At 43.1% G+C, this 72,089-nt stretch overlaps 1 protein-coding gene across 5 annotated transcripts; it reads right to left on the bottom strand.

Annotated features, from left to right (window-relative positions):
* Positions 1-32,625: 32,625 nt before the first annotated feature.
* LOC125529832 (uncharacterized) lies at positions 32,626-63,577 on the bottom strand. 5 transcript variants are annotated; one of them, XM_087517576.1, is made up of 17 exons: positions 63,439-63,577; positions 63,077-63,207; positions 61,883-62,079; positions 61,547-61,802; positions 61,193-61,415; positions 60,971-61,091; positions 59,550-59,753; positions 59,308-59,349; positions 56,649-57,070; positions 55,946-56,476; positions 55,778-55,865; positions 44,695-44,757; positions 44,452-44,615; positions 41,663-41,738; positions 41,451-41,507; positions 34,037-34,156; positions 32,628-33,111 (listed from the first exon to the last, which is right to left on the bottom strand). In XM_087517576.1, exons 3-17 carry the CDS (start codon positions 62,042-62,044, stop codon positions 32,932-32,934), a joined length of 2,709 nt encoding a protein of 902 aa, XP_087373702.1. In that variant the 5' UTR covers positions 62,045-62,079; positions 63,077-63,207; positions 63,439-63,577; the 3' UTR covers positions 32,628-32,931. The 5 variants fall into 5 exon arrangements, with proteins under 5 accessions (XP_087373703.1, XP_087373702.1, XP_087373699.1 ...); XM_087517573.1 differs by having other exon boundaries at positions 61,883-63,207; XM_087517575.1 differs by lacking the exon at positions 63,077-63,207 and having other exon boundaries at positions 63,439-63,535.
* Positions 63,578-72,089: the final 8,512 nt, after the last annotated feature.

Genomic DNA, 72,089 nt, shown 5'->3' with positions numbered 1-72,089 from the left:
GAGATCACAAGCACAAGATGATGATGGCCATATCATATCACTTATATTGATTGCATGTGATGTTTATCTTTTATGCATCTTATCTTGCTTTGATTGACGGTAGAATTATAAGATGATCTCTCACTAAATTATCAAGATATAAGTGTTCTCCCTGAGTATGCACCGTTGCGAAAGTTCTTCGTGCTGAGACACCACGTGATGATCGGCTGTGATAGGCTCTACGTTCAAATACAACAGGTGCAAAACAGTTGCACATGCGGAATACTCAGGTTAAACTTGACGAGCCTAGCATATAACAGATATGGCCTCGGAACACGGAGACCGAAAGGTCGAGCGTGAATCATATAGTAGATATGATCAACATAGTGATGTTCACCATTGAAAGCTACTCCATTTCACGTGATGATCGGTTATGGTTTAGTTGATATGGATCATGTGATCACTTAGATGATTAGAGGGATGTCTATCTAAGTGGGAGTTCTTATGTAATATGATTAATTGAACTTTAATTTATCATGAACTTAGTCCTGGTAGTATTAGCATATCTATGTTGTAGATCAATAGCTCGCGTTTAGCTCCTCTGTTTTATTTTTGATATGTTCCTAGAGAAAACTAAGTTGAAAGATGTTAGTAGCAATGATGTGGATTGGATCCGTGATCTGAGGTTTATCCTCATTGCTGCACAGAAGAATTATGTCCTTGATGCACCGCTAGGTAACAAACCTATTGCAGGAGCAGATGCAGATGTTATGAACGTTTGGCTAGCTCAATATGATGACTACTTGATAGTTTAATGCACCATTCTTAAACGGCTTAGAATCGGGACTTCAAAGATGTTTTGAACGTCATGGACCATATGAGATGTCCAGGAGTTGAAGTTAATATTTCAAGCAAATACCCGAGTTGAAAGATATGAAGTCTCCAACAAGTTCTATAGCTAAAAGATGGAGGAGAATCGCTCAACTAGTGAGCATGTGCTTAGATTGTCTGGGTACTACAATCGCTTGAATCAAGTGGGAGTTAATCTTCCAGATAAAATAGTGATTGACAAAATTCTCTAGTCACCATCACCAAGTTAGTAGAACTTCGTGATGAACTATAATATGCAAGGGATAACGAAAGTAATTCCCAAGCTCTTCGTGATGCTGAAATCGACGAAGGTAGAAATCAAGAAAAACATCAAGTGTTGATGGTTAACAAGACCACTAGTTTCAAGAAAAGGGCAAAGGGAAGAAGGGGAACTTCAAGAAGAACGGCAAGCAAGTTGCTTCTCAAGTGAAGAAGCCCAAGTCTGGTCCTAAGCCTGAGACTAAGTGCTTCTACTGCAAAGGGACTGGTCACTGGAAGCGGAACTACCCCAAGTGATTGGCGGATAAGAAGGATGACAAAGTGAACATAAGTATATTTGATATACATGTTATTGATGTGTACTTTACTAGTGTTTATAGCAACCCCTCAGTATTTGATACTAGTTCAGTTGCTAAGATTAGTAACTTGAAACGGGAGTTGCAGAACAAACAGAGACTAGTTAAGGGTGAAGTGACGATGTGTGTTGGAAGTGGTTCCAAGATTGATATGATCATCATCGCACACTCCCTATACTTTCGGGATTAATGTTAAACCAAAATAAATGTTATTTGGTGTTTGCGTTGAGCATGAATATGATTTGATCATGTTTATTGCAAAACGGTTATTCATTTAAGTTAGAGAATAATTGTTGTTCTATTTACATGAATACAACCTTCTATGGTCATACACCCAATGAAAATGGTTCATTGGTTCTTGATCGTAGTGATACACATATTCATAATATTGAAACCAAAAGATGCAAAGTTAATAATGATAGTGCAACTTATTTGTGGCACTGCCGTTTAGGTCATATTGGTGTAAAGCACATGAAGAAACTCCATGTTGATGGGCTTTTGGAATCACTTGATTTTGAATCAATTGATGCTTGCGAACCATGCCTTATGGGCAAGATGACTAAGACTCCGCTCTCCCAAACAATGGAGCGAGCCACTGACTTATTGGAAATAATACATACCGATGTATGCGGTCCAATGAGTGTTGAGACTCACGGCGGGTATCATTGTTTTCTGACCTTCACAGATGATTTGAACAGATATGAGTATATCTACTTGATGAAACACAAGTATGAGACATTTGAAAAGTTCAAAGAATTTCAGAGTAAAGTGGAGAATCATCATAACAAAAATAAAAGATTCTACGATATGATCGCAGAAGTAAAATATTTGAGTTACGAGTTTGGCCTTCAGTTAAAACAATGTGAAATAGTTTCACTACTCACGCCACCTGGAACACCACAGTGTAATGGTGTGTCCGAACGTCGTAACCGTACTTTATTAGATATGGTGCGATCTATGATGTCTCTTACCGATTTACCACTATCATTTTGGGGTTATGCATTAGAGACAACTACATGCACGTTAAATAGGGCACCATCTAAATCTGTTGAGACGACACCGTATGAACTATGGTTTGGCAAGAAACCTAAGCTATCGTTTCTTAAAGTTTGAGGTTGCAATGCTTATGTGAAAAAGTTTCAACCTGATAAGCTCAAACCCAAATCGGAGAAGTGCGTCTTCATAGGATACCCAAAAGAAAATGTTGGGTACACCTTCTATCACAGATCCGAAGGCAAGTTATTCATTGCTGAGAATGGATCCTTTCTAGAGAAGGAGTTTCTCTCGAAAGGAGTGAGTGGGAGGAAAGTAGAACTTGATGAGGTAACTGTACCTGCTCCCTTATTGGAAAGTAGTTCATCACAGACATCTGTTCCTGTGACTACTACACCAATTAGTGAGGAGCCTAATGATGATGATCATGTAACTTCAAATCAAGTTACTACCGAACCTCGTAGGTAAACCAAAGTGAGATCCGCACCAGAGTGGTACGGTAATCCTGTTCTGGAGGTCATGTTACTTGACCATGATGAACCTACGAACTATGAGGAAGCGATGATGAGCCTAGATTCCGCGAAATCGCTTGAGGCCATGAAATCTGAGATGAGATCCATGTATGAGAACAAAGTATGGACTTTGATTGACTTGCCCAATGATCGGCGAGCCATTGCGATTAAATGGATCTTCAAGAGGAAGACGGACGCTGATAGTAGTGTTACTATCTGCAAAGCTAGAATTGTCGCAAAAAGGTTTTCGACAAGTTCAAGGTGTTGACTACGATGAGAGTTTCTCACTCGTATCTATGCTTAAGTCTGTCCGAATCATGTTAGCATTTGCCGCATTTTATGAAATCTGGCAAATGGATAAACAAAACTGCATTCCTTAATGGATTTATTTAAGAAGAGTTGTATATGATGCAACCAGAAGGTTTTGTCAATCCTAAAGGTGCTAACAAGATATGCAAGCTCCAGCGATCCATCTATGGACTGGTGCAAGCATCTCGGAGTTGGAATATACACTTTGATAAGTTGATCAAAGCATATAGTTTTATACAGACTTGCAGTGAAGCCTGTATTTACAAGAAAATGAGTGGGAGCACTATAGCATTTCTGATAAGTATATGTGTATGACATATTGTTAATTGGAGATAATGTAGATTTATTCTCCAAAGCATAAAGGAATGTTTGAAAGGAGTTTTTCAAAAGAAAGACCTCGGTGAAGCTGCTTACATATTGAGCATCAAGATCTATAGAGATAGATCAAGACGCTTGATAAGTTTTTCAATGAGTACATACCTTGACAAGATTTTGAAGTAGTTCAAAATGGAACAGTCAAAGAAGGAGTTCTTGCCTGTGTTACAAAGGTGTGAAGTTGAGTAAGACTCAAAACCCTACCACGGCAGAAGATAGAGAGAGAATGAAAGTCATTCCCTATGCGTCAGCCATATGTTCTATAAAGTATGCCATGCGGTGTACCAGACCTATTGTATACCCTGCCCTGAGTTTGGGAAGGGAGTACAATAGTGATCTAGGAGTAGATCACTGGACATTGGTCAAAATTATCCTTAGTGGAATAAGGATATGTTTCTCGATTATGGAGGTGACAAAAGGTTCGTCGTAAAAGGTTACGTCGATGCAAGTTTTGACACTGATCCAGATGACTCAAAGTCTCAATCTGGATACATATTGAAAGTGGGAGCAATTAGCTAGAGTAGCTTAGTGCAGAGCATTGTTGACATAGAAATTTGCAAAATACTTACGGATCTGAATGTGGCAGACCCGTTGACTAAACTTCTCTCACAAACAAAACATGATCACACCTTAGTACTCTTTGGGTGTTAATCACATAGCGATGTGAACTAGATTATTGAAACTAGTAAACCCTTTGGGTGTTGGTCACATGACGATGTGAACTATGGGTGTTAATCACATGGTGATGTGAACTATTGATGTTAAATCACATGGCGATGTGAACTAGATTATTGACTCTAGTGCAAGTGGGAGACTGAAGGAAATATGCCCTAGAGGCAATAATAAAGTTATTATTTATTTCCTTATTTCATGATAAATGTTTATTATTCATGCTAGAATTGTATTAACCGGAAGCATAATACATGTGTGAATACATAGACAAACAGAGTGTCACTAGTATGCCTCTACTTGACTAGCTCGTTGAATCAAAGATGGTTAAGTTTCCTAGCCATAGACATGAGTTGTCATTTGATTAACGGGGTCACATCATTAGAGAATGATGTGATTGACTTGACCCATAACGTTAGCATAGCACTTGATTGTTTAGTTTGTTGCTATTGCTTTCTTCATGACTTATACATGTTCCTATGACTATAAGATTATGCAACTCCCGTTTACCGGAGGAACACTTTGTGTGCTACCAAACGTCACAATGTAACTGGGTGATTATAAAGGTGCTCTACAGGTGTCTCCGAAGGTACTTGTTGGGTTGGCGTATTTCGAGATTAGGATTTGTCACTCCGATTGTCGGAGAGGTATCTCTGGGCCCTCTCGGTAATGCACATCACTTAAGCCTTGCAAGCATTGCAACTAATGAGTTAGTTGCGAGATGATGTATTACGGAACGAGTAAAGAGACTTGCCGGTAATGAGATTGAACTAGTTATTGAGATACCGACGATCGAATCTCGGACAAGTAACATACCGATGACAAAAGGAACAACGTATGTTGTTATGCGGTCTGACCGATAAAGATCTTCATAGAATATGTAGGAGCCAATATGGGCACCCAGGTCCCGCTATTGGTTATTGACCAGAGAGGTGTCTCGGTTATGTCTACATAGTTCTCGAACCCGTAGGGTCCGCACGCTTAACGTTTGTTGACGATATAGTACTATATGAGTTATGTATGTTGGTGACCGAATGTTGTTCGGAGTCCGGGATGAGATCACAGACATTACGAGGAACTCCGGAATGGTCCGGAGATAAAGTTTGATATTTGGGATAATAGTGTTTGGTCACCGGAAGGGTTCCGGAATTCACCGGAAGGGGTTCCGGATGTTTCTTGAAATGTTTGGGTATGAGAACACTTTATTTGGGCCAAAGGGGGAAGCCCACAGGGTTTTTGGAAAGCGCAAAAAGAAGTTTTGCGGAGTCCAAGGCTCAACATATAAATAGAGGGGTAGGGCTAGCACCCAAGACACATCAAGAAACACCAAGCCGTGTGCCGGCAACCCCGTCCCCTCTAGTTTATCCTCCGTCCTAGTTTTCGTAGTGCTTAGGCGAAGCCCTGTGGAGATTGTTCTTCACCAACACCGTCACCACGCCGTCGTGCTGCCGGAACTCATCTACTACTTCGCCCCTCTTGCTGGATCGAGAAGGCAAGGACGTCACCGACCCGAACGTGTGCAGAACTCGGAGGTGCCGTGCTTTCGGTACTTGGATCGGTCGGATCATGAAGACGTACGACTACATCAACCGCGTTATTATAACGCTTCCGCGAACGGTCTACGAGGGTACGTAGACAACACTCTCCCCTCTCGTTGCTATGCATCACCATGATCCTGCATGTGCTTAGGAATTTTTTTGAAATTACTACGTTACCTAACATCCGCAACCACAACAAAAGTATTAAGGTAAACCTAACCATAGCATTAAACATATGGATCCAAATCAGCCCCTTACGAAGAAACGCATAAAGTAGGGTTTAAGCTCCTGTCACTCTAGCAACCCATCATCTACTTATTACTTCCCAATGCCTTCCTCTAGGCCCAAATAATGGTGAAGTGTTATGTAGTCGACGTTCACATAACACCACTAGAGGCTAGACAACATACATCTCATCAAAATATCGAACGAATACCAAATTCACATGATTACTAATAGCAAGACTTCTCCCTTGTCCTCAGGAACAAACATAACTACTCACAAAGCATATTCATGTTCATAATCAGAGGGGTAATAATATGCATAAAGGATCTAAACATATGATCTTCCACCAATTAAACCAACTAGCATCAACTACAAGGAGTAATTAACACTACTAGCAACCTACTAGCACCAATCCCGGACTTGGAGACAAGAATTGGATACAAGAGATGAAATAGGGTTTTGAGATGAGATGGTGCTGATGAAGATGTTGATGGAGATTGCCCTCTCCCGATGAGAGGAGCGTTGGTGATGACGATGGCGATGATTTCCCCCTCCGGGAGGGAAGTTTCCCCGGCAGAACAGCTCTGCCGGAGCCCTAGATTGGTTCCGCCAAGGTTCCGCCTCGTGGCGGCGGAGTTTCGTCCGGAAAGGTTGCTTTTGATTTTTTTCTCGATTAAAGACTTCATATAGCAGAAGATGGTCATCGGAGATCCACCAGGGGGCCCACTAGGTAGGGGGGCGCCCTAGGAGGGGCCGCCCCCACCCTCATGGACAGGGTGTGGGCCCCCTGGTCTTCATCTTTGGCGAGGATTTTTCATTATTTATTATAAGGTATTCCATGGAGTTTCAGGACTTTTGGAGTTGTGCAGAATAGGTCTCTAATATTTTCTCCTTTTCCATCCTAGAATTCCAGCTGCCGGCATTCTCCCTCCTTATGTAAACCTTATAAAATAAGAGAGAATAGCCATAAGTATTGTGACATAATGTGAAATAATAGCCCATAATGCAATAAATATCGATATAAAAGCATGATGCAAAATGGACGTATCACTCCTCCCTGGCCGGCCGCACCCCTCCTTGCTCCTTTATATACGGGGGCAGGGGGCAGCCCATAGACACAACAATTGATCGTTTGATCTTTTAGCCGTGTGCGATGCCCCCCTCCACCATAGTCCACCTCGATATTACTGTAGCGGTGCTTAGGAGAAGCCCTGCGTCGGTAGAACATCAACATCGTCACCACGCCGTCGTGCTGACGAAATTCTCCCTAAACACTCGGCTGGATCGGAGTTCGAGGGACGTTATCGGGCTGAACATGTGCTGAACTCGGAGGTGCCGTACGTTCGGTACTCGATCGGTCGGATCGTGAATACGTGCGACTACATCAACCGCGTTGTGTTAATGCTTCCGCTTTCGGTCTACGAGGGTACGTGGACAACACTCTCCCCTCTCGTTGCTATGCATCACCATGATCTTGCATGTGCGTAGGAAATTTTTTGAAATTACTACGTTCCCCAACAATCTCACCTAAAAGAAAAGCATCCTAATCTAACGTTATCTCTGATTTCTTTTGCAAATGTTACTGTTCGTAATTCCCGAGCTTGTGTAACGTCTTTGTTTTATTGCTGCCCATTGGGAGTATTCTTATGCATGATTGCTTCTTCAGACTGCAAATGTAGCTGGTGCACTCCGGGAGGCAAAGAATAAACTTGAGAAAAAGTTGGATGATCTTACTTTGTAAGACTTACTCTCGAAAGGAGAATGCGGGTATATTTTTCTCTGTCTTTATTGCTTTTATGTTTATTGTGGTCCCTTAGTTTTCGATGTGCTACCATGCATGTCATAGTTTGAGACAGTTCTGCTTGTTCCTCCAGTATAAGACTATCCACAATGGGATTAACATAGGTAGTAACATCACACATATCTAGATAAAGTAGATGATGTGGCAAGCAATAAATGAAGAAAGAGAGGAAAGTAGGAACATAGCTAGTTACTAGTAGTATGAGTAACATCACACATATCAAGGCAAGATGTGTCTATAGTCTAATAAATGAAGTATTGCATGTTACCATACATATATTACTCCCCACTATAAAGGTAGTAACATAGACTAGTAACATGAGCATGTTACTAGTCTATGTTACTACCCATTGTGGCTAGTCTAAGGACAAATACAATTTCGCCTACGAAACTTCCATTCTTTCTATTATTTTTTTGTTACAAGCAAATTAGATTGGTCACAAAAACATGTTATTTCAGCAGCAGTTATTGTTTCAACTGAAATCATGTTTGCTTACTGGGAGCTAGCTATCCCCGACAATAGATTTACCCTTTGCTTATATTCGAGCAGTAATATGTTGTAATGGTTTTGTTCTCTCCTTGCATTTGCCTCTGCTTTCTTCATTCTGTCCTTAAATGATGACTAGATATGTCCGTTGATAAAGTTATCTGATGTACATGAGGATCGTAAAGCTAGCTACAGAACCTGGGCACTACTCAGTACACCCACAACTTCAACGATGCAACAGATGCACCAACATCCTGTGCAAAACACATTTCTGCAGTCACTTTTTATATTACAACAAGGTTTACTCGGACACTACACATATGGCTTCAAACATGGGCTGAATTTGTGTTGGCCTGAAGGAATGCAAAAAATACTACTTCGGCACATTGATTGGTTGTTAAGCATTGTATTTGAGTTTTGCACAATCAGTAGCATGTTTAGCATAACATTTTTGGTATCTAGGAACACTATTGTAGGGATCCTTGTTCAGTGTTCGTTTACACAAGAATTTGTGGAAAAAAAATAATTGCCAGGCCCCTTGCAGCGTACATGGTCGGGACATGCGCTGGCAGGATGGATAGATGCTGTTTTGGTGGCAGTGGCGAGCTGCCGGGGTCGCGGTTCCTCGACCAGGACGAGATGCGCAATTTGGAGTTGGCCCGGAGGAGAAAGACGAGGGTTGGTCCAGCCAACGACGGCCTGCTAAACGAACTGATTTGTCTAGGTAAAGGTTTTCTCACTGCCTTTCTTTTCCTACAGTGTCTTCTTCTTTCCCATGTAGGTCACGTGCCTAGATTGCTTGCTAGATCTTGCTAACTCAACCACTTGCTGTTAACTTTGTATGTGTCTGCCTAGATTGCTTGCTAGACCTTACTAACTGGGCCATTTGATGGTAAAGTGAAGTACAATCAGGCTTGTTGACTCTACTCTACACGTATGCCTACATTACTTACTAAGTATATCTTACTGCATATGATGATTTTTTGCCAGCTGTCCAAAGGTTCTGATTTTGGATTCTGTCAAGTTCAATTCAGATTTTAATTTTGTTTCCACCTCCTTTTGTATTGACAATGTGTTCGGCATTTAAACGATGACTGTGAAAATTCTTAGACATTGCGAGGCATGGAAAGGATTGGACTTTGATTTTTATCATTAATTAAAAGGTATAGGTAAGGCTTGGTATGTTGTAATTTGGAGTTGCACTGCAGCCACGACAATGGGAGCTTGGAAGCGAGCCAGACGTGAATTGCATGTGCGCGAGCTCGGTGGCGATCGCAAGACCCCCACCTCGAGTGTTCCCATCCACCTACAGCGGCTTCATACAGGTGAAGACACATACTCAATCTGCCATTACCTGGTTGGCACATGCTTGAATGTACGGACCAATTATTCTTGCTAAGTTTTTCTCTTTCAACCATGAAGTGCAATACTATAGGTGAGCGCTCTTAACAGGCTCCAGATTGCCACATTTCTCGAAGAAATCCACCAGCTTAAAAATCTTGCTGCTGGTATGCATCCACCACCTGATCCTTAATCTAAATTTGAGAAGAGATTGATGTAACATCTGCTCTTATGTTCTTTGTAACTCCGAATTGGAACCCGATGGCAAGTCTTTTTGAATGAATGAACAGAGCAACTATGTCTTAGCATATTTTTCCAGAATCTTTATATTTTTTTAGCTTCATGCTATTTAGTGCAACCTTTGCTGTATTCAGCTTGTCCACCTTTAATGCATTTGTTTATGTGACATGTAACATCTGCTCTTATGTTCTTCTTAAAAGGAATGGAACCCCCTACATCGATGTTTGTTTTTTGAAAGAATAAGAACCAAGATGAGCTAGGCTCACTCCTTCACAATGAAGATTTTTGTTCATTTCTCTTTATCTTGCATAACAAATAATATTTACAGTTTTATGCAAGACTTTTTTTAACCCGAGCACTGGACAACTGGCACTCGAACTTGAGCAGGCTGGGAGGTTTCACTGCCTCCTAACCAGTCGCACACAACCTCTTCGGAATTTTATCCAGGACTTGATGAGATAAGAATGTTCAAATTCTAACCCATGATGTTGTAGCAGGAATGCGACAAATCTTTGTGATTTAAAGTACGTTCTTGTTTTTTCGTTAAAAGGCAGAGTAAGTCGCACATTTGTGGACTTCGGTAATTATGATGTTGGAGATTATGCCAAAGCCAATTTAATGTCAAGGTATCTTTTAATGGTAGGTATTCTGACCATAACCCTTGTTGTAACCTACTACCTCCGTTCCAAATTACTTGTCGTGGTTTTAGTTCAAATTTTGAACTAAAACCACGACGAGTAATTTTTATTTTCATGGTGGTATGTTGCAAACTTACTTGATGCTTAATCCAGATATAATATTTCACGCACAAGTACACCCCTCTTAGCAATTGGTCAGAATTTTGATCTTCTATTGATTCATGTTACACACTTTAGGACAAAGGAGGCTGTATCTTCCCTTTGAAACAACTTTAACGAAATGCATTTCACAATTAGATGGGTAAAGTTTATCGAAGGGAGCATTTCAGTTATTGGGCTGTTATTTTTAGTTAGTATGTCTTAGCTATAAACTGGGTTTTTGTTATTTTCATTTATCGGAGCCACACAAAAGAATCTTGTTGCGGTCGAATAATAAGGAGAGACAAACACCAACATTGCCCTACATGCAACTTCCATTGTGTGTAAATAAGGATTTAACATGCAATTATCTCTTGTGGTTGGAAAGAGTTTTTCATTTGTAAATCAGATGTACAATACATCATCTTCTCTCATGGTATGTGATGACCATTTCATATATTTGCTAAATTTTGGAAAAGGTGCACAAGCAATTGTAAGGGGGTGTGAAGGGCGTTGCCACGGGACGACAAACTTACGCATGGTGATGATGCTAACTGTTTGAAAAGGTGCACTGGCATTTCATATATTTGCTAAAATTTTGAAGTGTCGACAATACAAGAGTAAGGGCGAATGAACACAGTGGAGGAACAGAGGGAGGTGGAGGGAGGTCGGGTGGGAGAAAACATTGAGATGCACTATGGGGCAATGCAACGCCACAATGGCAGCGGAGGCAAGGGAATATTTTAACTCAGTGTTACAAATGCAGTGAAGTAGTGCCTGCTATGCACCAGATGGACCTTATTTTAATATATGCTTTTCTTAAAATGAAAAATACTAAAATGCACATGGTTCTAATTATTGGTATTCAATGACAATTCCTTATCCAGATTGTAATTAGTTATACTATTTCCTACAGTTAGAAGGTACATATGAGACAGAGTAAAGTTGATTATATATGGGATATAGACTAGAAAATTATAAGGCGTCATATGCAAGTTGTCTGGAAATTCGGGCGAATGCATTGACTTTGGCCTCACACGGGGCAAGACATGAACATGATGCCTGATAGTTATCGTCGCTGCACCTTTGGAATTGTTTTTTTCTTGCAATATCCTTCATCTAATGAGAGTTGTTACCATGCACATGTTAGCGATGCAGGTGAAAACGCTACCACAAAGCTTGGTTAAGTCTATTTTTGTGCAAATGAAATATATTTCCTTGGATTAATGATTTAGTAGATATTGGTTCAATACTGCTATCATTGATTTTTGTGCTAAGGGATAACTAGGGTAATTTTCTAGCCATGTCAGTAACATGCCTTGAGTATTCAAACTTGGTATTGCAAATTTCTCAATTTGATATTTGGGGTATGTTTGGATTGTGGTCAAAGTGTACCCTACCAAAATTTTGGTCATGACCAAATGATTGGTATTTGTTTGGATGGTTGCCAATTATTTGGCATGCCAATGAACTCTAGCCAACTCTAGTTTATTTTTCTTGCCAATGTTGGCCAAATCATTGGCAACCAAAATCTCAACCAATATTTTGGCTAGCCAATATTTTGGTGGGGCAACCTTGGGCATAAACCAAACACACCCTTGATTCTTTCAAGGAATATTGTTGCTTGCCTAATTAACGAGATACTTGAGTCACTTAAGAAAAATGGTACGCCTCTGGAAGTGTTCACAACGAAGGCTGCTGGTGTTGGCATCGCTGTTGTCAGTTATAAGCTAAATGATCTTTAGCGTGATGGGAAGTTATCAACTCTCGTGGTGATCACTAATGATCTTTAGCGTTGCATAGTGAGGATGAGATTGGACCACCCGTCTTTGGTAGAAAATTGATTCCCATTTGGTTAAGTTGTACAGGGAGCATATAATGGTTATTATTGGCATTAATTGCATTGTGCTTTCCCTTCTTCATTGGAATTGACTTTATGCCCATTACATAATCTGTACAGAAAATGTAGAATGCTATTGGCATAATTACTTTTCCTCTAGAGCGGTGTTTCTAAGCAAACAAAAATGGCCACTTGTTCTTTATAGTGCATGCAAAGGAGAAAGGTATGTGCTACATATCCTGGTCGTCAATAGTAAATGTGTGTATGATCTTCACTAAGTCATAGTTCTGAAGTGTCTTTGCAACTTCAGATAGTGATTTTACTGTTACTATTTCTTTCATGTTAGAAGGCACACAATATTTTTATCATTTCATCTTTGCACATGAGTAATTATTATTTGTAATCAGATAGTGTGAGAAATGAAATATTTATTTGTCTTAGCATTAAATGTTAAATATGCATGGTATCATATTCAATACACATATCATTTCCTTTCATTATTCTGTGCCCATGTCAGAACTAATGCAAGAATAAGTATTAAAACTAATGTGATGGTGCCCATGTCAAGTCTTGCAGTGGATTAAAAAGTTTACCATGTAAAATCATTTTTGTTTGTTGTACATAGTATAATCATTAATTTGTGTGCGCACCAGGATTTGAACCCTGGTGGATTTGAACCCTGGTGGGTTGGGGATACTACTGTCCACCTAACCAACTCAACCACAGATTGATTCGCGTTTTGCTAGTTAGTTATAATATAGGAAAATGGGTTGGTACACCGAGGAGTACATACTCCTATGCCATGTGTAACCTTTTGTTCCCACCGATTTTTTTGGGGTCTAGCTAACAAACCCGCTTAGCTCGTAATTAGTTAATTAGTTAGTTTGTTATTTAAATGTACTGGCAATATCGCACGTACAGAAGAGATTACATAAAGTTTGAAAAGTTGTTCCGTACTGATAGTGGATAAGCCACGTACAGTTTTTGGCCGCATATTAGGATATTTGTTACATGGTCTAAACAAAGGCTTCATGAGCACATTGATTTGGACTCGGAGACAAGAAGTGGCCGGCGGCGGCTCGACATGGGAGACAGGATGCAGCTGGCGACGACTCGACACGCCTGATGCAGTGAGAAGATGGAGGCCGATGCATCTGGCGGTCATTTGCCGATGGAGACAAGAAGCCGCCGAGGTATGGACATGCAAATCGGCATGTATGATGGCAAGGTACGGCATGTCTGTAGGTTAATTCGTACGCATGCATGCATGATGTGATTACCTGCATCCCTTGTAGTACTAATTTATTTATACTGTACTTGATGGATCTAGATGACGACCGCTCTACATTACTACTATGAAGCTTCACCTCATCTGAATCAGATTGGCCAATCATCTTCACAGGCCAACGTGAAACTCTAATCAAGATAGACAGATGCTACTCAAAAGACTTATGACGCAAGACGCTCCCAGTCTCCGCCACCGTGGAACTCCGGCCAAGATTGATCGATGCGGCATGGGATGCACTTTTTTGAGGTGGGGCGGATTAGGAAGCACATAACAAAATTTGATGCATGGTAAAAGTAGCCCTTACAACTAACAATGCACACTAATACTTTTATTTGATCCTAGAAATAATAACCTAATATAATGAATATTGGGACATATTTTGGTAGATACAACCTAAAAATACACTAGTAGAAAACGGGTCTATTGTCTCGATTCGTAAGGGCCTTTTGTCCCGGTTTCTGAACCGGGACTAAAGGGTCGGTACTAATGCCTTCCCCTTTAGTCCCGGTTCGCGGTTCTTATACGAACCGGGACTAAAGGCCCTCCATGTGGCCGCTGCCTGGAGGTCCACCTTTAGTCTCGGTTGGTAACACCAACCGGTACTAAAGAAAATTTTATGATTTTTTTGAATTTTTTTTTATTTTCAAATTTCTGAATTATTTTAACCTCTAATCTCTAATCACCCCTCATCACTGCTCAATTTAATCTTTAATCTCTAATCACCTATCATCATTCCAAATCATCTAACTTCCCGAACGGTCACTCATCCTCTCACTACTCCAGCCTGAGCATGCTTAACTTCCGGGTTCTATTCTCCCTCGTTTCCAAGTCTGCACTTGTTGTTTTCCTGACAATAGTAAGATGTCAATCCTATTAACCCTCAGGAATTTAGCTTGAGCATGAAGTCACACATTTCACTTTTTGAGTTTGAAACTATTGTTCTAAAAAACAATAATTATTTAGTAACACTAATATTTCTTGAATAAGTAGTTTGACCACAGTTTGACCCTAGTTTGACCACAGTTTGACCACCGTTTGACCATAGTTTGACCCGATTTGACCAAAATTCAAAAAACTAAAATAATTATTTAGTAATACTAATATTTCTTGAATAAGTAGTTTGACCACAGTTTGACCATATTTGACCAAAATTCAAAAAACCTGAAATAATTATTTAGTAACACTAATATTATTGAATACTTATTTAGTAAGTAGTAACACTAATACTTCTTGAATAAGTAGTTTGACCACAGTTTGACCATATTTGACCAAAATTCAAAAAACCTGAAATAATTATTTAGTAACACTAATATTATTGAATACTTATTTAGTAAGTAGTAACACTAATACTTCTTGAATAAGTAGTTTGACCATAGTTTGACCAGATTTAACAAAAATTCAAAAAACTGAAATTTAAGCATAACTTTTTTTCCGTTTAGAATTTGTGGATTCTAAAAATTTGCAAACAGGCCATAGGCCGTCAAAATCGAAAGCGGATTTTCGTTCTGAACATTTTGATATATTATACGTTTTTTCCCGACATTGTATTCTAAAGTTATAGCCATTTTACATTTTCCCTACATTTTTTGCAAAACATGTACAAATTTAAGTTTTTAAATTTTCCTAACTAGTAGATGTAGTAATATAACTACCTCTCGAAGGATTTTATTTTTTAAAGTTTTTATCATTTTCTTTTGATTTTTTTCGAAACAAAAAAGGCGATCAACGGAGGGGGGTAGAGTTTGAAAATGGGACCTTTAGTCCCGGTTTGAGACACAAACCGGGACTAAAGGCACCCTTTAATCCCGGTTTGTGTCTCAAACCGAGACTAAAGGTCTAATCTTTAGTCCCGGTTTGAGACACAAACCGGGACTAAATAAAGGGCATCGCACCCTTTAGTCTCGGTTCGTGCCTCAAACCGGGACTAAAGGGCTCAAGTGAACCGGGACTAATGCCTTAGCCGCACGAATCGAGACCAACGCTCACATTAGTCCCGGTTTGTGACTGAACCAGGACTAATGGGCTGACCCAGCCTGGACCTTTGCCCTCTTTTCTACTAGTGATATATCCATAATAAAGCTTAATGTGGTACGGAAAACCTGGCATTGGAAGTTGCCTATCCGTTTTCACTAGCAAGTCGGGAACGCCGCAGCATCATGCGCCGAGTCTTGCCCATTGCTGACCACCGCCGTCCGATTGGCTGTGGCCGCTGCTGCTGCCTGCTGGTGCTAGCAGCTAGCGCTCTGTCGTGTGTCACGTATGTTGACCTGCGGACGCCGAGCACCGAGCGTCACTAGCTGCTGTAGGGTTCGTAAGTTTTTTTTAGACATTGTAGGGTTCATAAGTGATGACTTGTTTTGTGCGCACGTGTGTGCAGGCCAACAAACAAAGGCATCCACTGGATCGTGCTTGAGCCTTTGCTAACGGTCTGGCCCAACAACAGATAGACCAAAGGCCTTTGCCATTTTTCCTTTCTAGCGATGCGATTTAGTACCCTTAAAAAATTAGCGATCGGTCTAGCCTATGCGTATATACGTACGCATATATAACGTTTGGCAGGAAATCAAGATAGGGCGAGCGCCCAACCTCGCCCTACCGAGAGCTCCGCCTGTGTGCACATACATAGTTTTAAGTGTTGTTAATTGAGTGGGCAAATCACTACCAGAAAAACTGGGGTTGCCGACGGCCCCCGTCGGCATCGCCGGACATATGCCGACGGCCAAGGATAGGCCGTAGGCGTAGAAAAGCCGTCGGCATACATCCATCTATGCCGACGGGGCCGTCGGCATAGACGAGGCCGTCGGGACCTCCCGAGATACGCCTACGGGGCCCGTCGGCATAGGTCAGGCCGTCGGCATAGCACGGGCCCACCTGCCCGGTCAGCGCTGACCACTTGACGGCGTTGAACCTACGCCGACGGGTGGTAACGGCGGCCGTCGGCATATCTGTGGCAGAGGTATGCCTACGGCAGAGCCGTCGGCATAGGGCCCTCCGCCACGTCATCGATCCTTGTGCCACGCCACATCACCGATCCGTGGGACAACCTCCGTGTGTGCACATATATGCCGACGACCTTGCCGTCGGCATACGTGGGCATTACTTTATTTTTTTTATTTTTACTTTATTTTAGTTTTTGCTTTTGCATAAGATAATTATGCCTTATCTAAAAAAACATACCCGATGGTATAACGATTGCCCCCTGTTACGAACGTCGCTATCGTCGTGTCACGGAGGGGGGAAACGGTCGACACGGAAGGAATTCTGGTTGGTGGGGGGGTTCAGGGTGTAGCTATGTCACCGAAACATCGCACGGGTCCCGATGCATATGTGAAAGTGTTCATGCATGCGTAGACGCCCGTCTTGGGGCTCCGGGTGTGCCCCCCCTCACGGACGGCGCCGCCGCCGGCACCTGGAGGGGGAAAACGAACGTGTGGGGTCTACACGGAGGGGATCTATCTGTGGGTCTGGCCCGGATATTGCTCCAAAGTGTTCCTATGGGCTGACCTAACACAACCGGGTGGGGAGGTCCACTGGTCAAAGCCCGTCCGTGCAAAGTCAACGGGCTAGATCCCGTGGTCAAATGCTACAGGGTTAGGCGGGACGGGGGCACTAGGGGGGTAGCAATGCCACCGGAGTATCGCACCGGGCCCTCATACATGCGGGGTGGTGTGGTGGCATGTCCGAAGAGGCGGGACGCATCTCCGGGGCGTGGCCCCCCCTCACGGACGGCGATGACACGGTAGTAGACGTTCTGCGGTAACGATGCGGCGTCAATATTACTAAATACTCGGAGCGCGATAAAATCATGAGTTTTTTTGCACGACGCGCGCACATGTGCTATAGGAACGATGGTATTTTTTCATAATTTTTGGTGATGGAGAAGTCTCCGAAAAATTCCCTCTACGCGGATTGCCCTTCGCGCGTCTACGGCTGTGGCCGGCGGCCTTCGGGGGCTAGCATGCCGCCAAATCTTGCGTAGGCGGCCTCTCACAAGTCTGGAAGTGTTGTGGCGGTTGCAAACGCCCGGCACGCGTGTCCGGGGTGTGCCCCCCCTCACGGACGCCGCCGCCGCCGGCACCTGGAGGGGGGAAACGAACGCGTGGGGTCTACACGGAGGGGATCTATCTGTGGGTCTGGCCCGGATATTGCTCCAAAGTGTTCCTATGGGCTGACCTAACACAACCGGGTGGGGAGGTCCACTGATCAAAGCCCGTCCGTGCAAAGTCAAAGGGCTAGATCCCGTGGTCAAACGCTACAGGGTTAGGCGGGACGGGGGCACTAGGGGGGTAGCAATGCCACCGGAGCGTCGCACCGGGCCCTCATACATGCGGGGTGGTGTGGTGGCATGTCCGAAGAGGCGGGACGCGTCTCCGGGGCGTGCCCCCCCTCACGGACGGCGATGACACGGTAGTAGACGTTCTGCGGTAACGATGCGGCGTCAATATTACTAAATACTCGGAGCACGATAAAATCATGAGTTTTTTTGCACGACGCGGGCACATGTGCTATAGGAACGATGGTATTTGTTCATAATTTTTGGTGATGGAGAAGTATCCGAAAAATTCCCTCTACACGGATTGCCCTTCGCGCGTCTACGGCTGTGGCCGGCGGCCTCCGGGGGCTAGCATGCCGCCAAATCTTGCGTAGGCGGCCTCTCACAAGTCTGGAAGTGTTGTGGCGGTTGCAAACGCCCGGCACGCGTGTCCGGGGTGTGCCCCCCCTCACGGACGGCGCCGCCGCCGGCACCTTGAGGGGGAAAACGGACGCGTGGGGTCTACACAGAGGGGATCTTGCTGTAGGTTTGGCCCGGATGTTGCTCCAAAGTGTTCCTATGGGCTGACCTAACACAACCGGGTGGGGAGGTCCACTGGTCAAAGCCCGTCCGTGCAAATTCAAAGGGCTAGATCCCGTGGTCAAACGCTACAGGGTTAGGCGGGACGGGGGCACTGGGGGGGTAGCAATGCCACCGGAGCATCGCACCGGGCCCTCATACATGCGGGGTGGTGTGGTGGCATGTCCGAAGAGGCGGGACGCATCTCCGGGGCGTGGCCCCCCACTCACAGACGGCGATGACACGGTAGTAGACGTTCTCCGGTAATGATGCAGCGTCAATATTACTAAATACTCGGAGCGCGATAAAATCATGAGTTTTTTTGCACGATACGGGCACATGTGCTATAGGAACGATGGTATTTTTTCATAATTTTTGGTGATGGAGAAGTATCCGAAAAATTCCCTCTACGCGGATTGCCCTTCGCGCGTCTACGGCTGTGGCCGGCGGCCTCCGGGGGCTAGCATGCCGCCAAATCTTGCGTAGGCGGCCTCTCACAAGTCTGGAAGTGTTGTGGCGGTTGCAAACGCCCGGAAGCGTGTCCGGGGTGTGCCCCCCCTCACGGACGGTGCCGCCGCCGGCACCTGGAGGGGGGAAACGGACGCGTGGGGTCTACACGAAGGGGATCTTGCTGTGGGTCTAGCCCGGATGTTGCTCCAAAGTGTTCCTATGGGCTGACCTAACACAACCGGGTCGGGAGGTCCACTGGTCAAAGCCCGTCCGTGCAAAGTCAAAGGGCTAGATCCCGTGGTCAAACGCTACAGGGTTAGGCAGGACGGGGGCACTGGGGGGTAGCAATGCCACCGGAGCGTCGCACCGGGCCCTCATACATGCGGGGTGGTGTGGTGGCATGTCCGAAGAGGCGGGACGCGTCTCCGGGGCGTGGCCCCCCCTCACGGACGGCGATGACACGGTAGTAGACGTTCTGCGGTAACGATGCGGCGTCAATATTACTAAATACTCGGAGCGCGATAAAATCATGAGTTTTTTTGCACGACGCGGGCACATGTGCTATAGGAACGATGGTATTTTTTCATAATTTTTGGTGATGGAGAAGTATCCGAAAAATTCCCTCTACGCGGATTGCCCTTCGCGCGTCTATGTCAGGGTTAGACGGGACGGGGTACCGGAGGGGGTTGCAATGCCGCCACGTGTTGCGGTGGGCCCTACTACGCTTGTGGAAGCATGGTGGGACACTCAGGCACCCGACACGCGACTCCGAAGAGCCGGGACGCGTCTCCGGGGCGTGGCCCCCCCTCACGGACGGCGATGACACGGTAGTGAACTATTTAAACAGGTCTAATTGCTTTTCCCTGGGCGAGGTGGGACTATTTTTTTAAAAAAAAGTAGTTGCCATCTATGCCTACGGCATAGCCGTCGACATAGGCCTCCTATCTATGCCGACGGCCTGGCCGTCGGCATAGAGCCACCCTTATCCACTCGATGGCTGTCAGGTGGGACCACTCCTATGCCGACGGCCTGGCCGTCGGCATAGGGCCACCTTATCCTCGACCCGGACCTCCTCCTCCACTCGTTTCTCTCCTCGCACCCCGATCCAACTCCCTCTCCTCGACAGCCAACCGCCGCCGCCACCCTCTCCGCGCCGTCGACGCCCCCCTAGCCGCTCACCCCGCCACCGGCCGCCGCCATCTCCACCCACCCGCGCCGCGCCGCCGCCATCTCCACCCCCCTCCGTCGGACGCCCTCTCCTTCGCCCCCTCCTCCGCGTTGCTCCGCCCCCTCCTCCGCGTCGTTGCCATCTCCACCCCCCTCCGTTGGACGCCCTCTCCGCCGCCGCCATCTCCACCCCCCTCCGTCGGACCCCCCACCCGCGCTGCTCCGCCCCCTCCTTCGCGTCCTTGTCCCGCCGGTCGCCACCTCGCCCCGACCTGCCCTGCCCCGCCGGCCGCCACCTCGCCCCCATCCCGCGCTCCACCACCGCCCGCCGCGTCGCCCCATCGGTCGCCTCCTCGCCCCGGTCCTGCCTGGCTCCGCCTCGCCCCGGCCCTGCCGCTCCGGTGAGACCTCCACCTATTTTTTTTTCTGTTTTTAGATAGATAGATTGTTAGATATATAGATAGATAGATCGATAGATAGATCAATAGATAGATAGATTGTTAGATAGATAGATTGTTAGATATATAGATAGAGATAGATAAATTTTTTGTTCGATGAGATGAATCGATGATGATGATGAATAGACAATGATGATGAATATATTGTTGATATTGTTAGTTGTGATGATGATGATGAATATGTTGGAAATATGCCCTAGAGGCAATAATAAATTAGTTATTATTATATTTCCTTGTTCATGATAATCGTTTATTATCCATGCTAGAATTGTATTGATAGGAAACTCAGATACATGTGTGGATACATAGACAACACCATGTCCCTAGTAAGCCTCTAGTTGACTAGCTCGTTGATCAATAGATGGTTACGGTTTCCTGACCATGGACATTGGATGTCGTTGATAACGGGATCACATCATTAGGAGAATGATGTGATGGACAAGACCCAATCCTAAGCATAGCACTAGATCGTGTAGTTCGTATGCTAAAGCTTTTCTAATGTCAAGTATCATTTCCTTAGACCATGAGATTGTGCAACTCACGGATACCGTAGGAATACTTTGGGTGTGCCAAACGTCACAACGTAACTGGGTGGCTATAAAGGTACACTACGGGTATCTCCGAAAGTGTCTGTTGGGTTGGCACGAATCGAGACTGGGATTTGTCACTCCGTGTGACGGAGAGGTATCTCTGGGCCCACTCGGTAGGACATCATCATAATGTGCACAATGTGACCAAGGAGTTGATCACGGGATGATGTGTTATGGAACGAGTAAAGAGACTTGCCAGTAACGAGATTGAACAAGGTATCGGGATACCGACAGTCGAATCTCGGGCAAGTATCGTACCGCTAGACAAAGGGAATTGTATACGGGATTGATTAAGTCCTTGACATCGTGGTTCATCCGATGAGATCATCGTGGAACATGTGGGAGCCAACATGGGTATCCAGATCCCGCTGTTGGTTATTGACCGGAGAACGTCACGGTCATGTCTGCATGTCTCCCGAACCTGTAGGGTCTACACACTTAAGGTTCGATGACGCTAGGGTTATAAAGGAAGTTTGTATGTGGTTACCGAATGTTGTTCGGAGTCCCGGATGAGATCCTGGATGTCACGAGGAGTTCCGAAATGGTCCGGAGGTAAAGATTTATATATAGGAAATCCTGTTTCGGCCATCGGGACAAGTTTCGGGGTCATCGGTATTGTACCGGGACCACCGGAAGGGTCCCGGGGGTCCACCGGGTGGGGCCACCTGCCCCGGGGGGCCACATGGGCTGTAGGGGGTGCGCCTTGGCCTATATGGGCCAAGGGCACCAGCCCCAAGAGGCCCATGCGCCAAGAATCAAGGGAGAGGAAGAGTCCTAAAGGGGGAAGGCACCTCCGAGGTGCCTTGGGGAGGAGGGACTCCTCCTAGCCGCACCCTTCCTTGGAGGAAGGGCCAAGGCTGCGCCTCCCCCCCTCTCCCTTGCCCCTATATATATGTGGGGGGTGGGAGGGCAGCCATACCAATGTTCTGGTGCAGCCCTCCCCTTCTCCCAAGTCCTTCTCCTCTCCCGTGGTGCTTGGCGAAGCCCTGCAGGATTGCCACGCTCCTCCACCACCACCACGCCGTTGTGCTGCTGCTGGATGGAGTCTTCCTCAACCTCTCCCTCTCTCCTTGCTGGATCAAGGCATGGGAGACGTCACCGGGCTGTACGTGTGTCGAACGCGGAGGTGCCGTCCGTTCGGCACTAGGATCATCGGTGATTTGAATCACGACGAGTACGACTCCATCAACCCCGTTCACTTGAACGCTTCCGCTTAGTGATCTACAAGGGTATGTAGATGCACTCTCCTTCCCCTCGTTGCTAGTTTCTCCATAGATAGATCTTGGTGACACGTAGGAAAATTTTGAATTTCTTCTACGTTCCCCAACAGAATATTTATTTAATATTGTTAATTGTGATGATGATGAATATGTGATGAAATAACCCTACATGATTCAAGAATAAATGAATGCACCTAAATTTGTGAGTTGATGATGAATATGCTTTATGAGTTGTGATGTTCTAAATTTTTGTCGTGTTGGAATTTGCAGGTTTTGTAGAGTTTCATGTCGGTGGAGTGATCGTCATCGGAGTTGTTGGTCAAGGATCGTCCCTCCTCTGTTCGACTACTTCCTCTACAGTCGAGGGTGAGCTACGAATCCACCTACACCTCCTATGCTCTTTTAATCATGTCACTAGATTTGATTCTCAAGTCAACTGGCGTACCCTAGGCGTCTCCCGTCCGAAAGGTTTGCATCGATAAATATGCATTCAATTGCATATTTATCACCGCAGCTCTTTCGGATTGTCCAGCGTTTTCCACGGACAGCCCGAGGATGTGTAGATTGGGTATGTTCTCCATGCTCTACCCCGTTTCGAGACAGGATTTCGGCGGCGCCTCCCCATTGTTCTCCGGAGCACATTCTCTCGGCTATTTGCCGAGACGTGTATCTGGAGAACAGCGGGGAGGTGCTGCCGAAATTTTGTCTCGGAACGGGGTAGAATGGAGAACGTACTCAATCTACACATCCTCGGGTGGGATTAGGACCCATCTTTACCTATTAGAGATGTAGGTGGATTAAACACGGTAGAAACTGAAAATTTGATGTGATTAATTTAAGTGAATCCTTAATTATGTTGTGTGGGTTGCAAAAGCAAAGGATGGCAGATAATCAGTGGATGTACAATGGTTTTATCCGTCGGAATCGAGTAACATCAGAGTGGATCGCGAAAACCGATGTGTATTTGAAGGAGATATTCCGTCGTCCAATGAGAATTATCCCACCATGCCCCTGTGCGAGATGTGCCAGACGTCACCGTAGAAATCAGACGGACATGAGTGAGCACCTTCGCACACACGGATATATGCCAAGCTTTGACATGCCGCCGATAAACATAGCCGAGCAGGACCGTGGTAGAGAGGAGGTGATGCGACAACGCATCGATGGATATGAGGACGACGGGGTCAGGGACATGCTAGATGATGTCATTGTTGCAGAAACGGCAAATGCGACACCTTCAGAGAATGAACCGGAGGAGCCGGAGGCAACCGCAAAGGCCTTCTTGGAGGTCTTGGCCTCGTCGAAGAAACCTCTTTATGCGGGTGCAAAAATATCTCAGCTGGATGCCATCTCGCAACTGATTGCAGTCAAGGCTGAGTACGGCTGTAGCCAGAAATGCTTTGAAGCATTCCTGGGAGTATGGGCTAACAGCCTCCCTGAGGGTCATGAACTGCCAAAAAGCATCAACAATACAAAGAAAATCATGAAGGCACTCTCTATGGATTATGAGAAAATAGATGTTTGCCCGAAGAATTGCCTTTTGTTTAGGCACGAGTATGCGGATGACAAGTACTGTAGGAAGTGCGGTTCGTCTCGGTACATTGAGGTGGTCGGTGAGGATGGTGAGAAAAAGCAGCTAACCATCCCCGTTAAGGTTCTTCGGTATCTTGATTTTATAAAAAGACTGCAGTGCCTTTTCATCACGAAGGAGTCTGCCAAAATGATGAAGTGGCACAAGGAAGGTATAAGGTACAATCCAAAAAAAATCATACATCCATCGGGAGGGGAAGCATGGAAGTCATTCGATGAAGAATACCCCGAGGAAGCAGCCGAGGCTGGGAATGTCAGAATAGCCATATCAGGTGATGGGTTGAATCCATATGGTATATCGTCCAATCCATACAGCTACTGGCCTGTGTTTGTAATTCTGCTCAATCTTCCTCCCGGTGCCCTAATGCAACGGAAGACCATGTTCTTGTCGCTCATCATTCCGGGGCCTGACTACCCGGGGAAGCAATTGGGTATGTTTATGCAGCCGCTTGTGGATGCTTTGCACCATTCTTGGTACTTTCCGAGGTTGACATACGACCGGGATCTGCAGAGAAATTTCTTGATGAAAGTTTGGTTGCACTATTGCATGCATGACTTTCCCGGCTATGCTCTATTCTGCGGATGGTGTACAAGTGGTAAGATGCCATGCCCAGTGTGCATGCAGGCTCTGCGAATGATTTGGCTGAGTAAGGGTGGCAAGTATGTAGCCTTTGACCTGCATCGACAGTTCCTCCCTCCAGACCATCCAGACAGGGAAGACAAGAAGAACTTCACGAAAGGCCGGGTTGTTCATGAAGTAACCGAGATTCCAACATTTTCGGGGGCAGATGTTCTTGCTCAGCTAAAAGCTCTCAAGCCTAAAGTCAAAGGCAAAGGCAAATCCAAAGCCAAAGGCTTCGAGGGATATGGTGAGACGCACAACTGGACGCACATTACCCCCTTCTCGCAGCTTCCCTATTTCAAGGACCTCAAACTTCCTTACAATATTGATGTGATGCACACCGAAAAGAATGTGGCAGAGTCCCTTTTCCACACGATCCTCAACATTCCTGATAAGACGAAGGATAACGTAAAAGCTAGAGCCGATCAACAGAGAATTTGTGATAGACCACGCCTGAACATGAAGCCTCCCACAGGCGGTCGAAAAAACTGGTTCAAGCCAGATGCTGACTTTGTCCTTAAACCGCCAGAAAAAAAGTACTTATCTGGCTGAAACAAATTTTGAAGTTCACCGATGGTTATGCATCGAATATAAGTAAGGGAGTCAATCTTTCAACGGGCAAAGTGACCGGCCTGAAGAGTCATGACTACCATGTATGGATTGAGCGGATAATGCCGGTGATGGTTCGAGGCTATGTCCCCAAGCATGTCTGGCGAGTGCTTGCCGAGCTTAGACATTTCTTCCGCACGCTCTGTGCTAAAGAAGTAAGTAAAGAGGTGATTGAAAAATTGCATAAGAAGGCACCGGAGTTGATAGTCAAGCTAGAGAAGATCTTTCCGCCAGGCTTCTTTACTCCGATGACACATCTCATTCTGCACCTCGCGAACGAGGTATTGTTGGGGGGCCCTGTGCAAAATCGCTGGCGGTACGGCCCTGAGAGGCAGAACAAGCATCTCCGACGGAAATGTGGAAACAAAGCTAAGATTGAAGCTTCCATAGCTGAGGCAGTTATCCTAGAGGAGGTGTCAGACCTCAGGACATCATACTATCCAGACCACGTTCCCCATCTGCATAACAAGGTGCCTCGATACAATATAGAAGAGCCCAAGTATCAACCCAGACTCGATCTATTCAACGCGCAAGGTGGGAGGGCTGGGGCCTCGAAATCTTATAACATGCCACGACAAGAGTGGGAGGACCTCATGTTCTATATCTTGCACAACATCAAGGAAGTTGAGGAAGTGTGGATGAGGTAATACCACTACACCATTCCTTTATGTCTTCCACATTATCATGTTTCATGTTCACTTAGTCCCGGTCTAACACCGCTTATCTTTTTTTAGTGATTTCGTTCAAGAGGAATGGACGGGAATGAATCCTCCTACTGAGGCGGAGGCACTTACTCTTCTCCGTCATGGAAACCCTGGACGTAAAATTTTTGTTGCTTGGTTCATGGAGAAAGTAATTTTCCACACTCCCCTATTAAATACCTACTTCAACATTTATTAGTTAACCGAACTAATGCACGCAACAATTTCCATTATACTTGTAGGGAAAAGATCCGAACATATCTATGGATGATGAATTGAGATGGGTTTCCATGGGTTTTGACCCTGCCGTCATGACATGTAAAAAGTATGATGTGAATGGGTATCGCTTCCATACAGAGGAGCACCAAAACAGCCGCCCCGATCCCAAAACTATATATATTGGAGTGTACACCCCCGGTCAAAATTCAGTAGACTACTACGGAAGGATACAAAATATATACGAGGTTAAATTCCGCCAAGGGCGTGAGACCCTAAGTCTTCCTGTGTTCAAATGCCGATGGTTCGATCCGCGGGAGGGGGTAAAACATATGCCTTCCATTGGTTTGGTTGAAGTTAAACCATCAACCGTCTATGCCGGAGCCGATCTCTTCATTGCGGCTACCCAAGCTACACAAGTATATTATCTGCCTTACCCATGCCAGAAAGTGTATCTAAAGGGTTGGGAAGTTGTGTTCAAGGTGTCGCCACATGGTAAGCTACCAGACCCGAATGAAGACGATTACTACAACATTAACCCCATGACATATGAGGGAGTGTTCTATCAAGAGCAACCTGATGATGATGATGTGGTTAGAAACGATGACGCTAGACCATTGGGTGATGATGATGTGGACCCAAACGTTGACGATGCACGGAATGATGGTGAGACCATTGTCAATGAAAATGACATACTTATGCTAGAAAAGTTAAACGAAGACGCTGACGACGAGGAAGAGCCTCCACCTCCGTCGGACAACAAAGATGATATGATTGATAGTGATGATGAGACGGACCGAGAAAGAGGTTACAACAGTGATGATTCATATGGGTTCTAGCAGATGTACGTTTCAAGTATTTTTTTCTATAGTTTAGGAATATGCCTTTTTATGCATTTTTATTAATGTGTTTATTATCATGCCTTTTCCTTCATTTCATTAATTTACTAATTGCTTTTTCTCTTTTCAATGCAGGTTCGTGGAACATGGGCAAGGGGAAGGCCAACGGCGTGGGTTTCCTACGCAAGGTCGTCGGCCTGCCTAGTCGGAGTGGTCGAGCACATAATCCTCCCCCTCGGCTACTTGACGATGACTCCTCACAGGGAGGTCGAGGGAGAGGTGCCCCTAGAGGAGGAGGGGGCGGGGGGAGAGCCTCTAGAGGACGAGGTGCTGGGGGAGAGCCACTACAGGGGGTCGCGGCCAGAAATAGCGCACCCTCACTGACTTAGGGGTGTTGTCTTCGAGGCCCTCCTCTAGTGAGGTACCCTCCTCTAGTGAGGTACACTCTAGGGAGGAGGAGGAGGAGGTGGTGGTGGAGGAGGAGGAGGAGGAGGTGGAGGAGGAGGAGGAGGAGGTGGAGGAGGAGGAGGAGGTTGGGAAGGGAGAGGCAGGCGAGGAGGAGGGTGGTGGCGGGGATGATGGTGGTGACGGGAAGGGGGTTGACAAGAAGGGGTGGCTGCGTGGCAACGCAAAGCTACCAAAGCAGGTTCCTGCTACTGAGGAGCAGAAGTGGCTCATTGAGCCCACGGGAAAAGAGTAAGTGGTTCATTATTTTGCTTGTCACATGCTTATTCCGGTTGTTATTTATTTTTCTTGTCACATGCTAATAGTTCATTCTTTCGCAGCAACTGCATATATTCTAAAGGGTTCCGTATTCCCAACGGCCTCATCACCGTCTTGCTGAAGTTATATTGGCCGGGGTTGTACTGTCCTGATCCAGTCAGGCAGCCGGACCGTCGGGTTTTGGCCACGAGCTGGGACCACTGGGAAGCGGCCCGCCACGCGGACCATGAGACCCATGCCAAGGCCGTGATCACTACTTTCTGGGTGAGTTCTCTTTAGAAGCACAAGTCCATTCTAGTTTCATGAATGATTTAACTCATGGCTTCTTCCATTCTTGTTTCATGCATGATTGTAGAAATTATATCGAGTTCTTCCAGAGCACAGGGCTAGAGCGGACCAGATCGTGCTGCGCCAATGCAAGAAGAAGGCCCGCCAGATGCAGTACGAGGTGCGCTATGTGGCCATCTCCACATACTACCACGACTATCTTGGTGTGAAGATGACCAAGGAAGAAGCGCGGAGGATGGGCATTACCTTAGAGAGGCCCGAGTTCTTGGCGGTAAGTATAAAAGATTTTTCATTATGCTTTCATATATTATGCTTTCATTATGCTTTCATTACCTTGTGGTACATTATGCTTTATGCTTTATACTTCCATAACACCAATTTGGACACACCTACATGCCATTATGCTTTTATTATGTAGGTGTGTCCAAATTGGTGTTATGGAAAAGACGAGTCCTAGGCGGCATTGGTGGATCTTTGGTGTGATGAGGCTGGAGCCTGGGCGGCTTTGAGAACCAAAAATAAGGCTAACCGAGGGACGGAGGGAGTACATGCTCAGGGAAACCGAAACCACTATCTCCACAAGGCAGTTAATGTATGACTAACCCCATTAAACATTCTTCTTCTTCTATTTACCATCACTTTCTTATGTATGACTAACCTCTGTTTGGTGGTGCAGGAGGAGAAACTGAAGCGGCCGCTCTCACACATGCAGGCGTGGGAGATCGCCCATACGCGGAAGGACCCCAAGCCTGCCGAGCCCAAGTACTACGGCAAGAAGACCGCAGGGAGGAAGAAGGCCTACTCCAAAGCGTATCTGAAGTTACATCCTGACACACCTGACCCCACTGCGGCGCCTCTGGACGACATGGCGGTGGTGAGGATGGGGCCCAAGGAGCACGGTCGGGAGGCGATTCTCGATGCTGTGATCACTCCTAATATCTCCTACACACAGGTTCGTCGGATCGACCCGAGCCTGAGCCGGCGCACGAGCCAGCTAGTGACTAGTACGCAGTCCCTCTTTCAGGAGCAACAATCTGTAAGTATTTTCCCTCTTATCTTCATTTCTCACTTCATTTTCCGCATTTAGTAGTTTTATGAGTTCCATCATGTCATACCGTAGGCCTACATGGAGTACACACGCCAGGAGACCATGGCGTGGCATCAGAGGCTTTATGAACACCAAGTGCAGAGGGATAGCCAGATGCAGCAGGCTTTTCAGGATATGGCGGCCGGCAGGTGTCCTCAGTTCCCTCCAGCACAATGCCCTCCAGCACAACCAGTGCTGATGAGCTTTGAGGAGTTTGTGGCACAGAACGCTGGCCCCTCGCCGGTTAGTTCATCCCCAATCTATTCACCCAAAGCATGTCATGCCTTTCAACACAGTCATATATACCGTGCATATGTCTTTTCAACATCCAGGGAACAGGTGGATCTACCGTTGGCGGTGGTCTTCGCAGCACTCCGGAGACACGGAGCCCGACCACTCCGATCCACGGAGGCGGAGGCGGAGGTGGAGGCGGAGGCGGTCTTGGCGGTAGCGCTGCCGCTAGCAGTGACGACCTGGGCTTTGGCCGTCTTGGCAGTGACGACCTCCGCGGTGCTCGATGATCCTTGTGTGGTGATGATGCTTGAGATGACTTGTGTGTGGTGATGATCATTTAGATGACTTGTGTGCTTCTCTATATGCTTATGCTTATGTTGGTTGTGATGATGTTCATTTAGAGACTTGTGTGTGATGATGCTTATGCATATATTGTTGTGATGGTGCCGGATGATATCCCGTTGTGTTTTATATGTCTATCCCATCATATATATATCTGCTGATATGTGCTGCTATTTGAATTGAATTGATCTGAAAACAAACAGAAAAAAGAAAAAAAAAGCAAAAGAAAACTATGCCGACGGCTATAGGGCTAGCGTGAGCTCCCAGTAGCTGACACGTGGGCGTCTATGCCGACGGCCTAGCCGTCGGCATAGTTTAAACTGTGCCGACGGCTAGGCCGTCGGCATAGGTGCCACGTGTCAGCTACTGGGAGCTCTGTATGAAGGACTATGCCGACGGCCTGGCCGTCGGCTTAGTTTCAAATTATGCCGACGGCCAGGCCGTCGGCATAGCCCTGGTCCTAGAGCAGCAGCTGGTGCCACGTGGCGACCGTTCGTTGGGCAGACTTGACGGCGGCCGCCGTTAGGCGTGATAGTTGCCGACGGCCAGGGCCGTCGGCATAGATGTACGGCCCCCTTCGGCGTATCATATATGCCGACGGCTTTTCTATGCCGATGGACTCCCTGGCTGTGCCGACGCATATGTTGCCGACGGCCCTATGCCGACGGGGGCCGTCGGCATAGGCCTATCCCGACGGGACTCAGGCCTACGCCGACGGCCCTGGCCGTCGGCATAGGGGGCGATTCCGGTAGTGAATGCCAGCATTCAAAATGAATTATACTTTTTTATTATACTTCTTTTAGAATTAATATTACTTTTTTTGATTGCTATGTACACTCCATCGCTAAAATAGTGTATATACCTCATCTAAAGATATGGTATACTCCATTGTAATGCATATACTCATCATTAATTTGTATGTACTCATCACAGAAAATATGGCATACACTCCATTGAAAAAATGTTGTATATACTCCATGGCGAAGAATATACCCATTACCAAAAAATTTGATATATACTCCATCACAAAAATATATGGTACATGCTCCATCCCACAATATATGGTATATCCATCACAACTTCACAAGAAGTGGTATATAGTTTTTTTTGCGAAAGAAGTGGTATATACTTAATCGCAGAAATGTGGTATATGTGCGCTCCATCCAAATTAGTATATACTTCATCCAAAATAGTATATATGACCTACTATATGAAATAAACAATGCATGCAAGCTCAGCAAATTCATATATTCCAAATGTACATATACTATTACCTTTCAAGTTGAAGGAATATTCCTCTATATACTATATGAATGGCTTCTAGAAAAACTAGGAGTATATGAATGAAACACACATGCAGATAAAGGTATCTGGGTATTTTTCTTTTGCAAAAAAAGGTATCGGGTTTTTTATCCCTTAATTTTAGGATGAAGCACATGCATGCACGCTAGAAGAAAGTAGTTGCATGCACGCTTAAAAAATGGCTACCAATCGGCCGGTGTGCTACTTATCCATAACCGGCATGTCCAATTAAAAAACTGTTTTTTAGCATCAGTACAGACACAAGCGCTCATATACACGCGCATACACTCACACCTATGAACGCACACATACACATCCTACCCCTATGAGCACCTCTGAGAGACTGAGCCGGCATATCATCTTGAGATTTGAACCCTGGTGGGTTGGGGATACCACTGTCCACCTAACCAACTCAACCACAGGTTGATTCGCCAATTAAAAAACTGTTAATAGATGGGAGTATGTACACCTGGGAGTATAAATGAGGAGTCATATATATATATATATATATATATATATATATATATATATGGTATATTATGGAAATTTCTAAAAAAAGTGCAAAATGAGCTTTATTTGTAGGCAAACACTATAATCACTCGCATCCGCCGTCTTCTCTACACGCCACGTTGCAGTGGTTGCTTACATGGGTAGACCGAATGGGCATACTAGCATGCCCATCTAATGGTCAACAAGACGGCGGATCTTTTATTATTTTCAGCCCGCCAAGCCGTAGCGTCGCCCTTACTTGTATTTTCGAAAAGTATTAAAACATTTATATATTTCAAAATCTTATTTTAAATATATGCATACTTTTAAAATAATACGTGAAAAATTTGGAAAATAATTTATTCCGTATTCTGTTAATATTCGTACCGCAAGAATAATTACACTTTATTTTCATTAGTGAGGTCAGAATTTAAATACCTTTACAACTTTCCGAAAAAGAGAAACAGGTGCAGATGGGCCGCACTGACTGCAGCTCATTTCAGCTCCAAGAGCGACTTTGTTATACTACATTACAAAAGGTTATGAACTCTGGGTGTGATGACATTGTTGGTGCAGTGGCTATGACCGGTTCTTTCCCATCCATGGTTGCAACTTGCAAGTTCGACAGCCAGGGTTACGTTTGTCTTTCAATTTCCATAATATAGTGTACTAACAGACGGGACCTACTGGTCATGTAGGCCGGAAAAAATTTGCCAACTCTCCAACGTGAACAGGAGCTTTTATGTGAGAAAAGATTGAGGGTATTTTTGCGAAAAAAGGACCACACGCTCTCCTCCCTGCCTTCTAGTCACTGACAGAACCCGCGCCACGCAGGCGATCCTAGTTAGGAGTAGAGATTCTAACTAGATGGAAGCAAACTGCGTTCACCATGGAAAAACTTTCATAGGCTCACGTGTACAATGCAGACCCGAATAAGGATTGAAAACAAATGGTATGGAAGCAAACCGCATGCATGGCAACACACAGCATGGCGCTCAATCAATTTGATATGCCCTGATTATTAGGAGTAGTTGGTAGGAAACAAATTGATTCCATTTAGTGCAAATTACGCATGCAAACTAATTAATGAGTCGCACTTTTTAAGGAAGCAATCCCGCGTGAGGATGTACTGCCGAATCTGATGGTCATGATGCTTCTCATCCTACGCTCAATGACTAGTCTGATACTTCCTTCATTTCAAATTACTTGTTTTAAATTTGTTTAGATACGGATATAAGAACGGAGGGAGTACATTGCAATGGATCAGTAGTCTGATCCCTAGCGGCTCCCTTTCCCTTTTAAGGATGGGTCACAGCTTGCTCGAATGACTTCCTCACAGCCTGCAATAATGACTTCTTAAACATGCTTGCTGTAATGACTTGAATTCCTGATGAACGGATGGTTCAACAACTTGCTTGCGCTTGGCCTCACTGCTGGATTCCACCTGAAACAGCATTCCAGAAAATCCTTTGCCTCGCGTGATAGATTGTCAGGAAGCGGTGGGTCCTTATTCAAAATCTTGAACATTAAAGCAGGCTGTAGTAAAAAAAAAGGTTCTTAGAAGTAGCTTTCTCGTACAATTTTATGGTGTTGATACCGAGACTACAAGTTACCAATGATCAATAACTCGTGACAACGCTTTCGGTTATTACGTTCCACACATATTTATGTGTGCATATGGACATAGGTCAATATTAGACTTCCCCTGACAATTCACTAATAAACCTAACACTATAGCTTATTCTTAGGCCCTCTAGCCCGATATTTATATTACGTCTGACAAGAGATTATGCAAAAGAAAACTCTGGAAAGAGATTATGAGAACAAAAACTTCATGATTTGAATACTCAGTCTACTGTACAACATTAGACGTTTCTTTTAAAATCGGAGACATTTATTCACATTTCTTTTAAAATCATAAACTTCCTAAATTTTTGTGTTTTAGTGCGACATGGATTTTTGGCAAAATAAATAAATAGCAGAAGAGTTAAAAAAAACTGAATTTTTGGGGTGCCAAACATTGTTGAGTGTTTCACCTGCGTGCAAAGTTTCATGAATAAAAAAACATTTGTAATGCTCTGGGGGAAAATCGATGCTTCAAAAAGGCTGTTTTTTAAAGTACTTTGGAGCATTAATTTTGTTCTGTTTTTTTTTCAGACGACACCACGAATGTCATTCCATCACCAAAATTTGCACATTAGTAGAGAACTAAGCATGTTTGTTGACAATTTTTTTTGTTTAAATTTCACTATTATTTTGGGGGGATTTACTGTTTATGGCAGGAGCATTTGAGCTTAGGATTAGAATGATACAGTGCTGATTCTGACGGTCGTCATGTCTGCCTAAACAAACGATTTGGTTAGCTTAAGCGCTTCATTTTATATTATTTTCTCTATGCTACGCAGACTAGAGTCACGAAATGCATGCTGATAATGTAAATCAAAAAGCTCAAAATTATTACCCCTTCAAGATAGCTCCAAGGAGGTTTTCCATTGAACATCTCGATAATGGTGCAACCAAGACTCCAGATATCAACAGCAAGATCATAGCCTACGTCTTCAACAAGTAAAGCCTGAACCATCTGCAAAAGAAGAAACAAACTAAACTTCAATAAGCATGCAGGTGCAACCAAGAAAATTTATAGATCCTGTTATGAAAGCAACTTGATATTATTAGGAGGCCAAAGGCAACATATATACAAGTACATGAGGATGCTAAAAGGCTAGAATGCAAAAGACCAAAAGTCATCACTAATATAACTCTAACACCCCCCCTCAAACTCATGGTGGATCCACAACACTGAGTTTGGAGAGGTGAAATCTATGGTGTGCTCTAGTCTGTGCCTTCGTGAAGAAGTCCGCTAGCTGTAACTCGGAAGGGACATACTGAAGAGCAATAACATGATCCTGCACAGCAGCGCGCACGTGGGAAGCATCAACACCAATATGCTTGGTAAGCTCATGCTTCATGGGGTCCCGCGCAATGTTGATAGCACCTGTACTCTCGCACAAGAGAGTGGTAGGTGTAGTAACAGAAACACCAAAATCCTCCAGTAGCCATCGTAACCAAGTCACCTCTGCCGTCAGAAGAGCCATAGCTCTCAACTCGGCCTCAGCACTCGAACGGGAAACTGCAGTCTATTTGTTCGTCTTCCAGGCAATGAGAGAACCACCAAGAAAAACACAGTAAGCAGAAAGTGAACGACGATCCAAAGGTTCACTAGCCCACGTAGCATCTGAATAGGCCTGGAGCTGTAATGAGCTAGAATGGGGGAAAAAGAGACGATGAGAGATCGTGCCACGAAGATATCGTAGAACACGAAGAAGGTGACTATAGTGAACTGAAGTGGGAGTGGAAACAAACTGGCTCAAAATACGGACAGGATATGAGATATCTGGACGAGTGACGGAAAGATAGACAAGACTCCCAACAAGATGACGGTAACACGTCGGATCAGACAGGAGCTCGCCATCAGAAGCGCGAAGGTTAACATTGAGCTCCATAGGAGTCTCAGCAGTCCGCTCATCACTAAGAGCCGCACGAGCAAGAAGATCATGAATATACTTTTCTTGTGAAATATAAAAGCCATCAGAGGTGGAGGAAACCTCAATCCCAAGAAAGTAACGTAGAGGACCAAGATCAGACATAAGAAACTGCTCACTGAGACGGGCCTTAACAAAAGCAATGTACTCAGAATCATCGCCAGTGATGATCATGTCATCAACATATAGAAGAAGAAGAGTGCGACCACGAGCAGAAAGGTGGACAAACAGTGCTGGATCATGAGCGCTGGCGAAAAACCAGCTGCAGTGACCATAGAGGCAAAACGCTCAAACCAAGCACGAGGGGCTTGCTTAAGGCCATATAGAGAGCGACGAAGATGGCAAACCATGCCATCAGGAACTGAATACCCAGGTGGTGGCTGCATATAAACTTCCTCACGCAACTCACCATTAAGAAAAGCATTCTTAACATCAAGCTGAGACACAGACCAGTGGCGAACAGAGGCCACGGCAAGAAGTGTGCGAATAGTAGTCATATGGGCCACAGGAGCAAAAGTCTCATCGTAATCACGACCATGCTCCTGCTGAAAGCCACGAGCCACAAGACGAGCTTTATAACGCTCAAGAGAACCATCTGAGCGAGTCTTAATCTTATAGACCCACTTACAAGTGATGGGACGAACACGGGGAGGAAGAGAAACCAGGTCCCACGTGCCATTGCGCTCAAGGGCAGCAATCTCCTCTGCCATCGCAAACTGCCATTCAGGATGAACAATAGCATCTCGATAAGAAGTCGGCTCACGAACGGTGGAAATACCATAGTGAGAAGGAGAATAACGGTCAGGGGGCGGACAAGGCCGAGAACGAAGACCATAAGTCGGGTGAGAGGAGGAAGACGACACATCAGAAGTAGAAGGCACATCTGTAGACTTATCCACAACACGTGAACGACGAGTATAATGGAAAGGAAATGAGGGAAGAGGTGGAATCACTGAAGGTGGAGACGGGGAATGTATCGATGATGAAGGTGGAGAAGGGGAATGTATCGGCGATGAAGGTGGAGAAGGGGAAGGTATCGGTGATGAAGGTGGAGAAGGGGAAGGTATCGACGATGAATGTGGAGAGTCATGCGATGAGGGAGGAGAAGAAAATGTAGGAGAGGACGGGGTCGGATCTGCAACAGCAGGACGAGGAGTAGGAATACTGGGCACAAAGGGTGGTGTATCTAGAAATGTAAGAAAAGAGATGTCCTCCGTAGAAAAAACCGAGCGGGATGGACGTGGGTAGAAGGGACGAGATTCATCAAAGGTCACATCCCGGGAAATACGCATCCAGCGACCGACAGGATCCCAATACCGATAGCCCTTATGCTCATCACTGTATCCAAGAAAGACACACTCAACAGACTGAGCGGTTAGCTTGGTGCGTTCACGAGGGGAAAGCAAAACATAGCAAATGCAACCAAACGAACGGAGCGCTGAATAATCAGGAGAACGACCAAAAAGATGCTCGAGAGGAATACCACCCTGTAGAGTAGTAGAAGGTTGAATGTTGATGAGATAGATGGAAGTGGTAACAGCCTCGGCCCAGAAGTGAGGCAGAAGAGAGGCAGCAATCATCATTGCACGCGCCGTCTCAAGAAGGTGACGATGCTTGCGCTCAGCCACACCATTCTGAGCATGAGCACCAGGGCAAGAGAACTGAGTAAGAGTACCCTGCTCAGCAAGAAATCCTTGCAGTGCATGGGAGATATACTTACCAACTGAATCTGCGCGAAAAACACGAATAGGAGTGGAAAACTGGGTATGAACCATGGCGGCAAATTTTTTGTATATAGGTAAGACCTCACTACGAGAAGATATGAAATAGATCCAAGTGTACCGAGAAAAATCATCTATAAAGATAATATAGTAGCGATGACCCCCTTTCGAAGCAAAGGGAGCCGGACCCCAAACATCAGAGTGAATGAGATCAAAAGGACGCTCGGACACCGACTCACTGTGAGGGTAGGGTAGCTGAATCTGCTTACCAAGCCGACAACCCAGACAATCCAACGAAGCGTTACCAAAGACAGACCCCAGAACACCGCGATGAACCAAAGATGAGAGACGAGAACCACATAAATGGCCAAGACGATGATGCCACTGCTGAAAAGAGCTGGTAGATGCAGCTATAGGGGATGCGAGACTGGCGGCGGTGGCAGCGGAGGGAAGACGAAGCCAGTCAAGCTCCCAGAGACCATCAGAGCGTCGAGGGCCAGCACCAAGCAGAGCGCCCGTGTGACGATCCTGAATAGAACATGAATCAAAGTCGAGAATGACCCTACAACTAGAGTCAACAATCTGACCACCAGATATGAGCTGCATGGTAAGTCAAGGAACATGAGCGACAGAGGGAACATGAAATGAAGAAGTGCTAAGAGTGCCTCGACTAGCTACATGGAGGGGAGTGCCATCAGCTGTAAGAACACGAACATGAGACTCCACAGGTTGAACAGAGGTCAAAGTGGAGGAATCATAAGTCATATGAAAAGACGCTCCAGTATCAAGAATCCATGGGGATGTACCAGAATGAGTGGAAGTGGTTTCTCAGTGCCAGAATAGTTAGCCACAGAACCTGTAGAAACCGCCGGTGAAGAATCCCAAGCATCAAGCAAGCATTTCAGCTGTGCAATCTCATGCGCAGACAAGGACACGGCCGAAGAGGTCGTGGTAGAAACACCTGCCGATGATGAGCAGTCGCCTCCACCCGTGGAAGCTGCGTGTAGAGTCGACCGGGAGTAGCGAGTCGACGTAGAGCCGCATGAGAAAGCCACTGAGGGTGTCGACGTAGAGCGGTCACCGCCAAACGCGGAAGCCGCAAGAGGAGTCGACGTAGAGCGACAATCACCAGGTGTGGAAGTCGTGGGAAGAGTCGACGTAGAGCGGCCACTGCAGTGCACGGAAGCCGCAAGAGGAGTCGACGTATAGCGACCAACACAGCCTGTTGAAGACTTTGAAAGGGACAACATCGCAGACGGACATGCACCAAGCACCGAGCGATAGCGCATGTGCAAGACTGGATCAATATAGGGAACGCCTTCAAAAGTCTGTGGATGGCGGCGAAGACGCAGGCCCGACCGAAACATCATGCCAGTTTCTTTTTCTTCCATTTTTTTGTGACAACAGCAGAAAGATCAGGCAACAGCCGAAGAATCAGGTCTCAGGCCAACAACCGAGTCCCAAAGGCAGCACCCCAGGCCAAAAACGAAGCAGAGCAACTGCGGCGACTCGATTCAATCCAGCAGACGAACAGCCGAGGCGGAGCAGTTGACCTCCGATAGCTGCTGCCTCTGCTTGATCTGGAGAGCTCTCGATCTGGAGTGGATGGATGCCTGGACACGAAACAACAGCAGCTATGAATGCATGCGCGACCACTCGAGCGCCCGCGGACAGCAGCGGAAGGCAGCAGCGGCGTGGACGAGGCCGATGGCCGACAGCGCCATGGAAGGCAGCAGCGGCGCGGAGGAGGCCGGCGGCCGACGGCGCCGCGGAAGGCAGCAGGGGCGCGGACAAGGCCGGCGGCCGGCAGCCGCGGAGGAAGACAAACAGCCGGCGGCGACCTTGGAGGAATACAAGCGGCTAGCGGCTTGATCGATCAGGACACACTCCGATAGGATCCAACACAGCGATGGATCAGCTAATTAGCACGTGTAGCTGGAGATGGACGTATGCCAAAGCAAAATCACGGCCGGTAGGAAAGAGAGCAACGACGGCCGTACAGGAGATTGGATCGGGAGTAGCACGAGTTGCGACGTGCGAAAAAAAATACCTAGAGCTCTAATACCATGTTACGAAAGCAACTTGATATTATTAGAAGGCCAAAGGCAACATACATACAAGTACATGAGGATGCCAAAAGGCTAGAATGCAAAAGACCAAAAGTCATCACTAATATAACTCTAACAGATCCAAGCATGAAACTCAAATATAAATAATAAAACATGAAATTTCTGGATAATATAATGACTTGTTTGTAACATGAAACATTGAAATCCACTAGCACATATGCCTGTGCGCTGCAATAGGAGAAAAAATGTGTCTCTGCATTTTATTATTATTTTATAAACAGTAAATTTTCCAAAAATTAGAAAATTAAATAACATACTTAGAGGTTGAAGCTACTTGAATTCAAATTGACTGTATTTTGTTATTTCGCAAAAAAAAATTGACTGAATTTTCAAAGGGAAAAACTATGTGTACCTAAATGTTTTATTTGGACATTTAATTGTCCAGATCATATTGAAATTTTACAACACTTTTGATCCTATAAGAAAATACTCCCTCCATCTCAAAATAAGAGTCTCAACCTTAGTACACTATTATACTAGAGTTAGAGTTAGTGAGACATTTATTTTGGGACGGATGGAGTATATAGGATGCGTGCCCAAGCTAGCCCACATATGTGACTTCCGCAAAAAAAAAACATCAACAGATGTGCGGCCAGTTGCATCCCAGCGAGCGCATCGTGCATGCCCTCTTGTTGCAATTTTTTTGATCAGAAGCAATCACATCCGACACCGCCGCGTTCTTCCGTGAGCCCCTCCTATGCGTGTTCCTTCTACGCCGTTTGTTCGTCCATAAAACAATGCCATTGACGTTGTTCAGATCATACATATGTCATACTAAGCCTGACTAATTCCCCAAAAGTAGCCACTTTAACTGGGTGCAGATCTTTGGAACCTGGGTCTAGGCGCACCCACTAAATCAATTTAATTTTAAAAAGTAGCAAAAAATCAAACAATTCTAAAACTTTTTTGTAGCAAACATGGATGAGTGTATAATCACGTATGAAGTTTCACAAAGAATGACTTCCGTGTTCTTTTGAAAAAAATCACAACTTCGAAAACATTAAATAGTAAATTTTATACAGATTGGATTTTGTTTTGTTTTCCACGCAGAAGACCATGGGAGTTATTACTCCGTGAAACTTTCCACGTGAGTATAACACTAGACCATGTTTGTTGTAAAAAAATTAGAATAGCTTGACTTCTTTACTATTTTTTAAATATATTTTTCTTAACGGGTGTGCCTAGAACCAGGATCTATTGGGTATTCTTGCTTTAACTGTTCTTATTAAGAAATAACAACTACTCCCTTCGTCCAGGTGCATAAGTCACCTTACGAAAATCAAATAATCCCAAAACACTTAGGCCCTTCCCAATGCTTCACCTTGTACAGGTGCTAAGCCTGCCATGTAAGCAAAAAATCTAATGTGGCAAGACAATTAAGAGGAGAGAGATGAGTTTGGTGACCCCAGAAAGAACCAATGCCAAGCACGCAAATCTAGGCCAAACATTTAAATGAAGCAAGCTCACTAATGCATGGATGAGTTTAGTAGCTAAGACATTAAATGAAGGGAGCTTAGCAGCAACAACTTAAGCACCTATGCACTGGGGACTATGGTTGCTAAACTATTTAATGTGCTTACCACCTCGTCTAAGCAACTATCCATTGGAAGAGGTCTTAGGTACGGTGCATTAACTCTCACCTTGTTTCTTATTTCTTCACGTAAATAAAGGACACAATCAATAAGAGATGTGAGACGTGTATGCTTTCAATGACTTGAGATTACCAAACAATTCATTGCATGCAATGGTATTAATTAGCAAATAAACATTAAGTTCTCTCGTTTTCCCCCAGCCTTGGTCGCGGTGCACAATCTAAGGCATATTTTGGTTCATAGGATAGGATTATCGTAGGAATAGGAAATTTGTAGGAAATGAGATGACATGTATCTCAATTCCTATGAGCAGGAATAGGAAATAAGATGTCATTTGGTTCACATCAAAGGAATTTTCCCATTGAGTCTAGGCTCATTTTTATTTTCCTATAAAATGTGGAGGATAGGAACCAATCCTATATAGGAATAGGAATCCATTCCTATGAACCAAAGAGCTCTTAAGGAAAAAAAATCCTATGAGAATCCTATCCTTTAGAATTCCTACGAAATTCCTCCAAACCAAAGGAGGCCTAAGATGACTAATGTACGGAGGGAATACTAGTCCCATCAAGTGAAAAAATGTTTCTTTTGTTGCACAACTGTGTTGGGCACTATAGCAGCCAATGTAATAGCCACATGCTTTGTAAAATGTACCTTTTCTTTGCAAGGAATTAAATATTACATGACCAGAAAGCAGGAAGTCGGATAATTGCAATCCACATGAAGATAAAGTGAGCCTGACCCCCATGCATGGAAAAGTATAATGTTTACAAAGAGGGTGAAAAAATTACACCCGAATGACTTCAACTTTAAAGCTCCAAGGCGTAATATGATACTTAAAGTTGATAACACGAGAACGTAAGTAGTCATACAAGAAATATGTATGTGTACCTCTGGAGCCATCCAGTAGTATGTTGCTCCTATCGATGTAGGGGCTGCAGTACTCAACTGATAACAAGTGACAATAGTATCAGCACTACATAAGAGAGGATATATAGAGAATGTTTCGAACTGTTTTAAGTTTAAGCTTGTCTAGCAACAGTTGGAGTACACAATACAGTACAATATGAAGATGCTACTAAACTTTGTAAGGATGCACTCACATGCTTAGCCGTTCCAAAGTCAGCCAATTTAACAACACCATTAACGTCAATTAGCAAATTTGCTACTCTGATATTCCTGTAAGAGTACATTCATATGCATATAAGTGTTACATTGACCGCATAAGTGAATACGAGCATAGAAAAACAATTCCTGTAAGGTACATTCTTAGTCCTTGCTTTTCGTAGCAGTGGCAAGGATGGAGATAAAATGGTATATGATTATGGACTCAACATGTTATAGACTTGAGATAACAAGAGTTAACAGAGAACAATGGATAAGATTAGAGCTGCAGATCAGGGATATGAGAGGATTATATTGACAGGTCCAAGTACAACTTCAAAACCTTTTCACTATATCAACCTAGGTAAGATGAAGCATATCAATATAAAATTAAACAGTAAATATGGACAACTGAAGAATTGAAGCTGATATCCAGGACAACACACATGGTAGTCACAAATGTTGAAGTGTATACGTGGATTGCCTATCCCTTTTCATCAGTTTGTACTTTTAGTTGCGTTGGCTAGTGCATGAAACTTAACATGGTATCAAGGCCTAATGTCTTACCCGTAAAAAAAGGCCAAAGGTCTTGACTTCAAGTCCTAGCTTTCGCAATTTACCCAAAATTTAATGTTGCCCCCCTATGTGTTCATGTATAGGCCTCTTGAGCCACATCTCTAAGTCTATTCACGTGTTGACTTTCCGCATCAAACGTAAGATGGGTGTTGAAGTGTATATGTGGATTGGCTAGCCCTTTTCATCAATTCAGATTTTTGGTTACATTGACTAGTGCATGAAGCTTAACAACAAATACATGCTTGAAATGGTGTTGTATGATCGAGCCATGTTGGCTTGACAATTATTTTTCTTTTATTTATCTTTTAAACACCATGTACCAAGTTTTAGCTTTTAGTGATCGAGACCGAGAGGGAGAGAGAGATGGATGAGTTGTGGTGGTCTAGAAAAACTAAAAATGGGCTCTTATACCATGTCAAAGGAGCAACTTATCTATATTGCAAAGCCCAAGGGGCAAATATATAGTATAGGAGACTTGGAGTATAAGACATATAGTCAATCCCAACGCTAAACTAAACGTGAGTTTAGAATAAGTTATTCTACACCCCAGTAATGCTACATTAGAAATATAGTAACAAAGTATAAAATAATAATATTTTTTAAAATGTAGTAAGTTACAAACTTGGATAGTAAAAACATTATTTTCATAATTACTATATTTTCTACATCGTTTTACTAGATTTTGTATATGTCATTACTAGGGGTGTAGAATAAGCTATTCTACACTCACGCTTAGAATAAGCTGCAAAGAAGATCAAATCCGAGCAAACTCCAAGAAATGCCTTTATCAAAGTAACGACACAAAGAAGATCGTGATTGCAAGTATAACCAACTAGGGTCAGAGTGTCAGACATAGGGTTTTCTCCTTAGTGCCCAAGACAAGATACTCTAGAAGCACCACCCAATTGAAGTTATCCTATGATATCTCCTCCACTTACCCTGATCCAGCAGCTGTGCACGGTCATGATGGCGGGCAGTGGACAAGGGCACATGAGCAAGCTAACGAGCCGTGAAAAAAGCCGCTCGCCATTGTTGAAATATATTATTGGCCCCTCTTCATCAATTCAAAATTTTGGATGAGTTGGCTAGAGCATGAATTTAATATGATATCCGCTACCAACGCAGTATTAAAAAAATGATTCTGCGCCTTACATCGATCCCATGTCTAACGGCTAAATTAGTCTAGACGTGAGGAAGATGTTGAAATACATTGGTCGCCTCTCTTCATTAGTTTAGACTTTTAGATGAGTTGACTATAATTGAATAGCCACATCATAACGAAGAGGCAGGACACCGGCACCACCAAAATCCGACGCTTTAGAGGCCCCGCACCGTCCTCACTGGCAACCGGTGGTTGATCTACGTCAGACGACACTACCATGCGCTGCCACTAGCTCCACCATCCTCACCTGTGGCAGTAGATCATATCGAGGGAAAGGACACGACCGACGCCATGCATCGCGCGTAGCGACGCAGACCGCGAGAGGAACCATCGATAGCTCTGCACCGCCAACTGCAGATCTGTACTGATCTGACCCATCACCAGCAAACGTTGCTGCCAGATGGGAAGGTCGAAGCCCCTCAGGCGACCACCACTCGACCGATGCTGCGACTATGGGGTAGTGCCAGCCAGCCAGCACCGCCCAGCAGCATGCTGGCTAGATCCACATCACCACCAGACCTTGAGCACGAGCCCAAGCGGAGGACCACCATGACCGCCACCTCCCGTCTTCAATGAGACCACCGCCCAGCCACGAACTGCCACCAGGTAGTGCGTCTACAACGAGACCGCCGCCCACAGCCACGAACTGCCGCCACCGCTGCCTGCACCTCGCCAAACAGCGCCCAAAACATCACGGGAACGGAGCCCTGCAACTGCCGTGGGCTGCGTGGGCAAGCCCGGCGGCGGCAAGGGGAGGGCGCATGGGACGGTATTGCTTCTAAAAACGAAAGGGGGAAGCAAGATAAACAGCAGCAATATTTACTGTCCGTTGTGAGGATGAGCAAAATAGATCACATATCACGATCTAGATTCTAGAGTAAATCAAAATCAGAGAGAATATAAGGAAATGAAGTAAAAAAAGAAGACGGCTTAAGGAGAATGGACAAAAGTGGAAGGTACAAAATTGCAAGCAGTAGTGAAGAGGAAACCATGAGTTCACTGACCTAGTTAGCAGAAGCTATGTAAACAAGGATACATATTTGCACATACCTATGCATAATATTTTGGCCATGCAAAAATGCTAAACCCCTAAGAATATGGTGAGTGAAGTTGCAGACAATCGATTCTGTTCTCGCTCCACAACTTCGTTCGATATACTTATTAAATGAACCAGGATGAACATACTCCATGTAAACGTAGAGGTGGCCTTCTATCTGCAAGATCCTCCAAGAAATAAGATTACATCATAGAAACATGTGGAATTAATTAGCTCAGATTGGAAGGAAAGCTTACAATTTCGCTACCATAATACTGAACTATGTTCTCATGCTTAAATTGGCTTAGAAACTTTATTTCCTGAAAAGAAGAAAGTAAGTCAACAAATGCATCTTGAAAACTTGCTATACATCATCACGGATGAGAAAAGCCAAGTATCGAGTGATTGTCACACGATGAGAACTAAGATGAATCCTCAGAAAGATGGTACAACTAGGGTGCTTTAGAGACTTAAGTTTCTTTTTGGTTGACGAAGATTGTACGTATTGCTATGAGCATATGAATAAGTTTCGGGTGCTAGGGTTGGAGTATAATCTAATATTTCTGTTATTGGCAATTTGATGTTACATTGGTAGTCCTCTCTATATAGAGAGAGCTGAAATAAATTGAAAGCCAATGCAATAACTAACAAGCATGGAAACTAATTAAATAGATTGATATGAAAATCCCAGGGCGGCTGACTTGAAGATCAAACTGATGGAAATACGCCCTAGAGGCAATAATAAAATAGTTATTATCATATTTCCTAAATCATGATAAAGGTTCATTATTCATGCTAGAATTGTATTGACCGGAAACTTAAATGCATGTGTGGATACATAAACAAATACCATGTCCCTAGTGAGCCTCTACTAGACTAGCTTGTTGATCAAAGGTGGTTAAGGTTTCCTAACCATGGACATATGTTGTCATTTGATAACGGGATCACATCATTAGGAGAAATGATATGATGGAGAAGACCCATCAGTTAGCTTAGCATATTGATCGCTCAGGTTCTTGCTATTGCTTTCTTCATGTCAAACACATATCCATTCGACTATGAGATTATGCAACTCCCGGATACCGGAGGAATACCTTGTATGCTATCAAATGTCACAACGTAACTGGGTGATCATAAAGATACTCTACAGGTATCTCTGAAGGTGTTTGTTGAGTTGGCATAGATCGAGATTAGGATTTGTCACTCCGAGTATTGGAGAGGTATCTCTGGGCCCTCTCGGTAATGCACATCATAAGAAACCTTGCAAGCAAAGTGACTAATGAGTTAGTTGCAACATAATGTATTATGAAACAAGTAAAGAGACTTGTCGGTAATGAGATTGAACTAGGTATGAAGATACCAACGATCGAATCTCGGGAAAGTAACATACCGATGGACAAAGGGAATTATGTATGTTGTCATAACGGTTCGACCGATGGAGATCTTCGTAGAATATGTAGGAGCCAATATGGGCATCCAGGTTCCGCTATTGGTTATTAACCAGAGAGGTGTCTCGGTCATGTCTACACGGTTCTCAAACCCGTAGGGTCCGCACGCTTAACGGTCGTTGACGATATAGTGTTATATGAGTTATATGATTTGGTGACCGAATGTTGTTTGGAGTCCCGGTTGAGATCACTGACACGAGGAGGAGTCTTGAAATGTTCGAGAGGTAAAGATTGATATATAGGACAATGGTATTTGGACACTGGAAGTGTTTCGGGTGGTATCGGATACTTATCGGGTCACCGGAAGGGGTTTCGGACAGGCTCGATAGGTTATTAGGCCTTATGGGCCAAAAGGGGAAGAGCAAACCAACCCACAAGGGGCTGGTGCGCCCCTCTAACCTCTGCCCACGCACTAAAGGAGGGAGGAAAGGAAAGGGGAGGCTCCCTAAGGAAAGGGGGGCGCGGCTAGGCAGGTGCCCTAGGGCAGCCGCCGGCCACTTGGGGCGCCCTAGGGGCTGCCTCTCCTCCCCCCACCTATATATATGTGGGAGGGGGCGCCTAGCACACTACAAGATTATCTTAGCCATGTGCGGCGTCCCCTCCACCATTTACACCCCTGGTCATATTTTCGTAGTGCTTAGGCGAAGCCCTGCGTAGATAGCTTCACCATCACGCCGTCGTGCTGCCGGAACTCATGCACTACCTCGCCGATTTGCTGGATCAAGAAGGCGGCAGACGTCATCGAGCTGAACGTGTGCTGGACGCAGAGGTGTCGTGCGTTCAGTGCTCGATCGGTTGGAACATGAAGAAGTTCGACTACATCAACCGCGTTGTCAAACGCTTCTGCTTACGATCTACGAGGGTACGTAGACACACTCTCCCCTCTCATTGCAATGCATCACCATGGATAGATCTTGCGTGTGCGTAGAAACTTTTTTGTTTTCCATGCAACGTTTCCCAACAGTGGCATCCAAGCCAGGTCTATGCGTAGATGATATGCACGAGTAGAACACAAAGAGTTGTGGGCGGTGATAGTCATACTGCTTACCACCAACGTATTATTTTGATTCGGCGGTATTGTGAGATGAAGCGGCCCGGACCAACCTTACCTGTCCACGCATATGAGACCGGTTCCACCGACAGACATGCAACTAGTTCTGCATAAAGGTGGTTGGTGGGTGTCTGTGTCTCCTACTTTAGTTGAATCGAATTTGACTACGGTCGGTCCTTGAAGAAGGTTAAAAAAGCAAACTTGATGAAACACCATTGTGGTTTGTTGCCTAGGTAAGAACGGTTCTTGCTAGAAGCCCGTAGCAGCCACGTAAAACTTGCAACTACAAAGTAGAGGACGTCTAACTTGTTTTTGCAGGGCATGTTGTGATGTAATATATGTTGATGTATAAGATGGTCATGTTTTGTAATATCAACAACTGGCAGGAGCCTTAGGGTTGTCTCTTTATTGTATGAAGTGCAAGCGCCATATAATTGCTTCACTTTATAACTATGCGTTAGCGATAGTTGTAGAAGCAATAATTGGCATGACGACCTCAATGCAATGATGCTACGATGGAGATCAAGGTGTCCAGCCGGTGACGATGGAGATCATGATGATGTTTTGGAGATGGAGATCAAAAGCACAAGATGATGATGGCCATATCATGTCACATATTTTGATTGCGTGTAATGTTTATCCTTTATGCATCTTATTTTACTTAGAACGGTGGTAGCATTATAAGATGATCCCTTCACTAAATTTCAAGATAAAAGTGTTCTCCCCGAGTATGCACCGTTGCCAAAGTTCGTTGTTTCGAAGCACCACGTGATGATCGGCTGTGATAGACTCTACGTTCACATACAACGAGTGTAAGATAGTTTTGCACATGTAGAATACTTGGGTTAAACTTGACGAGCCTAGCATGTACAGACATGGTCTCGGGACACTAAAGACCGAAAGGTCAAACTTGAGTCATATAATAGATATGATCAACATGGTGAACACACTTGAGTCATATAATAGATATGATCAACATAGAGATGTTCACCATTGATGACTACCCCATCTCACGTGATGATCAGACATGGGTTAATTTATTTGGATCATGTATCACTTAAATAACTCGAGAGATGTTTATTCAAGTTGGAGTTCATTAGTAATTTGATTAATTGAACTTAAATTTATCATGAACTTAGTCTTAATAGTTTTTGCATATCTATGTTGTAGATCAAATAGCTCGCGATATAGCTCCCCTATTTTTGATATGTTCCTAGAGAAAACTAAGTTAAAAGATGATAGTGGCAATGATGCACACTGGGTCCATGATCTGAGGATTATCCTCATTGCTGCACAGAAGAATTATGTCGTTGATGCACTGCTAGGTGACAGACCTGTTGCAGGAGCAGATGCAGATGTTATGAACGTTTGGTAAGCTCGATATGATGACTACTTAATAGTTTATTGCCCCATGCTTTACGGCTTAGAACTGGGACTTCAAAAACGTTTTGAACGCCATGGAACATATGAGATGTTCCAAGAGCTAAAAATTGGTATTTCCGATTCATGCCCGTGTCGAGAGGTATGAGACCTCTCACAAGTATTTTGCCTACAAGATGAAGGAGAATAGCTCAGCGAGTGAGCATGTGCTCAGAATGTCAGAGTACTACAATCTCTTGAATCAAGTGGGAGTTAATCTTCCAGATTAGATAGTGATTGACAGAGTTCTCTAGTCACTATCACCAAGCTACTAGAACTTCATCATGAACTATAATATGCAAGAGATGACGAAAACGATACCCGAGATCTTCGCGATGCTGAAATCGGCGAAGGTAGAAATTAAAAAAGAGCATCAAGTGTTGATGATTGACAAGACCACTAGTTTCAAGAAAAAGGGCAAGGGAAAGAAAAGGAACTTCAAGAAGAATGGCAAGCAAGTTTCCACTCCTGGGATGAAGCCCAAAGCTAGACCCAAGCCTGAAACTAAGTGCTTCTACTGCAAAGAGAATGGTCACTGGAAGTGGGACTGCCCCAAATACTTGGCGGATAAGAAGGATGGCAAAGTGAACAAAGGTATATTTGATATACATGTTATTGATGTGTATCTTACTAGTGTTCATAGTAGCCCCTGGGTATTTGATACCGGTTCAGTTGCTAACATTAGTAACTCGAAACAGGAGTTGCAGAATGAACAGAGACTAGTTAATGGCGAGGTGACGATGTGTGTTGGAAGTGATTCCAAGGTTGATACGATCACCATCGCACACTCCCTCTACCTTCGGGATTAGTGTTGAATCATAATAAATGTTATTTGGTGTTTGCGTTGAGCATGAATATGATTAGATCATGTTTATTGCAATACAGTTATTCATTTAAGTCAGAGTAAAATTGTTGTTCTGTTCACATGAATAAAACCTTCTATGGTCATACACCCAATGTGAATAGTTTATTGAATCTCGATCGTAGTGATACACACATTCATAATATTGACGCCCAAAAAAAATGCAAAGTTGATAGTGATAGTGCAACATACTTGTGGCACTGCCGTTTAGGTCATATTGGTGTAAAGCGCATGAAGAAACTCCATGCAAATGGACTTTTGGAATCACTTGATTATGAATCATTTCATACTTGCGAACCGTGCCTCATGGGCAATATGACTAAAACTCCGTTCTCCGGAACAACGGAGCGATTTAATGACTTATTGGAAATAATACATACCGATGTATGCAGTCCGATGGGTGTTAAAGCACGCGGAAGGTATCGTTATTTTCTTACCTTCACAGATGATCTGAGTAGGTATGGGTATATCTACTTGATGAAACACAAGTTTGAAACATTTGAAAAGTTCAAAGAATTTCAGAGTGAAGTGGAGAATCATCATAATAAGAAAATAAAGTTTCTATGATCTGATCACAGAGGCGAATATTTGAGTTACGAGTTTGGCCTTCATTTAAAACAATGTGGAATAGTTTCACAACTCACGCCTCTTGGAACACCACAGCGTAATGATGTGTCCGAACATCGTAATCGTACTTTAATAGATATGGTGCATTCTATGATGTCTCTTACTGATTTGCCTTTATCATTGTGGGCTTATGCATTAGAGACACCCGCATTCACGTTAAATAGGGTACCGTCTAAATCCGTTGAGACGACATTGTATGAACTATGGTTTGGCAAGAAACCTAAGATATTGTTTCTTAAAGTTTGGGATTGCGACACTTATGTGAAAAGGCTTCAGCCTGATAAGCTCGAACCCAAATCGGAGAAGTGCGTCTTCATAGGATATCCTAAGGAAACAATTGGGTACACCTTCCACCACAGATCCGAAGGCAAGGTCTTTGTTGCCATGAATGGAATCCTTCTAGAGAAGGAGTTTCTCTCGAAAGAAGTGAGTGGGAGAAAAGTAGAACTTGATGAGGTAATTGTACCTTCTGTCAATTTGGAGAGTAGCACATCAGATAAATCCGTTCCCATGATGCCTACACCAACTAGAGAGAAAGCTAATGATGATGATCATAAAACTTCAGATCAAGTTACTACTAGACTTCGTAGGTCGAACAGAGCATGTTCCGCATCAGAGTGGTACGGTAATCCTGTCCTGAAAGTCATGTTATTAGACCATGGAGAACCTACGAACTATGAAGAAGCTATGATGAGCCCAGATTCTAATAAATGACTTGAGGCCATGAAATCTGAGATAGGATCCATGTATGAGAACAAAGTGTGGACTTTGGTGGACTTGCCCGATGATCGGCCAACCATTAAGGATAAATGGATCTTCAGGAGGAAGATAGACGCTGATGGTAATGTCACCATTTACAAAGCTCGACTTGTCGCAAAAAGTTTTCGACAAGTTCAAGGGGTTGGCTGCGATGAGACCTTCTCACCCGTAGCGATGCTTAAGTCAGTCCAAATCATGTTAGTAATTGTTGCATTTTATAATTATGAAATTTGGCAAATGGATGTCAAAACTGCGTTCCTTAATGGATTTTTTAAAGAAGAGTTGTATATGATGCAACCAGAAGGTTTTGTTTATCCTAAAGGTGCTAACAAAGTGTGCAAGCTCCAGTGATCCATCTATGGACTGGTGCAAGCTCCAGTGATCCATCTATGGACTGGTGCAAGCATCTCGAAGTTGGAATATACACTTTGATGAGGTGATCAAAGCATATGGTTTTATACATACTTATGGTGAATCCTGTATTTACAAGAAAGTGAGTGGGAGCTCTGTAGCATTTCTGATATTATATGTGGATAACATATTGTTGATTGGAAATGATATAGAATTTCCGGATAGCATAAAAGGATACTTGAATAAGATTTTTTTTCTATGAAAGACCTCGGTGAAGCTGCTTATACATTGGGCTTCAAGATCTGTAGGGATAGATCGAGACGCTTAATAGGACTTTTACAAAGTTCATACCTTGGCAAAGTTTTTTTTGAAGAATTTCAAAATAGACCAGTCAAAGAAAGAGTTCTTGCCTGTGTTACAAGGTGTGAAGTTGAGTAAGACTCAAAGCCCGACCACCGCAGAAGATAGAGAGAGAATGAAAGTCATTCACTATGTCTCAGCCATAGGTTCTATAAAGTATGCCGTGCTATGTACCAGACCTATTGTGTGCCTCCCCATGAGTTTGGCATGGGGTACAATAGTGATCCAGGAGTAGATAACTGGACAATGGTCAAAATTATCCTTGAAGAACTTAGGAAATATTTTCTCGGTTATGGAGGTGATAAAGAGTTCGTCGTAAAGAGTTACATCAATACAAGCTTTGACACCGATTCAGATGACTATGAGTATCAATCTGGATACATATTGAAAGTAGGAGCAATTAGTTAGAGTAGCTCCATACAGAGCATTGTAAACATAGAAATTTGCAAAATACACATAGATCTGAATGTGACAGACCCGTTGACTAAACTTCTCTCACAAGCAAAACATGATCACACCCTAATACTCTTTGGGAATTAATCACATGGTAATGTGAAATAGATTATTGACTCTAGTAAACTCTTTGGGTGTTGGTCACATGGCGATGTGAACTATGGCTGTTAATCGCATGGCGATGTGAACTAGATTATGGACTCTAGTGCAAGTGGGAGACTGATGAAAATATATATGCCCTAGAGGCAATAATAAAATATTTATTATCATATTTCCTAAATCATGATAAATGTTTATTAGTCATGCTAGAATTGTATTGACCAGAAACTTAAATACATGTGTGGATACATAAACAAATACCATGTCCCTAGTGAGCCTCTACTAGACTAGCTTGTTGATCAAATGGACATGCGTTGTCATTTGATAACGGGATCACATCATTAGGAGAATGATATTATGGACAAGACCAATCCGTTAGCTTAGCATATTGATCGTTCAGTTTATTGCTATTGATTTCTTCATGTCAAATACATATTCCTTTGACTATGAGATTATGCAATTCCCGGATACCGGAGGAATACCTTGTGAGCTATCAAACGTCACAACTTAACTGGGTGATCATAAAGATACTCTACAGGTATCTCCAAAGGTGTTTGTTGAGTTGGCATAGATCGAAATTAGGATTTGTCACTTCGAGAATTGAAGAGGTATCTCTGGGCCCTCTCAGTAATGCACATCATAAGACGCCTTGTAAGCAAAGTGACTAATGAGTTAGTTGCGAGATGATGTATTACGGAATGAGTAAAGAGACTTGTCGGTAACGAGATTGAACTAGGTATGAAGATACCGACGATCGAATCTCGGACAATTAACATACCGATGGACAAAGGGAATTACGTATGTTGTCATAATGGTTCAATCGATAAAGATTTTCGTAAAATATGTAGGAGCCAATATGGGCATCCAGGTTCCACTATTGGTTATTGACCAGAGAGGTGTCTCGGTCATGTCTACATAGTTCTCGAACCCGTAGGGTCCGCACGCTTAACGTTCGTTGACGATATAGTGTTATATGAGTTATATGATTCAGTGACCCAATGTTGTTCGGAGTCCCGGATGAGATCGCAAACATGACGAGGAGTCTCAAAATTGTCGAGAGGTAAAGATTGATATATAGGACTATGGTATTTGGACACCAAAAATATTTCAGGTGGTGCTGGATACTTATCAGGTCACTAGAAGGGGTTTCGAACAGCCCCGATAGGTTATTAGGCCTTATAGGCCAAAAGGGGAAGAGCACACCAGCCCAAAAGGGGCTGGTGCGCCCCTCTAACCCCTGCCCACGCACCAAAGGAGGAAGGGAAGGAAAGGGAGGCGCCCTGAGGTAGCCATCTCCCTTTCCTTTCCCCCTCATGTTCAAATAAGGAAAGGGGCGGCTAGGCAGGTGCCTTAGGGCAGCCGTCGGCCACTTGGGGCGTCCTATGGCATGCCTCTCCTCCCTCATCTATATATATGTGGGAGGGGGTGCCTAGCACACTACAAGATTATCTTAGCCGTATGTGACGCCCCCCTCCACCGTTTACACCTCCGGTCATATTTTCGAAGTGCTTAGGCGAAGCCTTGCAGAGATAGCTTCATCATCACGTCGTCGTGTTGCCGGAACTCATCCACTACCTCGCTGTCTTGCTAGATCAAGAAGGCAGAGGACGTCATCGAGCTGAACGTGTGCTGAACGCGGAGGTACCATATGTTCGATGCTCGATCGGTTGGAACGCGAAGAAAATTCGACTACATCAACCACGTTGTCAAACGCTTTCGCTTACGATCTACGAGGGTACGTAGACACACTCTCCCCTCTCGTTGCTATGCAACACCATGGATAGATCTTGCGTGTGCGTAGAATTTAATTTTGTTTCCCATGCAATGTTTCCCAACACAAACTGCCATCGACTGGCTGGCCTTTTCCTTGACGCTTCAATCGTGCATTCGCTCCCACATGATAGTAGGTGTTTCTAACACTTAAAAATATCATAATATTTAGTAAACAAAATAAGCTAGAAACTTATTTCTTATAATGAGGAACCTTGAAAAAGATCCAGTGTACTAAAAAACAGGGTTCCCCCGAGCACACCAAGATGGGCCTTCCAAGGAAAAACTTCACGAACTTTACGAAGTTAAGTTATGGCTGAAGTTGAAGAAACTTGGCCTCGTCTGCTAGTTTATGCTACGAGCCAATCAAACAAATCATAAATCGTTCACAAGAACAGAAGAGCTCCGAGCACGACACATGTGGCAAAGCTAAAAGAACGGTGGCACCTCGATGCTTTCCCATGCACATCCAAAGCCTCCGGGCAAGGCTACCTCGAGTTTAGGGCATCTACAACGGTGCTATCTTAAGAGTATCATATAAGATAAATGATAAAGTGGAAGAGAGATAACTCATAAAAAAAGACTTGTCTTCTCTTATTTAAGATAAAACAAGAGATGATATCTTAGCACAATATGTGTCACCACGTTTTTAGAAATAACTAGTTATAAAGATAAGACTAAGAAATGACCCATTGTAGACATTTTTTTGTTATCTCTTAATTAGATAGATTTAAGATAAGATTATTTTATCAACCATGGTACATGCCCTTAAACGGCTGGGTTAAGTAAATTGAATTTGCCAATGACACATTTAATGCTAAACATGGCCATGCCCGACCGGGCATTAAATGTCAGGCAGGCTACGTATTTTGGGGGAATGATGGTGCTTTTGTAGAGCGGTATCGCGATACACGTGATAAGGCGGGCAGCTGATCAGGGTGACAAGACTACATAGGGCCTCTTTTTGACTATGGCCCTGACGCCTTGACAAGAGTTGCAACATCCATCAACTACGAGACGCTGACGTGTCCAGAGCGACGCCAACGAGCAGGTGTGTATCTCGACTAGAGATACATGGGATTCGGTCGACCATTTACTTGCCACTCTTGGCAAATTCCATGGAGGACACATGAGTAATAAAGACTATCGTAACATTTTTACCTTTTTACTTAAAGAGCCATTGTTATTGTTTGTCGACGTGTGATCAGTCCTTCCCTTGGATCAGTCCCTTCTACTGGCCGAGCAGGATGGCATTTTTACCTTTCTACCTTTTTAGTTAAAGGGCCTTTGTTATTGTTGACAAATGTAATACGTAATGAAAAAAAATGGCATGATATAATTCACATATAAGATGATTGGTTGAGCAAGATGGCATTGCAAAATTTACATATATGATGCCTGGCTAAATAAGATGGCGTTGCATAATTCACATATATGATAAAGAAACTAAACAGATGATATTCACACAAAGCATGTCTAAACTAAGCAGATGACATATTTGATGTATAAAGTAAGTAATGTAAGACACCATATGCATGATATGACCAATATCAGCATGCCAAGTTAGAACGAAGACCTCAGGGGATAAATAGGAGTGGTCTTCTCCTTCTGAATCCCCCTCAGAACAGTTATCTTCCTCTTGATTACAATCTAAAATGGATGGGGGGTCCCGAACTCTATACAAGGACAGGACCATGGCCAGTAGAAGGGATTGATCCAAAAACTTCGGATCTAGCTTTTGGAGAAAAGCTAGGAAGAGGAAGAAGAGAAGGGTGCTCGGGGTAGCTATGCTCCCACCCAAGCACTACCAAAGCTAGGTGCGAGCACTCAGCTCCAGCTTGTAGCTCATTTGTTCATCATCCATCAAACACACATAAAACAAGAGTAGGGTATTACACCTACGGGTGGCCTAAACCTGGGTAACTGCTTGTTCATTAGTTTATAGGAAGCTGTGAGAATTTGTGAGTGTTTTAGCCCCTGGCCAAACAACTAAAAGGGGGTCTCCTTTGATCGCTGATCTCGACGATCACACGTCGACAAACAATAACAAAGAAAAGTATTCAGGCAGAACTGGTAAAAAATAAGTTACTGTGAAAGAACATCTTCTAATTACTAAAGAGTGCATAGCCAGATTTAATAACCTGATCTAGTTGCTTCCAGGACTCGGCACATCTAGAATCATTAGGAATTCTATTGATCACTTTAACTGCACAAAGAGCTCCAGTGTTCCTATATTTAAATGGCAGTAACCCAGCATTCAGAATTTAACATGAATAGACGCAATGATATACGGGATTACACTTCCATACCTGTTGGTAGCTTCATATACATCACCAAATGTACCACTACCTATAAGTTTTCTCTTTTGCCATTGACCAGCTACTAAGGACATTTCAACTTTTGGAGCGGCGGGTTGGTTGCTGAGAGTTGTTTTCACTTGGCTTATAGCACTGGGAGGAAGTGGTAAGGGGTGAAAGTACAAGGTGCCTTCAGCACGTGAAATATGGTCTCCTGGGGATAACATTGGGTGCAAAGCTGATTGAGGGGCATTGGTATTCCTTGGCGTAAGAGAAGGACTTTTCAATGCCCTTGACCAAGGAGATCCCTCTGGATTCCATTTATATGTTTCAGGTAAAGAGTGATGAGATGATGGAGCTGACCACGATTGTGGACTTGGAGCAGATGATGTAGTAGATGAAAAGTTCATTGCTTCAGCTGCAATATTATCCTGTAACTTTTCAGCAATTGACATTCTGTTGTTACTAGGCATAGTCAGCTTTGTATCGTCTGGGTATAAATCCATATGCTGAGGAGACCCCTGCATGATCCGATTTTTCACCCTGTGTAACCATCAGACATGTAAGCATCAGGAAATAAATGTGAGTAATATAGAAAAGTTTTGCTGGCAAAATATGGTGTGCACATTTTACTTGTGGGAAAATGCGGTAAAGAACATAATATTTGCTTTTCGTGCAGGGGGGCGGGGGAGGGGGAGGGGGGTAAATAGCCTACCCGCTGTCAGCAAACTTTGTATCTTCCTCGGTCCCGTTTACCCCACGCTGTTTTTGTAGAATTTCATGACATTTACTTGATGAGCTATTGACTTGGGTCTTTGTTTCGTTATCTTCCTCAACCCAATCTACCCTTTTTACGTAGCCGTAACTAGGAAACCTTGAATGCTTGCGAATGGTGTCCTTGAACACAGACTCTGCCGCACTTTTGTCAGGTTCCTCAGCACCCTCGGCTGCCCCAATTATTCTGCTCGTCTCTCTTGGTGGCAATAACGAAAAAACATTTTGGTGATAACTCACCTCGGTGCTGGTCTCTCTTAGTCCTCTAGGTGGACTAATTCGCCGCAATTGGTCGTATGATGTTTTAAAAATAGTCATCGGTGGCACCTCATCTGCCAGCTCAGAGACAGAGCTTATCTGCATCTGCAACAAAATTAAAAAGAAGGCACACTATTACATACTTCTATATTTCCCATGTCGTGTGCGTCTGGGATGTATATACCAACTTATCAAATGGAACTTCTGGTACCAACAAAACATATGCAATTGTCAGTAGAATTAACGATGATTTATTGTTCTGAAAAGAAGCAAAAGCTTTGCTTTTTTATTGGCTAATTAAGGACTTTAAATGTATAAGAACCCCAGCGGGTCTGGCCAGAAGGAAACAAATGCTATGTACAAAACACGAGTGACACAAAATGCCTAATCTCGTGGCACCAGGCTACACAAATGCTTGGTTCCTGCATTAACGATTATGACTTATGTAGTACTAGTATACATCTTACTGGTCGCTGCATTTCATTGTCCTTTTGTTTAGTGCTTGTAACATAAACCATTTTATCAATATATTTATAGTCTCAGTTTGTGGTTGTTGAATTATGATTTGTTGTGCTTATTTTATAACTAACTGTGAAAAATTGGAAACAAAGTATACAAAATCGGGTCAAACAAAAACTATAAAACAGGAAAAAACGAGTGGGACAAACAGATTATGAGAATCCACCACAATGCAAAATGCAACAATAAAATAGTGCCCTTTCTTACTTATGTTGGTTATGCCTACTAATATCGAACATAAGCAATTTTAACTGCATCATGGTATTCATGTTTTGCTAGAACAATTGCAATAGCTGCTCTACCTAATTACTCCATATTTATGTGACGTTCGTAGTCTAAGTCAAATTGACTGTCAATTTCACCAACAAAACATAAATAGGTGCCTGAAAATTATACTCCCTCTGTAAAGAAATATAAGAGCGTTTAGATCACTAGGGAGTACCATAGAATACTTATGTGGAAAAAGTTCACGATGGTATATTTGTATGACACATGACTAATGTTTTATTTGTCAAATTAGTAGTCGAAGTAGACCATGAAATACAAGGATGCTATGCAGAAGGAATGGAGGGAGTAATATATACATACATATATATATATATATATATATATATATATATATAGTTATCAGGATCACAAAATGCAACCGATGAAGATCCTTTTCTCTTATTTTGGCTTAATGGATGAGTGTGGTTTTTGTGCACCCACGAACTTTGCACCCCCGGTGCATCCATGATAAAAAACTAACAAAACATATAAAAAAATCTGAAACTTTGTGGATGTGATTATGACCAAATGTTTTGGGTGCTTGCAAAATTTCGTGGCCAAATGATATCCGAAGAGCTCTGTACAAAAAAACAAAGTTTGTGCTGAAACATGTGGACAGTAAACTTGGGTGCAGAGCATCATTTGTATTTCGTTTTGTATGGAGATCATTTGGTGTTTTTGGCGACCAAACTTTGCAAGCTCCTAACACATTTGCTCATAATCACATCCACGAAGTTTCAGGATTTTTTGATATTTTTCTTTTTTTTTTCAAACTTACTGTTCACTTTGTGGGTGCACCAAAGTTGGGGTGCAGCCACTACTTTCCCTTAATGGATACTCTCTCTCTCTCTCTCTCTCTCTCTCTCTCTTCCAGTTTGTAAGGCTAGTCATAGTGGGAGTAACTTAGGTAGTAACATAACACATCCCAAGACAAAATTGCGTATGTGGCATCAAGTTAATGAGGAGAGAGATGCTTGTGGTAACATAATATGTTACTGTAACATAACACACCCCAAGGTAAAATAGGTCTATATCTCAATTAATGAAGGCTTGCATGTTACCATCCATATGTTACTACCCATTATGAAGGTAGACTAGGTAGTAATATAGACTAGTAACATAATGCATGTTACTAGTCTAAGTTACTCCCCATTATGACGAGCCTAAGGCTTAATTCAAAAATCTCACCAATCAAGGTAGATGGTGAGTGGCGGAATATTTTTTGTAATTTGCGAAAGTACTCAATTAATGCAATCATTTTCCTCAAAATTTTGTGTTTACCAATGCATGTATGCATGACCAATAAATCACCAAGAACTTTTACATGCATTGGTAAGTTTTCTCTTAATCTGTACATGGAGCGATTTAGTGCACCTTACTATCTGAACATGTGATGAGAAACAATCAAATTGAGACTTTTAAAACGGAAAAATTAAAAAATTTAGATAAGCCCTATAAACTGGAAGGGGGCAGTATGATAAATAATGGAACACTTAAGTATTACTTGTCTATAAATCAGTAGTTAAGGCTAAAAGCTAAGTTTTGGAAGAACTCACCTCAGAGCTTGCCTTAAGTGCACCTTTATGCGGATCATCTTCCTACAAAAGAAGTAACCATATTTCACCGTATCCACAGACTGGGAAATAAAAGTTAAGCAAAGACAGTTTTTCTATTTTCAAGTGGATGCTAAATATCAACCCGAAAAATAACTATTTTTAAATCAGCCAAAAACCCAGGGTACACAATCTCTTAAATATAAGGTTGATGGAGGACGTCTTGTTCCTCAATATAACATTACCTGCGGTGTTGACGATCTAGTACCGACATGTTCAATAGGACCATCCGTAGTGTCAGGGAGCCGAGCGATTATATGCTCTGTAACCGGTCTTTTCAATGGGTTGGACTCTATGCACTCTATTCCTATCTCAGCGCATACTCGTATTTGCTCCAATTGTATGTCCTTATGTGATTGCTCCAATCTGATGCTCCAACTTTCAAGTATCTGTGAATTGAATGTGTGATTCAAGGAAATATTATTGTATATTGTATATGTGCTTTAATATACTTCCTTCATTCCCTTATAAAAGTCCACTTCATATTTTTATATCTGACTTTAACCATTAATTCTACCAACAAAAAATGAGTTATATGCCAGAAAAAGTATGGCATTATATGCATATTTCAAAGAACTTTCCGATGATATACTTTTTATGACATATAATTCACATTTTCTTGACCAAAATTGGAAGTCAAAGTTCGACACGAAAAACGAAGTAGCCTTGTATAAGGGAGTGGAGGGAGTACTATGCCAAAACACCATGCTGAAGTGTGCCGGTTAGCTCAGCTAAGGAAGATTATTTGACACCCAATTAAAAAGTTTGAGATAATTTTAAATGAGACTTGATGGTACATACTCCACTGCCCATGCAACTTGGTCATTACATATAAGTTCTTTCACATTTGTCAATAATGGTAGACATGCAGGATTTTATTTTGTAACCAGTTTTATTAAAAACATCATATGTATGAAGACACACAACATCTACTGAAGATCTACTAAAGACTAGTAATGGAGCTTTAAGATCAACAAAGTCACCAGTCATCTGCTATCAATGGGATCATCGCCCTTACTAAAAGAATAAGCCGTATTACCGAGACACAAGTAGTCAAACATATGGTTTGATCCTTGGTAGGTCAGGGATAAAACAATCATTCTAATCATCCAACCGATAGTTAGTTTTATTTTTAGAAATAGTTACTTACACGATGGACTAAGTATACTGAGGCATTTTTACTTCTATTTTCACTTGATTTTCATGTAGTACTCGCAACGTTTTTTCTAGAGACTACACTCACTTTATTTGCATTGAACGTTGTTTCTATATTTTTTTTCATATGGACATTTTGCTATTTGATATGCTAGCTAAGATATCAAACAACATCCTACAAAAAAATGAACTTCATTGTGGACCTCTTGTTGCTAAATTTACCACGTTATACTGATGTTAAAATTGCAATTTCCATTGCTAAATATGATGTAATGTGGCAACAGTTTACATATTATTCACCTTTAAAAATGTGTTGTTGTGTAGTTTACTATAAAGAGTGCTGCTATCCATGCAACATCTATGAAAAAATTATATCAAAACTAATTATAACAACTTAAAACTAAATTAAAATCAAGCCTTTATCTTACAAATGCAATATAAATATTCTTACATCCTCAACAGCTTCATAACCCCTTTTTCCAGTCAGTATCTCCATAATTATAACACCAAGACTGTACAAGTCCAACCGGTATGTGATTTCACGGCTACCGAATTCTGGTGGCAAATATCCCCTTCATGAAATTAATATTGATCCAATTAGTTAATGAGAAAAGTGTGGATATACAATCATAGCATAGAAAGAATGAGATTTCAAGAGGCTTAGCCAGCTTACAGTGTTCCAGCTATTTTTGTTGTAAAAGCGCGACTTTGCTTTTCATCAAAACACCTTGATAAACCAAAGTCCGCAATTTTGGGAGACATGTTATCATCCAACAAAATATTTGGAGGTTTAAGATCCAAGTGAAGAATTCGATTTTTGTGGAGGTAGTGTAGTCCCTTGCAAATCCCATTGATTATTTGGTAGCGCGTTCTCCAGTCAAGTCCACTAGATGCATCTATGAAAGAGGGAAGAGAAAGGCATTCTAGTAACCTTACATCTTTGAATGGCACCACACATGGTAGGTCTTATACCATTAAACTAAAAGGTAAATATGCAAACTGAACTTTATGTGCCACATGATCTTACCAGTGATATAATTATCAAGAGTTCCATTATCCAGGTACTCAAAGCAGAGTAACCTTTGTCGTACATCCGCGATGACAAATTTTCCGTTGTAGCTTTCCGCTCTCCCTTGTGAATCAGCACAATATCCAATAAATCGTACCACATTTTTGTGATTCACCTTTATCAGACATTCAACCTCTCGTTGGAATTCTTTCTCACACATATGTGTATTGGATAGCCTCTTCACAGCAATGACTGCCCCATTCTCAAGCATTCCCTACATTCTCAGCGCCTTGTATCAACTAAAATCTCAAAATCAACTGTGGTTAAAACTGTCATTGTTGAGAGTTGTCATACCTTATAGACCACTGCATATCCACCTCTGCCAATTTCCCGCTCATCAGAAAACCCATTAGTGATATCTTCCAGGAGTGATAATGGCAAGGCCTTCGGTTCTGCCTTTTCATCATGTAGCATGTACTCCAGGTCGCTTTGTGTAGGAGTTGTATGCCGATGCATTTGCAATTATATGGCTTGATACCCCGGAAGTGCAACTAAGAGTAACCTTATTAAACTATTGCTAGTGCACACATGAAATGTATAATCAACATAAAATCGTTCTAACTTCTAAGTGGCCAGAAAATAGTTGAAAGGTAAAAAAAAAGTTTGAATAAAAACAACCGACGGCCAAGCGACTGTTTTCCTTGTGTGAGTAGAAGCGAAATAACAACTTGGTTTGAAACGTAAATCTTTCAGAAGAGGAACAAGTTCGGCAAGACGACCAAGAACAAGAAAGTGCTTTTTTTCTGTGGGGGCGATTTTGAAAGACTTCTATCCTATTTATTTGATCACCTCTTGGGACGCATTCCAATCTTATTCCAGCGGTAGACTGGATTTTCTCATATTTTTCTCATCTTGTAGTTGTAGGAGTTATAGTAAAACCCCTCGCAAAAAAAAAGGAGTTATAGTAAAACAATAACAAGATTGCACAACCATCTTGTCTTGCCTTGGGCCAAACGTTGGGAGTTGTTCGTTCATAAGAATAACACTCCTCTAACGAATAAGAAAAACCTTTTCTATCGAGTTCACCACCTGATAACTCCACAGTTACACTTGTTTCGTGTTCAATCCCACAAAATCAACCTCTAAAAGAACCTTTAAAACGAACAGACTCCCTCAAACAAAAATATTGTGCAGAGCCATGGTGCACCGGCACCTACCTTCAAGGCACACATTTGCTGGATCCTTTTCCCGGAATTTGTGCATGACATTTACAGTAAAATATGGTTTAGAAGGCCTACACTGATAAAACCTACTGCGTGCTAGCAATATAGTACTAGGAATAAAATAGCTAACTCTACTCCCTGTGCATGTACTGTTCGGTTGAGCCATGGTTCTAAACCTCCTCTCTCCTCCCTCAAAAGTACAGTAGTACTGTGCATAGAGAAGACCGTGGGATCAACATTTAAGCCGTTTAAAGTGATCTGCAAAGTACTGAATGAATGATGGCAACCTAAGGCAATAACAGTTCTTTTTAATCCCGAATTAAACCTCCAGAATCTTCGTCGGATGAAGTCAACTCGTGCGCAGACCGAAGAACTAAGCAGGCGGATGCTCGCTGAACCAAAAAGGTCCAATATTTCTTCGGTGTAGAAGGATAACACCCGGGCATGAATCTCCGTCTAGGCAAATCCAAGAACAATGATGAGCAGAGTGAGTAGAATGGTCGTCTAACCACGATCTGCCCAGCAGATCTAGAAAACTTCCGGTAAGAATGAATATATAGCTAAACTCCCAAACGATAGAATCAGAGAACTTGACAAAACTGAAATCGGTTGCGAGCTAGTTCATCCGAGAAAGAGACATAAGATGCTCATATAGATCTGCGAGAAATTATGGCAGAATTTGCAAACCTGGTCGAGTGGTTGACGCAGTGAAGCTAACCCTGGTTAGTGGGGACCTGGATGCCAAGGGTAGGAGTCATGCCCTGGGAGGTGCTATTGATCCGACACATAACCACTTGGTTCTTCTTGTAATCTGAACTTCAGCCACTTGCCTCTTTGTTTATTCTTTTGTTAATTAAAACTCATAGTTGGCTTTGATTCCTTCAACACATGGGCATAATATGGCAGCCAGTCAATTAGTCTCTATCCCCACCAACCAAACACCGTAAGCCATAGCAATTGAAATACTACTGTGGGTCACATCTTGACAGGTACCAGTTGATTTGTTTATAGAGGTTGGGTTGCAGGAATGAGGTACTCCCTCCGTCCGAAAATTTTTATCCCAAACTTATTGCTTAAATGGATGAGACAAAAAAATTCGAACGTAGGGAGTAGCTACGAGAGGAACTCCAAAGAAGAGCCGGAGAGAGTGGATGTAAAAGAAGCTGCAAGCCGGAACATTGGGAAACCAGTGCTCGTGCTCGCTGTCTCACAGATGCAAGCTGCAAGCCGGGAGATCAACGGCGTCTTCCCATGTCAGGCCCGTGCTTGCTGTCACCAGCGCACAAAACAGGGGAAGTTGGAAAGAAGTCCACATATCTCCCCGGAAAAAAATTATACGAGACCAGGTCTCATGATTAGCAGGTGTGAATGCCACGTGTCATCCATCAGGATGGGTCTCGCGTGAGACCTGGTCTCATAGAATTCTTTTCCTACCTCCCCCTCCCCCCTCCTTTTTTTAGGGACAGCTTAAATACCATTTATTAACCCCCTAGGCTCTCCCAAACCAGTCAAAGCACCCCCTCACAATCATCAGGCTAGTCATAGTGGAGTAGTAACATAACACACACAAAAAAATTACTTATGTGGCATGAAATTAATGAAAAGAGAGATGCTTGTGGTAACATAATATGTTACTGTAATACAACACACCCCGAGATAAAATGAGTCTACAGTTGAGTTATTCTCACAGAATTATAAAACCTGAGTGATCCATGGAGAGATACCTGAACTGTTGTGAGAGAGAGAAAATATGACTAGATACTTCCAATGAGAATAGAAGAACATATGGGATTGGATCAGGATTATCGAAAAAGGCTTTCGCCCCGCTTTATATCTAAAAAACCGAACCACAAGTATCACGAGGCAAACTCGCGCCACCACCGCACACGACACACACACCCAAGGCAAGATACAAAGGCGCCGAGCACCACCACACCACCCCCGACGACTACCACGCCACTACATATGCACAAGGACAAACCGCTTGGAGCCACAGGAGACCTCCAATCCTCCGAGGAGAGGTGAGACGGAAACGCCGGAACAAGGACCCCAAGATGGTGCCTTCAAAAGGGAACGAGCACTGGTAGCCGCCACCATCTGATCCCAAAGATCGGGTTCTCACCCGGAGCAACTCAAAGGAGGGCCACCGCGATAGATCCTACATGAAGGATACGGTGCCCACAGACGTCGCCGCCGTCGGCCAATACAAGATTGGGCAAGTGATGTACTGATACGTTTCCAACGTATCTATAATTTTTGATTGCTCCATGCTATATTATTTACTGTTTTGAATGTTTATGGGCTTTATTATACATTTTTATATCATTTTTGGGACTAACCTATTAAACCAGAGCCCAATGCCAGTTTCTGTTTTTACCCTGTTTTAGGGTTTCGAAGAAAAGGAAAACCAAACGGAGTCCAATTGACCTGAAACTTCACATAACTCATTTTTGGAAGGAAAGAAGCCCAGAAGACTTGGAGTGCACGTCGGGGGATCTGCGAGGAGGTCACGAGGCAGGGGGGCGCGCCCTCCACCCTCGTGAGCCCCTCGTGGCCCCCCTGACGTACTTCTTCCGCCTATATATCTCCATATACCCTAAAAACATCCGTGAGCACAATAGATCGGGAGTTCCGCCGCCAGAAGCCTCCGTAGCCACCGAAAGCCAATCTAGACCCGTTTCGGCACCCTGCCGGAGGGGGAATCCCTCTCCGGTGGCCATCTTCATCATCCCGGTGCTCTCCATGACGAGAGGGAGTAGTTCTCCCTCGGGGCTGAGGGTATGTAGCAGTAGCTATGTGTTTGATCTCTCTCTCTCTCTCTCGTGTTCTTGAGGTGATACGATCTTGATGTATCGCGAGCTTTGCTATTATATTTGGATCCTATGATGTTTTTTCTCCCCCTCTACTCTCTTGTAATGAATTGAGTTTCCCCTTTGAAGTTATCTTATCGGATTGAATTTTTAAAGATTTGAGAACACTTGATGTATGTCTTGCCGTGGATATCTGTGGTGACAATGGGATATCACGTGATTCACTTGATGTATGTTTTGGTGACCAACTTGCGGGTTCCGCCCATGAACCTATGCATAGGGGTTGGCACACGTTTTCGTCATGATTCTCCGTTAGGAACTTTGGGGCACTCTTTGAGGTCCTTTGTGTTGGTTTGAATAGATGAATCTGAGATTGTGTGATGCATATCGTATAATCATACCCCACGGATACTTGAGGTGACATTGGAGTATCTAGATGACATGAGGGTTTTGGTTGATTTGTGTCTTAAGGTGTTATTCTAGTACGAACTCTAGGGCTGTTTGTGACACTTATAGGAATAGCCCAACGGATTGATTGGAAAGAATAACTTTGAGGTGGTTTTGTACCCTACCATAATCTCTTTGTCGTTCTCCGCTATTAGTGACTTTGGAGTGACTCTTTGTTGCATGTTGAGGGATAGTTATGTGATCCAATTATGTTAGTACTCCCTCTGGTCCTTTTTAGTTCGCATATAAGATTTGACTGAAGTCAAGCCTCGTAAAGTTTGACCAACTTTATAGAAAAAAGTACCAACATTCATAATCTGAAATCAATATCAATAGATGTGTCATGACTTCAAGTTCCATATTGTATAACTTTAGCATGGCAGATGTTGATATTTTTTCATATAAATACGGTCAAACTTTGTGAAGTTTGACTTCAGAGAATTCTAATATGCAGAGTAAAAAGGACCGGAGGGAGTATTGTTGAGGGAACTTACACTAGTGAAAGTATGAACCCTAGGCCTTATTTCCACACATTGCAATACCGTTTACGCTCACTTTTATCATTAGTTACCTTGCTGTTTTTATGTTTCAGATTACAAAAACTATTATCTACTATCCATATTGCACTTGTATCACCATCTCTTAGCCGAACTAGTGCACCTATACAATTTACCATTGTATTGGGTGTGTTGGGGACACAAGAGACTCTTTGTTATTTGGTTGCAGGGTTGCTTGAAGAGACCATCTTCATCCTACGCCTCCTACGGATTGATAAACCTTAGGTCATCCACTTGAGGGAAATTTTCTACTGTCCTACAAACCTCTGCACTTGGAGGCCCAACAACGTCTACAAGAAGAAGGTTGTGTAGTAGACATCAAGCTCTTTTCTGGCGCCGCTGCCGGAGAGGTTAGCGCTTGAAGGTATATCTTTAGATCTTGCAATCGAGTCTTTTAGTTTCTTGTTTTATCACTAGTTTAGTTTATAAAAGAAAATTACAAAAAAATGGAATTGAGTTTGTCTCATACGCTTCACCTTTTTAATATCTTTCATGAGTATGATGGAAAGGATAATTGTGCTCAAGTGCTAGAAGAAGAAATCTATAAAATGTTTGGCACTAAATATTTGAATGATGAGCATGATTGCAATGTTGTTAGTATGAATTCCTTGAATATCCATGATGCTAATGATATGCAAAGCCACAAGCTTGGGGAAGCTAGGTTTAATGAAGATGATATTTTTTGTCCCTCAAGTTTTGATGAGCAAATTTATTATGATGAAAGCATGCCTCCTATTTATGATGATTATATTGATGAAAGTAGATTTGGAGAGGTCATGACTTTATTTTGTGATGAATCCATTATTCCGGAAGAGGTTCCAATTGATTATGAGAACAAAGTTGCTATCTATGATGATTATTGTGATGACTTGTATGCTATAAAGAATAATGATATCCATGAAACTTGTCATCGTGATTTTAGTTTTCAATTGGATTATGCCTCATATGATAATTATTTTGTTGAGCTTGCTCCCACTACTATTCATGAGAAGAATTTTGCTTATGTGGAGAGTAATAAAAAATCTATGCTTGTATATCATGAAAAGAATGCTTTAGGTGCTAGTTATATTGTTGAACTCATTCATGATGCTACTGAAAATTATTATGAGGGAGGAATATATGCTTGTAGGAATTGCAATAATATCAAGTTTCCTCTCTATGTGCTTAAAGTTTCGAAGTTATGCTTGTTTTGCCTTCCTATGCTAGTTGATTATCGTTCCCACAAGTTGTTCGCTCACAAAATCCCTATGCATAGGAAGTGGGTTAGACTTAAATGTGCTAGTCATATTCTTTATGATGCTCTCTTTATGTTTCAATTCTTATCTTTTATTTGAGCATCATTGAAATCATCATGCCTAGCTAGGGGCGTTACACGATAGCGCTTGTTGGGAGGCAACCCAACTTTATTTTTGTTCCTTGCTTTTTGCTCCTGTTTAGTAATAAATAATTCATCTAGCCTCTGTTTAGATGTGGTTTTATGCTTTTAATTAGTGTTTGTGCCAAGTAGAACATTTGGGAAGACTTGGGGAGAGTCTTGTTGATCATGCTGTAAAAAAACAGAAACTTTAGCGCTCACGAGAATTGCTGCCATTTTTATTTGGAGAGTGATATTTAGTTAATTATTTTTGCATATGATTAATAGATAAATTCCTTAGGTTCAGCAATTTATTTGAGAATTTTATGAATTCCATAAGTATACGTTTGATCCAGATTACTATAGACTGTTCTGTTTTTGACAGATTCTGTTTTTCATGTGTTGTTTACTTATTTTGATGAATCTATGGCTAGTAAAATAGTTTATAAACCATAGAGAAGTTGGAATACAGTAGGTTTAACACCAATATAAATAATGAATGAGTTCATTACAGTACCTTTAAGTGGTGATTTATTTTCTTATACTAACGGAGCTTACGAGTTTTCTGTTAAGTTTTGTGTTGTGAAGTTTTCAAGTTTTGGGTAAGGATTCGATGGACTATGGAATAAGGAGTGGCAAGAGCCTAAGCTTGGGGATGCCCGAGGCACCCCAAGGTAATATTCAAGGATATCCAAGATTCTAAGCTTGGGTATGCCCCCGGAAGGCATCCCCTCTTTCGTCTTCGTTCATCGGTAACTTTACTTGGAGCTATATTTTTATTCACCACATGATATGTGTTTTGCTTGGAGCGTATTTTATGATTTGAGTCTTTGCTTATTAGTTTACCACAATCATCCTTGCTGTACACACCTTTTGAGAGAGCCATACATGATTTGGAATTTGATAGAATACTCTATGTACTTCACTTATATCTTTTGAGCTTTATAGTTTTGCTCTAGTGCTTCACTTATATCTTTTAGAGCACGGTGGTGGATTTGTTTTATAGAAACTTTTGATCTCTCATGCTTCACTTAGATTATTTTTAGAGTCTTAATAGCATGGTAATTTGCTTAAAATCCTAATATGCTTGGTATGCAAGATTAATAATAAAACTTTCTTATGAGTGTGTTGAATACTAAGAAAAGTTTGATGCTTGATGATTGTTTTAAGATATGGAGGTAATAATATCAAAGTCGTACTAGTTGAGTAGTTGTGAAATTGAGAAATGCTTGTGTTGAAGTTTGCAAGTCCCATAGCATGCACGTATGGTAAACGTTGTGTAACAAATTTGAAACATGAGGTGTTATTTGATTGTCCTCCTTATGAGTGGCGGTCGGGGACGAGCGATAGTCTTTTCCTACCAATCTATCCCCTAGGAGCATGCGCGTAGTACTGAGGTTTTTGATGACTTGTAGATTTTTGCAATAAGTATGTGAGTTATTCATGACTAATGTTGAGTCCATGGATTATACGCACTCTCACCCTTCCATCCTTGCTAGCCTCTTCGATACCGTGCATTGCCCTTTCTCACCTTGAGAGTTGGCGCAAACTTCGCCGGTGCATCCAAACCCCGTGATATGTTACGCTCTATCACACATAAACCTCCTTCTATCTTCCTCAAAACAGCCACCATACCTATCTAGTATGGCATTTCCATAGCCATTCCGAGATATATTGGCATGCAACTTTCCATCATTCCGTTCATCATGACACATTCATCATTGTCATATTACTTAGCATGATCATGTAGTTGACATAGTATTTGTGGCAAAGCCACTGTTCATAATTCTTTCATACATGTCACTCTTGGTTCATTGCATATCCCGGTACACCGCCGGAGGCATTCATATAGAGTCATCTTTGTTCTAGTATCGAGTTGTAATCATTGAGTTGTAAATAAATAGAAGTGTGATGATCATCATTATTAGAGCATTGTCCCAAGTGAGGAATAAATAAAAAAGAGAAAGACCATAAAAAAGAGAAGGCCCAAAAAAAGAGAAAGGCCATAAAAAAAGAAAAGGCCCAAAAAAATGAGAGAAAAAGAGAGAAGGGACAATGTTACTATCCTTTTACCACACTTGTGCTTCAAAGTAGCACCATGAACTTCATAGTAGAGAGTCTCTCATGTTATCACTTTCATATACTAGTGGGAATTTTTCATTATAGAACTTGGCTTGTATATTCCAACAATGGGCCTCCTCAAGTGGCCTAGGTCTTCGTTAGCAAGCAAGTTGGATGCACACCCACTAGTTTCTTTTGTTGAGCTTTCATACTTTTATAGCTCTAGTGTATCCGTTGCATGACAATCCCTACTCCTTGCATTAACATCAATCGGTGGGCATCTCCATAGCCCATTGATTAGCCTCATTGATGTGAGACTTTCTCCTTTTTTGTCTTCTCCACATAACCCCCTTCATTATTCTATTCCACCCATAGTGCTATATCCATGGCTCGCGCTCATGTATTGCGTGAAAGTTTATAGGTTTGAGATTACTAAAGTATGAAACAATTGCTTGGCTTGTCATCGGGGTTGTGCATGATGAGAGCATTCTTGTGTGAAGAAAATGAAACATGACTAAACTATATGATTTTGTAGGGATGAACTTTCTTTGGCTATGTTATTTTGAGAAGACATAATTGCTTAGTTAGTATGCTTCAAGTATTATCATTTTTATGTCAATATGAACTTTTGTCTTGAATCTTTCGGATCTGAATATTCATACCACAATTAAGAAGAATTGCATTGAAATTATGCCAACTAGCATTCCACATCAAAAATTCTTTCTTTTATCATTTACCTACTCGAGGACGAGCAGGAATTAAGCTTGGGGATGCTGATACGTCTCCAACGTATCTATAATTTTTGATTGCTCCATGCTATATTATTTACTGTTTTGAATGTTTATGCGATTTATTATACACTTTTATATCATTTTTGGGACTAACCTATTAACCCAGAGCCCAGTGCCAGTTTCTGTTTTTACCATGTTTTAGGGTTTCGAAGAAAAGGAAAACCAAATGGAGTCCAATTGACCTGAAACTTCACGGAACTCATTTTTGGAAGGAAAGAAGCCCAGAAGACTTGGAGTGCACGTCGGGGGATCTACGAGGAGGTCACGAGGCAGGGGGCGCGCCCACCCCCCCTGGGCGCGCCCTCCACCCTCGTGAGCCCCTCGTGGCCCCCTGACGTACTTCTTCCGCCTATATATCTCCATATACCCTAAAAACATCCATGAGCACAATAGATCGGGAGTTCCGCCGCCAGAAGCCTCCGTAGCCACCGAAAGCCAATCTAGACCCGTTCCGGCACCCTGCCGGAGGGGGAATCCCTCTCCGGTGGCCATCTTCATCATCCCGGTGCTCTCCATGACGAGGAGGGAGTAGTTCTCCCTCAGGGCTGAGGGTATGTAGCAGTAGCTATGTGTTTGATCTCTCTCTCTCGTGTTCTTGAGGTGATACGATCTTGATGTATCGTGAGCTTTGCTATTATATTTGGATCCTATGATGTTTCTTCCCCCCTCTACTCTCTTGTAATGAATTGAGTTTCCCTTTTGAAGTTATCTTATCGGATTGAGTCTTTAAAGATTTGAGAACACTTGATGTATGTCTTGCCGTGGATATCTGTGGTGACAATGGGATATCACGTGATTCACTTGATGTATGTTTTGGTGACCAACTTGCGGGTTCCGCCCATGAACCTATGCATAGGGGTTGGCACACGTTTTCGTCGTGATTCTCCGGTAGGAACTTTGGGGCACTCTTTGAGGTCCTTTGTGTTGGTTTGAATAGATGAATCTGACATTGTGTGATGCATATCGTATAATCATACCCGTGGATACTTGAGGTGACATTGGAGTATCTAGGTGACATTAGGGTTTTGGTTGATTTGTGTCTTAAGGTGTTATTCTAGTACGAACTCTAGGGTTGTTTGTGACACTTATAGGAATAGCCCAACGGATTGATTGGAAAGAATAACTTTGAGGTGGTTTCGTACCCTACCATAATCTCTTCGTTCGTTCTCGGCTATTAGTGACTTTGGAGTGACTCTTTGTTGCATGTTGAGGGATAGTTATGTGATTAAATTATGTTAGTATTGTTGAGGGAACTTACACTAGTGAAAGTATGAACCCTATGCCTTATTTCCACACATTGCAATGCCGTTTACGCTCA

Source organism: Triticum urartu, chromosome 4A (genome assembly GCF_056163025.1).
Source record: "Triticum urartu cultivar PI428250 chromosome 4A, HENAU_Tu73, whole genome shotgun sequence".
NCBI lineage: Eukaryota > Viridiplantae > Streptophyta > Magnoliopsida > Poales > Poaceae > Triticum > Triticum urartu.
Note: the sequence above shows the minus strand (reverse complement) of the source record. Positions and strands in the feature narration are given on the sequence as shown.

Coding starts and splice junctions, on each gene's coding strand:
- LOC125529832 (XM_087517573.1), bottom strand. CDS start 62,044: ATGCATCGGCATACAACTCCTACACAAAGCGACCTGGAGTACATGCTA. Junction 55,866..55,945: donor GTATATGAAGCTACCAACAG/GTATGGAAGTGT, acceptor ATTTAAATATAG/GAACACTGGAGCTCTTTGTG. Junction 34,157..41,450: donor ACTACTGGATGGCTCCAGAG/GTACACATACAT, acceptor CTTCTTTTGCAG/ATGGTTCAGGCTTTACTTGT.